The sequence below is a fragment of the Orcinus orca genome, chromosome 17 (assembly GCF_937001465.1).
Source record: "Orcinus orca chromosome 17, mOrcOrc1.1, whole genome shotgun sequence".
Lineage (NCBI taxonomy): Eukaryota > Metazoa > Chordata > Mammalia > Artiodactyla > Delphinidae > Orcinus > Orcinus orca.
Genome location: NC_064575.1, coordinates 82737974 through 82798921, shown reverse-complemented (window position 1 = coordinate 82798921; position 60948 = coordinate 82737974). Strand labels below are relative to the sequence as shown.

Here is a 60948-nt window from a genome sequence, read left to right as displayed (position 1 = left end):
ATTTCTTAAGCACCTACGGTGTGCCAGCTACTCTGCTATTTGTTGGGAATACAACCGAGATGGCAGAGAGCTTCCCAGGACTAACAGCCTGGGGTGAAACAGATTTGTTCACGCAGGAGGCGCGAGCTCTCAAGAGCATCAGTGCTGGACCAGGAAGTGTAAGACGAGGGGCCTGTGTGAGCACCGGAGGCTCTAGGTGGCAGTAGGAGTGAGGCGGGGAGGGAACAACCATGCAAAGCCAGGGCGAGTCTCGACCTGACGGAAGCACCGTGGGTGCTCGGGGCCCAGGACGGCTGCAGAGGGAGCCTTTGAAGCCAGTTGTGGGGGTCTGGGCTGGAAAGGTGATTGGAGCCCACGATCGGGATCCCCGCCGTGCAGCCTGATTAGAAAAGGGATGGCTTGTGCTCTCCGTAACGGGTGGAAAGGTTCTAATGAAACTCAGCAAACAGGTTCAAATCATGTTGAGTGTCTACCAGACAGCAATGGAAAAATCCTGGTGTCTGAGTCCTACCCTCAGAGATGGGCCCAAACGCTTTACGGTCTCCCAGTGATTCAGCGTGCAGCCAGGAGTAAGGCCCATGGTGAGAGAACGTGGCTAGCTCAGGGCGTATAAAGCAGACTTTTCTCCACCTGACACCTGCTTACCTTGAAGATGCCACGCAGGCATCACCTCCTCCGGGAAGCCTTCCATGACCCTTTCACAGCACTCAGGACGTATCTCTTTCACAGTACTTTGTAGGTCTAACTATCGAAATAAATAGCTATAACTGGACCATGTGCCCCTTCCAGGACTGGACATACTTATCTTTGGCTTCCCAGAGCTCAGCATACTCCAAGCTCAGACTTCAGTAAACAGAGCAAGGGGCGGAGGTGGTGAGTCAATGAGCAAAGGAGCGTGGCTAGACCCAGATGAAAAGCACGGCAGGGGGGGCTGTATATTTTTCAGGAGCTTCACCTGAAATGGCACTGGGTCCAGACTGCCTCCTTGTCAGCGTGAAGGGCTTCTCTTTTTCTTGCCAGAGAGACCCTTCCACACCCATCATCTGTACCTGAACAGGCCCAGGCCTCTGTGAGAGCAGGAAGGTCCTCTTGTGGCTTCATCAGAAGCTTCCTCAATCTTACCTGGAACCATTGCTGTCATCAACTCGGGGAAGAAAATAATGCTCCCGCAGACACATTTAATGAATGGCTTTTCCTTTCCTCTCTGGGGGCTGAGCTCAGAATTCATGCTGTGTTTGCCAGAATTGCTGGAGTGGACAGTGGGGAGAGCCGTGGGTGTCAGGGCGAGAAGGCCAGTAAAGGAAGTCCAGTTCCTAAGGCACGGGTGCCTCTCACTGATGCAAAGTCACCAGCTGACTCAATAAAGAGTTACCGAGTTTCCATCATCCATCGGCCACGGCGTAGGTACCGAGAATACTGAGAAAGCTAAAGCTTGGGGTGCAGGCAAAGGAGGGTACCAAAGCACCATATGGCAAGTGTACCATGAGAGTAGTCTGTGCAAGGTCAAGTAGACCGCAAGGAGAAGGGAGGCTAGGCCTACACGTGGCACACGATAGAAGTTCTGAAAGAACCATCAGGAGCAAGAGTGACTGCACGGGCTTCTGAAACAGTTACCTGGTGGAGAACAGACAAGTCCGAAGTGGTGAAGAGAGGGAGAAAGGGGATTGGAAGAGGCAGTAGGCCTTCCAAGGAGAACGTGCGGCCCGATCAAGGCCCTGGTCCTTGGAAAGAGCTGTGTGTTCAGGTTGGTGTGGCCGGAGCCATGGGCGGCACTGCGCCAGAGGGAAGGCCGGGAATGTTGTCGGGGCAGAAAGGTGTCCGGGGCTGATGCAGGAGCTTGGCAGTGAGGGTAACGTGTTGGAGAATGTCAAGATAAGCCACTAATAGACCATCTAAAAGCCTTACTCTCCAGCCTCGAGGTTTTCCAGTGGCCAGTCACATCCCCTACTCTCCCCAACCCAATCCTTCCTTTCCTGCCTCTTAAGACTTTGGGCCATGCATTATGGGACTGAACCAAGAGTGGACGTTCCATGTTTGGTCCTTGTCTCCCAGCAGAGCCAGTGATGGAAACAGTGCTTCTATTAGAAGACAGGGTCGTTCTCTCGTTTTGGAGTTTTGTAGCTTGTGTTGTCACCAAAGACTGATCTTTCCTCTTGGAAGAAGCAGCTTAGAGACGCTACAGGTGAATGATGCCTTGTACCCGGAAGCTAGTCATTAATTACAAAGCCTCAATACCCAACAATTAAAGAGCCCTACAGAGTGTCAAATTCCTTCTTCTCTGTTTTTCTTTTTTTTTTTTCGGTACGCAGGCCTCACTGCTGTGGCCTCTCCCGTTGTGGAGCACAGGCTCCAGATGCGCAGGCTCAGCGGCCATGGCTCACGGGCCCAGCCGCTCTGCGGCATGTGGGATCCTCCCGGACCGGGGCACGCACCCGTGTCCCCTGCATCGGCAGGGGGACTCTCAACCACTGTGCCACCAGGGAAGCCCTTCTCTGTTTTTCTTACTCTCAGATGCTTTGCTCCACCCAGCATGCCTTATACTAGCATCAGCCTTTAGTCCAAGAAGAGTGAAGGGAACTTTCAGCGTTTCAAGCGAGGCTTTGAACTTAGTCTCCCCATACATTGTTACACCCAATAAAGGGCTATTTGCACACTCATTTTGCAGATGAAGAAACTGAGGCACATGGCAAAGAAGGAGCTCAGAGATGGGTTTGAAACAGCAATGGTTGTGTGTCCTGCTGCGTCTTCTAAGACAGACACATGCCCACCACTCTTCTTTTTTTCAGTGTTCTTAAGTTGACTTTTTAAGCATATTAAGGATAAGGATGGTATAAACCTATTTTTATTGAAATACAGTTGATTTACAATATATTAGTTTCAGATATACAGCATAGTATTTGATATTTTTACAGATTATACTAAATTTAAAGTTATGAAATATTGGCTCTACTCCTCAGGGTTAACCCACGTTCCTATCTCCTCTGGTGAAAGAGGCTCTCTGCAGGCAGAGACACTCCTTTTCTTTTGAATACATTTACTGAACTTCACTTTATTTATTTGCCGCACCCTGTGGCATGCAGAATCTTAGTTCCCCGACCAAGGATCGAACCCGGGCCCCCTGCATTGGGAGTGCCGAGTCTTAACCACTGGACCGCCAAGGAAGTCCCAAGAGACGCTCTCTAATTCATCTTTGTGCTCCCATGTGTTCTAAACATGTGCCTGGGATATGGGAGATGAATATTAAATTCTTGGTGGGTAAGTGATGAAGCGTAGAATTCAGTTAGGCTTGGACCAGTGGTTCTCTGGCTGTCCTCAGAGATGTGATCTCTCTTCTCACCTCTCCACAATGAAAGTTACCCCCAGGCAGACGGCTCTCGTAGTTCTAAACTGAAGCTAGCCAAAAGTCCCCGCAAGGGCTCCGGACCTCTGTAGGCTGGGTCCTTCAAGCTTTCGTTAAGACAACCTGGGATCCTTCTTAAGAAATTTGGAGTGTTGGGGGGAAGATGGTGGCGGGTCTGTTGAGCACGGCCATGTGGAAATCACCTAGCAAGTCAGATGCCGTGAGGTTATAAAGACTGTATTGTTTCTCGGGAGATGTTTTACGACGCCTACTCTGTAAAGGCAGCGTAGCGCCGGGGCTTTGTGGTGAGATGGTCTTACAGTTGAATCTCAGCTTTGTGTGACCTTGGGTGTGCTATTTCATCCTCTCTCATTTAATTTTTGTATAAAATGATGGCTACAGTAACTTTACCAAAGGTTCATTGTGGGGATTAAATAGGAAAGGGCATATAAAAACACCTAGTGTTCTACCTGCCAACTAGTAAATATTAATAAGTGGAAGCTATCATGATTGTCGAGTAATGAGTTCAGAACGTAATAGGATGCAGAGGAGAGTCCAGAGAAAGGAGAGGGATTCGTTAAAAGCTGAGAAGCCAGTGAAGACTTCAGGAGGCAGTAGCTTCATGGAGCAGAGGTCCTTTACTGCCACCCTTTTGCCTCCCCAGATGTTGAATAATCCAGAGAAGATAGCTGAGCAGATAAGTAAGGATCTTGCCCAGCTGGCCTCCCACCTGATGGCTCTGTGGACCCAATTCCTGGACACGGTGACATTACACTCCCAAGTGACTGCTTATCTCACCCAGGAGCATCACACCTTGCGGGTAAGGGGTTAAATGGTATCAGTTCTCTAGTCATGCACCAGTGATCCTCAAGGAAGCTTTACAACAGTTGGCTCATTGGGCAGAATAAAAGTCGGGATGGACTTCTGTAGACCCAATACTAGCCCTTCTCCACCCTGAACTAGCAGTGAAACTTTGTGAACTTCCTTCGGCTTTCCCATCTTTGCTCTACTATTCAAAAAGTACCTTCCTTGGCTACTAAGCGATAGCAAGCCCATCTCAGGGGTATGACGAAGTGCTTTGCTAGTGTTTCACAGAAGTGTCTTCACATCTACTCCATTGTTCCCAGCGCATTTTTTGCCACCAGCTTGAGTGCACAGTGGTGGGTACTAACGCATAGTAAAAGACGTTGGTCTTCTCATTTCCAGCAAGAGGACCAAATAGCTAAGTCTGCAAAGTGCTTAGCGGACACACTTGCATGACTAGCCTTGCACAGTCTTATTTCATCTGCATTTATCTATGGCCTCTGTGTTCAAGGGTCGCATATTCTAGTAGAAGAAATAAGGCCTAAATGTACAAACGACAGAACGCAAGCCGAGAGCAGATTCATAAACATGCATTCAATTGTGTCCATAAATCAGGTTTGTGCTCAGAACCAGAAAGAGAGAGGGCAGCTGGGGGTGCGTAGAAATACTAGTGTTTCAGAACCTCTGGGCTGTGGGCTAAGCTCTCCCTGATATTAATATATGTTACTTCCCTCGTTGAGCCTTAATTTCTTTTTAAAAAGTCAAGGCTAGGGACTTCCCTGGTGGTCCAGTGGTTAAGACTCTGCGCTTCCACTGTAGGCAGCACGGGTTCGATCCCTGGTCGGGAACTAAGATCCCACGTGCTGCATGGTGTGGCCAAAAATAAATAAATAATTAATTAAAAAAAAAAAAAGTGAAGGCCAAACCCACCCAGTGAGTTACATTGTTTATACTATTTTATTCCTCAGGTCCGAAGGTTTTCTGAGGCCTTCTTTTATATGGAGCACCAAAAACTTGCAGTCTTGACCTTTCAGGAAAATCTGTAAGTAACCAGTTGCATGCCCACATCGTGAACCCTGAGCGCCAAGGACGTTCTTGTTCAAAGTTATTTCTTCCCTTCATCTCCAATCATGAAGGAGAGAAGTCTGCCCACCTCTGCACATTCAGGTGCATTTTCTCTGAAGGCAAAAGAGTCAGACAAATTGCAGAGGCAGGAGCTGGCAGGTGTCAGAGAAGATCAGTAGACAAAGTATTTTCTTGTTGTTGAGTATCCTTATGGTTTTGTAGACAGAATCAAGAATTCCTAGGTCCCTGAAGACATCTGTGCTGAGTCCTCTTTGCAAAATGAATTAGAAGCAGGTGGTGTGGGCACAAGCAATGTCAGAAAAAAAAAATTCACCTGAGACTTTGCAGCAGCTATGAAATGCATTTAGCATAAGAATTAAGGCTGAACTACCTAATTAGGAGGACAGATGAATATCTAAGTTTGACTTCCTCCAGAAAAATTTTAAAAATATTCAGAAAGGGGCTTCCCTGGTGGCGCAGTGGTTGGGAGTCCGCCTGCCGATGCAGGGGACACGGGTTCGTGCCCCGGTCCGGGAAGATCCCACATGCCGCGGAGCGGCTGGGACCGTGAGCCATGGCCGCTGAGCCTGCGCGTCCGGAGCCTGTGCTCCATAATGGGAGGGGCCCCAGCAGTGAGAAGCCCGCATACTGGAAAAAAAAAAAATCATAAAAGTCAAAGGGTTGACATAAGATGAGGTCATTGTCTCTCATTGTAGATTTCACTTGTGGGCACAATCAGTGCTTCCTCCAAGATGTCTGGCCGTGGCTACATAAGTCCAAGCATTTCTTTGGGTTTCTGAATAGTACGTTTGCCTCCAAACTAAATGTGGATGGAATAGTAAATCCAGCAGGAGAAACACTTGAAATCCATCCATCACTTAGGACAGACGCGAAGATCTTTTCACCTTCATCTTTATAACCTTATTTTCTCCCCACGCTTAATTCTAGTTGGAAAGTTACAGCAATGTTGAAGTTTGCCTCACGGATTCTGAAATTGAGAGGGGCACCAAAGAAAACATATCTCATGTTAAAATGGCTTTTCTAGAAATATCTAGAGGCACTCACTCATGCATTCATTCATTCAGTCCAGCCCCCTGCTAGAACCAACTGTATTTTTTAAAATGAAAATTGGGAGAGTTAATTTGGCAAATATAAGCATCACTTTGAGGACCACTGAGCAAAGCACTGCAATTCAAGACTACTGCAGGACATCTGATTCCAAATCACCACAACGATATGTAAACCTCAGACTGCCAGGCCCTGGCTGCGTTCCCAAGGAGTGTGAACACACAAGGAGGTGACAGACACATAGGCAGCTAGCGTCCTGGAAGAGTTTTGTTGGAATGACAACCACTTGTACAAAGTACAGATGATATGGTATGCGGGAGACCTGGGTTCAAAATCCTGCTCCTCTACTCACAGCAGATCCTTGAGAGAATTAATTTTCTGCTTGTTTGTTTGTTTGTTTTCTCCCTGAAGCTCACCTAGTCTTGTTTCCTTAAAATGGGTAGGATAATAGTTGTGAGGGTCACATGAGAACATCCATGCACAGGACCCGACCTGGGGCAGCTGCAGACTCTGCTCAGAAAGAGTTAGGTGATGCCTGATGACTTACACAAATGTTTGCTCTTCACATAGACACTGGGGAACAGAATAAAGATGTTCTCCCCATGGGTCACTCATTCTAGTGGAGAGACAGGCAAGAAGTACATGATATCATTTCAGATAGTGATCAGTAAAGAAAAACACATCAAGGTAAGGACCTAGAAAATTATGAGAAGAGGTATGGCCAGGGTCCTCATAAATGTTTCACAACTAGCTCTCAGGAAAGCAAAAACAAACAAAAAAACCTCCAGTCTGTAGTGTTTGCCAATTGCCATGTGTCATGCTCCCACCATAGTCAATTTCAAGCCAGGGATGTGTTAGCACTGAATGTGGATTCAGGAAGAGATGTAAACAGCTGGCTCTCGCAAGCCAATATGAACTGGCTCCAGCACTTCATCTTACTTCATTGGAACTTTATGCCCCGTGATGAGCAGTTCTCCATTTTCCCCTCTCCCAACCCGTGGCAACCACCCCTCCCCTCTTTGATTCTAGGAATCTGACTAGTGTAGACGCCTCATGTATAGCGGAGTCATGCAATGTTTGTCCCTCTGTGACTGGCATTATTAGCGTAATATTCTCAAAATCCATCCCTGTTGTCACAGATTGCAGAATCTCCTTTTTCGAGGCTGAATAATATTCCATTGTCCCACATTTTCTCTATCCATTCATCTGTCCATGGGCAGTGAGCTTGTTTTCATATCTTGGCTGTTACGAATAGTGCTGTTATGTGCATAGGAGTGCTGATATCTCTTAAATATACTGATCTCAATTATTTGGGATAAATACTCAGAAGTGGGATTGCCAGCTCATATGGTATCTCTATTTTGAAGTTTTTGAGGAACTTCCATACTGTTTTCTATGGCAGCTGCACCATTTTGCCTTCCCCTCAACAGGGCACAAGGGTTTCAGCCTCTCCACATACTCACCAACACTTGTTTGTTCCAGTAATAGCCATCCTAACAGGTGTGAGGTGGTAGCTCATAGCGTACATGCCCTGGAATTTTTAGTTATTGGTTAACACGTGAGAAGCATTGTGTGAGGTGTGTGGTCACATTCACAATGTCTGTATGCTACATGCCAGCAAGAGAGAACTCCCTGCCTGAAATAACTTAGTTCTGACTCTCCAGCACCTATCCTGTTGTATTATAATTACCTGATTAACCACCTAACTTATTCATGACTCTATAAGTTCCTAAGGTCCAGAATCAAGTTTCAATCCTCTAGGTTTACTCCCTACCCTGTGCACACCATCCTATGCACGTTGGTGTTCAATCAATATACTTTGTTAATAAGCTGAAAACTGGACCAAAAATTGATGATAGCTGAGAAGTGCAGAACTGATTGCAACAAAATTCCATTTAAATATTCAGACAGAGGTCCAAAGAATGATGAATTTGCAACGGCCTTCAGGGCTTTGAGGGAGAGAATAAATTGCTTCTCTTTTTCTTTCATAGGTTAAAATCCCATTGAGAAATAAGAGGCAAATGAAATATACACATTTAATATTTATGTTAAATATACGTATATAAAATAGCATATGTGCGTACATGTCCTTCTTCATCATATTTCTTACTGAGGATGCTGGATTACAGAAGTTGCTCTGGCCTGTGCAACGTTCCACAGCTACAGCACTGTTCTCTGCGGGCAGATAATCTAAAGGGCTGGAGAGTGAGTTTGGGACTTCCAGAGTCAGGCTGCTCTAAAAACGTCTGCAGTTGGACAAAGAGACAGAAAGACAGACAGACAGAAAGTAGCTATGCGTGCTCAATTCTTCTCCCAAACTCACCAACCCGATAAGAGCATCATCTTCGCTTGGGCAAGAGTGAGTGAGCTGGCATGGAGAAAAATGATGGATTGTTAATAATTTTCCCTTCATGGGGGAAAAATAAACTCTTGCCATTTTGCAGGGACTTGAGAGAAGGGAGTAAACATTTTCCACCAGCCCAGCCTTTGAACTAGGAATACTATTTATTTCAAATTCTGGAATCATATCGCTACTCGTGGAGTGATATCTGGGTCATGGAGGAGGAACAAGGGGCCTTTTAAAATCCTATAGGCAGGAAACCAGAAATATGGCTCCTGAACTAGGGGAATTGATACCCTAATCAAGGATCCTGTTGTCCACACAGCAAGCAGTAAAAAGGCAATTTTAGATGGTTCTGAATTCAGATGCCACCAAATATGATTAAGACCCTAAGTGCTATAGGTAGTTAGAGAAATAGGAGTAAAGTATATATAGATTTAGGTGTTTCCTCCAAAACACGAATTTACGATTCCTAGCCATTTAGAAACTCAGCGTCCATTCCACTAGAATGGTATTTATTACATTCTACTAATTGGTATGCGCTAAATGCCCTGGGGTTTTGCCTAAACACACAATCCGTGTCAGCACCCAGAGCAGTTCTGATTCAAAGCAGACTAGGGCTTTGGGGGCTGGGTAGGTAGCTGGGAAGAAAGGGAGGGGAGACAGACAGACGACAATTGTTAGAGTCTACTGAACATCTTCTGAATGCTGTCTTGGGATAAGAGGGATGGAACAGTAAGTTTAAAACCTTTAAATCTTCCTTGAATGCTCATCGGGTCTGTGTTCCCCAGGATCCAGACCCACAGCCAGCTGTCTCTGGATGTCCGGAATTCGGAGTACCTCGCCACCATGCCCCCGCTCCCCGCAGAGTGTCTGGACATTGACGGCGACTGGAACACTCTGCCCGTTATCTTCGAGGACAGATATGTGGACTGCCCTGCCACAGGTGTGTCTTCTCTTTTGCTTTGGAAACCTCAAGGGTAGGGCTTGCCACTGGGTTCCCATCAGTTGCTCTGTTTACATCCCAGCAGCCATGGGAACAAATCAATGAAGTATTTGTCAGTTCCTAGAGGAGAAGCAAGAGCTAAGGTTAAGCTTGTTATTGGAAATGACTTTGTTGCCGTGAATGGACAAAGCAATGGAAGCCAAGGACACTTATAGTAAAGACTCCCTTTTGGACTCCTGGGGTGGAATTGTATTTAGTGCTTCAGTGTTTTCACCTGTAAGATGGGAACCAAATTCTCCCCCTCACCAGAGTCCCCTGAGAGTCAGATGGAGATCTTTTCTTATCTCAAATGTACAATTCAAATATAAATTCATTTCTGGTTGAACCTAAATGGCATTCGGTTGACATTCCTATGCGGTGCTTGCTTTATGGAACGAGCCAGGTAAAGTATTTGAGAAAGTGGGCACATAAATATATGGATTAATGGATGAACAGCTCACTTCAGGGGGAACAGGTAACATGTTTGTGTGTGTGTGTGTGTGTGTGTGTGTGTGTGTGTGTGTGTGTGTGTGCGTGCAGATTGCAATCTGTTTTGCTGGGGCTGCACAGAGTTTGTTAATGAACTGATCCATCAGCTGGAAGGAGCCTAGTGCAGACTGTAGAGAGAATGTCCGTTCCCTGTCCCCTGCACAGCCCCGCTCATGGAAACACAACAAGCTCGTACAAATGACAGAGCTGAAAGAGACCCATGATCCCTTAAAGGATCAAACTATGCCAGCCCCTATGCTGGAGGTTTTATGAGCTTTATCTCTTTAACCCTATAAACAACCTCAGAAGTCTATTTAACAGAGAAAAACTGAGGCACAAAGAGGGTAAATGTTAATCCAAGATGACCCAGCTTGTAAAAGCCAGCATTCAAAGCCGAGTCACTGCAGTGCCAAAGCCCGTGTCGGCTTGTCATCTCTGGGCAAAATATTTTTTAAACCCTTCTATTGGGGTGCCCATCATTAAAGGAGGGGCCCCTTAAATTTCAGAGTTTCCGCAATCTGAGATTTGTAGGATGTTTAAAAAAGTCTAGGTGACTTCCAAGGGCTGCAACGTTGCAAACCAAGGATGTTATTCGGTTTTCGGTTGTACCCTGACATCTAGTGTCTACGCTCTGTATGACGGCTTGACTGCTGTGAGCTCCAGAGATGGCAGCCAACCAGCTGCTCACAACGATCTCAGTATTCCCTAATGGCCTATATAGGAAAAGAATCTAAACAAAAAAATAAAACAGTGGATATATGTATATGTATAACTGAGTCACCGTGCTGTACACCTGAAACTAACACAATGTTGTAAATGAACTGTACTCCAATAAAGGTAAAAAATAAATAAACAAATAAATAAATAAAATTTGGCACCCATCTAAAAAAAAATACATATATATATTGAAAGAAAAAAAAAAAGCTCAGAACATTGGATTGAGACTGTGTGTGTACATATGTACATATGTTGATCTTCATTGTAGTTATATGATTTAACTACAGAAAATTTGAACAGTTAGAGAAGATATTTAAAATAAGCACCCACTATCAGACCCCCTAATACTATCATTATTAGACTTCAGATCACCTTCCAGTCTTCCTTTTACATGCATATTCATGGGTACTCTAGTGGGTATACGTCTCAGTCCCCCAGCTCACATGTGCTCTATATACTATCACATAGCTTTAGTTTTTATAAACCAACCTCATTTCAGCTGAGCCCCATCCCTCCTGCAGCTTTAGCTGGAAAGTCAATCTCAGCCTTTCTGGGGCTCCCTGACAACCCTCTTTACTGCCCATCACATCACTGCCCTTGTGTTTCACAGCGGCAAGACATTGTTAGGGGAGGTCTTTCTAGGGCCATCTGCCCACGCAGGTCCCTGGAAGCCATGCACTGTCCACATCTACAGAGCATTTTAGGACCGGCATTGCTTTACAACTTCTGTTATGTGCTTTGGACATGGGACTGGCTGAGGCTAGGACCCCAGCATTTATGGTCACATCTCCCTGGAAGAGCCCCGAGGCAGTTGCTCTCAGAGGCCTGGATACTTCCCCAAGGCTTCCCTCACACGCCTCTCACCTGATCCATCCCCATCCCCAAAACTACTTTTACAGAGTCACCTGTATCCATGCTCAAGCCCCAAAGATATCCTTATTTTTGAAAATTTTATTGAAGTAGTTGATTTACAATGTTGTGTTAGTTTCAGGTGTACAGCAAAGTGATTCAGTTATATATACACATATCTATGTAAATATATATAGCCTTTTTTTACATTTTCTTCCATTATAGGTTATTACAAGATATTGAGTATAGTTCCCAGCGCTACACAGTAGGTCCTTGTTGGTTATCTATTTTATATATAGTAGTGTGCATATTTTAATCCCAAACTCCTAATTTCTCTCTCTCCTCCTCCCCTCTGGTGACCCTAAGTTTGTTTTCTATGTCTGTGAGTCTATTTCCCAAAGCTATTCTTGAGGTTCTTGCTGTTTTACACTTTACTTTGGTGATGCTTTAATCCTGGAGCAAAAGTATTAGCGAATAAAGAATTATTTTCTTATTCCTCAAGGGCTTGGTGGCCTTAATTTTTATAATTTGCAATGAAGTTTTTGGGTTTGTATTCCATTCTTTTAGTGTAGTGGAAAAAGGGAAAGAAAAGAATTTCGTTTTCATACTAAAATTGTAATGTTTCTTCGTGGTCTGCTGTAGGACTGTGGCTGGAATACTTAACCTGTACCAGGAACTTGCAAATTCTGTCTATATGATCTGTAATCCCTTCTCTCACCCACCCCCTCACTCTCCTGTCCCAAGGCAATTCGGCTGTTTTCCTAAGATCTTAAGTTGGCCAGATTGCCTGGATTTGAACTTTTTTTTGCCAACATCTAGTAACTATATGAAATTGGGCAACAGGGATTGTGGTTTCTACTCCATAGGCTACTGGAAGCAGTGGATAGTTTCGTCCACTGGCACAGAGGAAGTTACGAATGCACGTCAACTAATACCGTTAGTCTCTGAGTCTAAATCCATCCTCTGTGAATCAAATCCTTAGCTACTCTCATTTTTCCCGTAGTTGTAGTAGTGAAATTAAAATAGCTGTTTTGACAGTCTACTTCCTCACTGGGCTTCCTATGTCCTGTCTTAACTGTCTATGATAAATCTTTCCTTTTTGTTTCAAGAACCCACTAATCCACCTGTTACTTGTCATATAAGGACCAGACTCCTTACTCCTACGAGGCACTCAAGTTCATCCATATTGTGGGCTCTTTCTTCCTGTCTAACCTCATGCCCTTCCCCCACTTCCTCTGTTCACTCTTGCTGCGTCCACGTGGGATCCAACCAACACCTGCAGACTATGCCGCCCAGACTCCTGGGCCTTTGCGCACACTACCCTCCCTACTTAGGTTGACCCATTGTCTCCTTTTATGAAGAAGCTCAATTCGTATTTTCCAGCATACAACCCACATGTTTTGGTAGGAGACCCAGTTGTCCTGTACCATGTTTGTTTCCCAATATTTTGAAAATCCCATAAAGACAAAGAGTGGTTCACGATTATAACTGATCCCCACTTTCCCTCTCTCTAAACCTTGGCCCAGTATAGGGCTTTGCACATAGGATATGTCAATCTACCATTTGTAGGACTAAATAATATTGAAATTGTGTTTTTCACACCGGCACAAACAGTCGATGAGAGTAATAGTCATTGTTCTGCTGCACTTCTGAGCTATTCTCAATTCATTCTATGAACACAATTCATTGGCTGTGAAGTAGCCAGGATGCTAGCCTTGGGGATATAGATACTTATAAAACACAAACTCTTCTCTCCAGGGGGAACAAGCCATGCCCACATGGATCATGGTTTGGTGGTAGATGTGTTACACTACATGTGTGTAGAGGGGACACTAGGAATTTGCAACAGAGAATGTCTAACTTGCTGTAGGGTGTGAGACAGTTCCCCAGAGGAAGGGAAATTTGCTCAGTGTCTCAAGATGCAAAGAACATGTCCAGGGAAGGAAGAGATTCATTCTCCACAATCTTTGTTCTGATCCTTGACCCAATCTTAAATTTCACTCAAAGGATGAGATGATGATGTCTAAAAGCTCCATGTAGTTTTTAAGTAAGTGTCTCAATGGTTTACTCCATGATAATGTTAATAATGATTATATTCATTTAACTTCGTTAAAATTGCATGGAAGATTTAAACTGTTTAAAGAAAATAAAAGGCCAGTCCCCTTTTTTGTGTGTTTGGTGTATATGAAAATTGAATAATCTATCATATAGCTTTCTCAAAAGAGCTATGTTACAGGCACTTATCCCAATTATGCATATTGGGAGGGGGAGAGAGAGAGAGAGAAAGAAAATAAAAGAAGGAGGAGGGGAATGAAATAGAAGAGAAAAGAGACCAGGGGAGAGAATGAGAGACATAATAGTTTACCCTCAAGAAAAGTAAGAAAAAGAAGGTCACACTTTGGCGCGCCTCCACCCTGCTATAAAGACCAAAGTGAACCTGGGAACCTCTTGTGGTCTGAGTGCCGTGTACGATAATTGCCCTGGTTACGGAGCTCAAGCTTGGCAGTGTTTCCCGTCAGAAAGCAGAAACCTGTCTTCCCCATGTGTCCATTTCATATCAGAAGTCTGCTCTGAGTTATGGCTGTGAGGCCCACTGGTTACTATGAACCTGCCCACCCGAGAAGAAAATGTATTCAACTAGGAAAAAGGCTTATTGTTTTTTTCTAACTGTCCGAGGTCTCACAGCTGGCAAGTGTCAGTGTCAGGATTGGAGACCAGGGGCTCCTGGCTCCAAAACATTCTCTATACTCTGTAAATACTGTACACAAGATGGGTACATGTTTTACTATTTGTAAGTGGTAATTATTCAAAATGGTTTTTTACTAAGTAAAAGGTAAATCAAGAATTATAATCGGTGGCAGCTTTTGCATTAGTGTGACGCATTTCTGACACTGATAATCCGGTATTAGGTCAAACCTCACAGGTTAGGGCACTGTCTCTGATACGATTGTCCTTCCTTCACAACTCAGCCACAAGCTCGGGGGTTCTTAGGCCTCCCAGACTTCTGACCAACTGGCTACCAATCCAGGGATTCCCATGACCCCCTCAGGTTTGGTAATTTGCTGGAACAATTCATAGAACTCAGGAAAGGGATATACTTATGATTTCAGTATTATTAGAAAGGATACAAATAAAGACCAGCCAATCATAGGGCGAGGTCTGGAAGGGTCCCAAACGTGAAACTTTTATGCCCCCAGGACTGCTATTCCTGGTATATGAATGTACATTGCCCACCGGGGAAGCTTAGTCAGTCCTCCATGTCTAGAGTTGATACTGCGTTTCATAATGTAGGCATGATTGATAGAATCGTGGGCCACGTGAAGGAACTCGATCCCCAGCCCATCTCTCCTCCCCAGAGGTTGTACCGATGTCACCTCGTTCAAATCCTCAGTCAACTAGTCACGTGGTCGGGCTTTCTGGCATGGCCAGCCCCCGTCCTGAGTCACCTCCTCAGCACAGACTATCAGAGGACTCACCATGAGTCACCTCCTTATCACTAGCTCAGGATCCACCATGAATAGCCGACATTCCTATCGCTTGGGAAATTCCAAGAATTTAGAGGATATCTCCCAGGAAGCAGGAACAAAGTCCAGACAAACTCTTTATTATACAATCAGGCATTTGGGTAATTCGTGAGTGTAGATTTTTTTTTAATAAATGTATTTATTTTATTTATTTCTTTTTGGCTGAGTTGAGTCTCCGTTGCTGCGCGCGGGCTTTCTCTAGTTGCGGCAAGCAGGGGCTACTCTTGGTTGCGGTGTGCGGGCTTCTCATTGCGGTGGCCTCTCTTGTTGCAGAGCAGGGGCTCTAGGCACACGGGCTTCAGTAGTTGCGGCGTGCAGACTCAGTAGTTGTGGCGCACGGGCTTAGTTGCTCCGCGGCATGTGGGATCTTCCCAGACCAGGGATCGAACCCGTGTCCCCTGCGTTGGCAGGCGGATTTTCAACCATTGCGCCACCAGGGAAGCCCCATGAATGTAGATTCTTAAAGTATAACACATTTTTCTTTCTTTTTTTCTTTTTGTAGGGCATAATTTGAGTGTTTACCCTAGTTTTGATGTTGCAGCAACAAGTCCCGCAATACTGAATCTAAACGACAGAGAGGAGAACCATATTGTAAATAGAAAATCATCTTTGAGGGAAGACCTTGTCTTGCCCACCATGAAACCACCCCAGATGGACTCTAATGAAGAGGTTATTAGGTGTCCAGGGCCAAATGAGAATGTCACCACACCGAGTCATACGGACGTGTGCTCAGAATCTCAGGTGTATCTGACAATTGGTGAATTCCAGAACAAACCAGGTTTGCCTGAAGATGAACGTCGGACTGGCCAAAGGTCTGATGTTGGAACGCAGCCGCCGACAGATGAGGACCTGCCCAGGAGGAGTCCTGGTCCAGAGGATGACCAGGCCCCAGCACTGACCTACATGGATGTGAATTCTAGCAATAAGAACCCCTGCAGAGCTGACCCCATAGCGGTCACCAGTACCCAGCACGAGAGCGGGTGCTCTCGAGATAACTATGAATTAGACAGAACTGAGCTAAGCAAAGGGGTAGCAGGTGGAGGTCATCACGATGCCAGCTCTTCAGAGAAAACCACACTCCATGAGTTAAGTACTCTTGGAAAGGGAGCAGACCAGGGGAGCAAGATGGTGCTAAGTCTGAAGCTCATCCCTTCGGAGCCCTGTGATCCACTCAGCTCTTCTTTGAGGGATCCCTTGGACGTCAAGGCTTCCCCAGAGGACCCTCACTCAGAGGAGCGGGAGGGAGTGTCCGTACTCTCTGGGGTCATCAAGAGATCCTCGTCCATCATCTCTGATTCGGGCATCGAGAGTGAACCAAGCTCCGTTGCCTGGTCCGAGGCTCGGAGTAGAGCCCAGGAGTTACCTAGTGACCGGGATGTCTTGCACCAGCTGGTTCGAAGACATGCCCTACACAGGAACTCCTTAGAGGGTGGACACACAGAGAGCAATACAAGTTTGCCGAGCGGGATCCAGGCCTCTCTCACCTCCATTAGCTCTTTGCCTTTTGAGGAAGAGGAAAGGGAACTGGCGCTCACCAAACTGACCAAGTCTGTCTCTGCGCCCCAAATCAGTAGCCCCGAGGAGTCTGCTGAAGGTGCGGACTCCCTGCAGCAAGGGCGAGGTCTTCCTGAGACTTCAGCTGTGCACACCAGGAGCACGGATCCCTCCGGACACCGCCTTCAACTGAGTAATGCTGGGGTTCACCATTCCCTCGTGGAGGTAGTTTCAGATGCTGACAGCCAGCAGGGCCCTGGTTACATAGATATCCCCAAAGGTAAAGAGGATCCGCTTGATCCTCAAGGACCCTGTTGTCTTGACGGCAGGACCGATAACCCTCCAGGGCTTGAAACCAAAGGTCTGAGTTTAAAAATACCACGCATCCCAGCACTTGAAACCCCTAGGTACAGAGCTTTTCCTAGAGAACTCATGGAGACCCCAGAGCGCATGCCTAAAGACTCTAATGTGGGGAAAAGAGCTCTTTCCAACAGCAGCATCTTGGACGTTGAGCATTTCACCCACCGTGAGGTGCCTGAAGTGAGTTGTACGTCAGCTGCCGAAATCATCAACCTGGATTCAGCAGGTGAGCGAAGCAGCTCACCTGGCGTCATTGATGATACAGCACTTAGTAGAGGACCTAACGCCGTCCCAGAGGATGGACGTGAAGCAGGCGCTGCGTGCTCCACTGGGACTCACTCCGTTCACTCCCAAGCTACAGGAAACCAGGAGCCGAGGGCAGGCCCCTCCGTCATGCTGTCCCACGTGACCTCTGCAGAGACCTTCTCTCTGGACAGCCTGAAAGCTGTCGAGGTCGTCAACTTATCCATGTCGTGCACTGCCACCTGTCTCCCTTTCTCGTCTGTGCCCAAGGAGACCCCTGCCAGGGCTGGATTCTCTTCCAAACAGACCCCATTTCCCATCACTCATCAACCTTTGGGTTCCTTTGGAGGTGTTCCGAACCATGCCAGCAAGTTGGAAGAGGAAGTCAGTGAAAGGATGTTCAGGTAGGTTTGCTGGTGGCTTACCTACGCCAGCACCATCTTTTAGATTCTTCCACATATTTCTCAGTTTCAGGCATACTATTTCAAAATTGTGATATCAGTTATTTTCTGGCTTAAATAAAGTGTTACATTCTTATCATACACGTCAGGAATGTAGAGTAGTGTAAAGAAGTAAAAACTATCATCAATAAGCCCGTCTCAAATATAGCCCCTGTGTAAGTTCATCTATACATCTTCCTATGTGCACCTCTACGTATATACTATTAATTTGCAAAAGTAAGACAATTCTTGACAAACTCTAAGTTTTCTCCAACTTAATATATTGGAAACGTCTTTATATATTTATAAATCTATTTTTGCATTACCATTTTAGTGTAATATTCCATTGTATAAATGTACCATGATTTTGTTAACAAGATCCTTTAGAGATAAACCATAAATGTTTTTTCTTCAGTTTTTCTTATGATGAACAACTATCTTATGAGTGTCATTGTACCTCTGTCTTGGCACATTTCTTTGAGAACCTTTTGGGAATAGGACTAATTCAGATTTTCTTCCTAAGCCCCTTTTGTGTGGTTCTTAAGTTTATCGCTCCTTTTGAAATGCCAGAATCCATCCCTTTGTCCTTGTCTTGGGTTTGTATTCCTATTACTCCCTCACCTATAAACTACGTATTTGATTAAGTATAGTATGGAATCACTTAATCAAAACATCCCATCTCATTCACTTGTTCAAAAAATGCTAAACAGTTACACATTAAAGTTATCCCCCAAAGAAATTGCACAGGCAGGTAAATTTTGGATCCCATGTTTTATAAAGACCATTAAGTGCCTATTATACGCCCATGTCGTCAGTTTAACCAGTGCATAGCAGGCACTGTCCAGTGCCTGGCCAGTGCTGTCCTGGTTGTAACTGTGCTCTCAGTCTAACAAGGAGACAGGGAAATGACAGAAGCAAATGAGGGCAGTTGAGTAAATGGGATGGTTCATGTGTGCACAGCTGAACCAGAAAGAGAAGGACCTAATTTGGCTGTGGGGCAGTGAGTGTGAACAGAGATTCGGGCCATGAGAAGCTTTTTAGAGATGATACCTAAGCTAAGGAGAAAATATGAGACACCATGTTGATGATAATGATGGTGATATGGCTGGTAATCGATCACATCTCCTTTTTCACATTTAATCTGTTACAAGTACTGTTCTAAGCATTTTGAATAGATTATATCACTTAATACAACAAGGCAAAGACAACTTTATGAATTCGATACAGGTGTTATTCCCCTTTTACAAATGAGGAAAGTGAATGCAGAGAGGTTATAAAGCAGTTGGTGCACAGCTAGTAAGTGTCTAAGCTGAGATTCTGACTTTGGCAGTCTGATTCCTGAGTCCGTGGTCTTAACCACCTTGTCAGGTAACCAGGCAAAGAACAGGATAACCAGGTGGGAAAGGAATTTCAGACAGATAGACCCAAATGCACAAAGGCATGGAAGTAAAGACAAGAGGCATAATTCATGCAGGGACTTTATGAGAAATGTGTTCTTTTTGGAGGCTAGCGGATGACACTGGAGAAGTACGTGGAAGCAGGTTAATAAACTCTCACTCCCGGAAGATCGCTTCAAGATTTTGTGGATCCTTGGAGCTGGAGGGAACCTCAGAGGTTCTATTCAATGCAGGAACCACATCTGCAGAACCCAGATCAATACAGCCCTTGGTTTTCCTGGGTCACTTTTCTGCCTCGTTGTTCAGAACAAGCCTTCTTTCACTAGCATCTCCCATGAGGTCCCACATTCAGCCTTGGTCACTTGGCCGATACTTCCCTGTAGTTGTCCATCACTCCTGCATCCCAGCTCAATGCATCTCCTGTTCAACATGGAACACACAGCTCGGCTCATGATTAATTAATGTATTCTCCAGTTTTTATCAGGCCAAAGAAAAATTTAAAAAAGAGCTGAAGATTGATGGATTTCTGTACAGTGACTCATCTGTACTAGCTTCTGACATACCGTATTTCCCACCAGAGGAAGAGGAAGAAAATTTGGAAGATGGGATTCACCTGGTAGTCTGTGTCCATGGCCTGGATGGTGAGTTCTAAAAGGGTTTCCTCCTCAAAGTTTTGTGCTATAGACGAATTATCATATTCATGAATTAATCTAGTTTAGGGACTTGTTCAACAAATGTTCAATTAGCGACTGTGGAACATGAGTAAGTATGCTGGATCTAGGAAAATGGCATGGCTTCGCTCTCAAAGAAAAGATCTCTCTGGCAAAAAAATATGTTGAGTTAATGAAATACACAAATGAATGAATTAATGCGATGAAGGAATGAATGGAATGAATAAATCACTTCCACTTTTATGGATTCTAATGTATAACTAAGGGTCAGAGGAGTGAAAGGGCTCCTCTAGGGCTTCAGTGGTAATGAGTAGCAAAACCGGTGGTCACATTCTTCTTATGATGATCAAATAGGGAATGGTGATGGGCTTCACTTCTGTGACACGCTCTTGTTAATATCCTTAATTTTCCTCACTCTTGGGGCTAATGCATTCAATTGTCCACATCAACACCTGGCTATATGCATTGCATGCCGGGACGCTAAGTCAACAGGTCTATTTAGTGAAGTGGCAGAGAATCCAGTGATAGATCATCATTCCAGATGATGATGATGATGATGATGATGGTGGTGACGACTTTGATGATGGCCAGCATGTATACATCACTCACCAGGGGCCAGGGACCACTCTAGATACTTACCATTTATTAACGTGGTTGATCCTGACAATAGCCCTGCAGAGTAGCTGCTATTATCACCCCCATTTATAAGTGGGGACACTGACTAAGAGGGCAGCTGAGTAACTTGTATAAGGTCCCACAGCTAACGCGGTTGAGTCAGGATTAAAACCCATCTGTCAGGCTCCAGAGCCCATGCTTTCATTTTGCCTTTTACCAACAAGCTCATCTCTCCCCTAACCCGAACCTCCATCTACATCCCTGAGTCGTCTTCTTAAAATCTTACTAGGTCCGGTCGTTCCATCACTGGGATGGAAGCTCTTTGTAGCTCTCAGAAAATAAGATAAAATGAACTCCTATTTTAAAAAGCTTCAAAAATTCCCAGCATAAAATATTCTTTATGTCTAATCCTTGTCATTCTCATCTCCTGCCCTTTCTGCTCTCCCCTCTTCCAGCTGCACCAATTCACTCCCATCTCCACGGACAGGGACCATTTCACACCACTGTGTCTTTCTCAACACTGGGTTTTCTTTCCGGTGAGCTTTCCTCTCTCTGCACTGACTTCAGTGCTTCACAAATTTCAGCTGTTCACACATTTCCCTTCCCCTTATTTACTCTACCCATGTACCTTGTACTATAATTTCAAAATTTGTACTGAAATGGGCATACTTTTTGAGTGTATTTATGAAAAAAAATAAACTTCAAATCACACCACTAATTAAATACTAGACTCACGCGCTACACACAAAGAATCATACTAAAAATAATTAATATAAACAAAATATGTTTGCTGAATTCTGACGTGTGCCATTGTCGGAAGACTTTTTTGAGCTTGACACTCACTTTCTCTTTGCAGAAGTATTAAGCTGTTGAAAACATGCTTGTTTTTAACTGGGACTTCCAATCAGAAGGACCTCCAGAAAGACAAAGAATAACGTTCTCACTCATCCTGTGTACTTTTAACACAGGATCTATGGCCTTGCATGACCAGTGTGCATCTCTTACTTATCTGATATTAAATTAAAATGAGATAAGCCTCTCAATCTCTTTGTGAAAATAAGAAATCTGGTCAGACTCCATCCTGCAAGTGGGAGAAGAGGGATGCTATAAAGATAGGCCAGCTTCTGCAGTATTTGTGCTGTGTCAGAAAACGGAGCCGCCAATCACAGCATTGTCACTTGGGCATAAAATCGTCAAAGAGACAACCAATAACAGAGCACATGTTTCTTTTGAAGGTGATTTCTCTAGTTCCGCGTCCATATGTTTAAACTTTGCCGAGTTTTACAGGATCCATTGGTTACATTCCACTTACGAGGCTATATTGATGTTAACAGAGAACTGAAGAAATTGGTAATGGTTATGGGTATCTGCCCAACTCTTCATATTGTGACCAAAGCCCAAGATTTATATTCTTGTAAGTGTCCTCAGTGGAACACATTATCAAATCATATATTTTTTTTTTTTTTTGCGGTACACGGGCCTCTCACTATTGTGGCCTCTCCTGTTGCGGAGCACAGGCTCCGGACGCGCAGGCTCAGCGGCCATGGCTCACGGGCTCAGCCGCTCCACGGCATGTGGGATCCTCCTGGACCGGGGCACGAACCCGTGTCCCCTGCTTCGGCAGGTGGACTCTCAACCACTGCGCCACCAGGGAAGCCCTCAAATCATATTTTTTGAGAAAGTTTTAAGTTGCAGAAAGTTCTCTGTTGCTCAACAGCTGAAGGAGGGGGGCTCATTGTCATCCCTTCCTTAGACTCCTTGTGCTAAACAGAAACACCTGATACATATTTATTAAGGCCACAACCTAGAATGCCATTAGGTAGCTTTAAACAAGAACAGGACCAAAGAGCAAACTTTTACTGTCAGAAATGAAAGGAATGAACAAAATTTAACTTAGTACAAAATAGAAACATTTTCTAAAAGAAAGGGAGTATTTTATAACTGTAGCCCTGCGCGTATGAGCATGTGCTCTGACGGGCCATCGTCGTGGGTCACCCTTCTATTGGGTCATCCTTGAAAATTAGGAGGAGTCTGTCAAACATCTTTAGTTCTCCCATATTCTGTATGGCATTTTCATCCTCTTTTGAATCCCTTGGTGGTTTCATAAAGAAGGGTATAAAGTTGGTAGTCAACGATATCACTTCTAGTTTCCCAGCTGCTTTGAAAGGATGGTTACATGGTAAAGTAGGTCACTTATATAGCCACATAAGCAGCTTCGGACTTTCAACTCTGTAGGGATCCCTTTGAGGAATAGATTAAAACATTCATTAAGCTACCACTGAACCCCATGGCCTGCATGAAATTTACCCCTAACCATACTTGAACAAGAAGCTTATGCTGTTATATCAACTATTTTCCACGTGATTTTCGCTTCAGGGATGCATTCTGTGTGTTCTTTGTGGCTTTGCTATTGGCAGCAGAGCCTCAAGTCCTTGAGCTCTTCTTCCTCTGCCCTGATGGAGCTTGCCCTTGCTGCCTCTGGTTCCCAAGGGTGATCCTTACTCTCTTGCACATAACTGTGCCCCTGTTTGAGGGACTTCCTTGCTGACAACCTGTAAATGGCAGAACTAGTCCTGCATTAAGGAAGCGATTTGAGAGGGGACTTGTAGATATCACATTGTGCCACGTCCGTGTGTCATCATTAAGTGACACCACTTGCAGAATGTCCTGAGTAAACAGAACTGCCTGTCAAAGAAGGGAGAGGCGGCGTGCCTTCCACCGTTCCTGTGTACAGAACGTTCACAAGCCACATATTTATAGATCAGGGAATAATCCCCCTGAGGGAGGAATACCAGAAAGGCCCTGACCCTGTGTGGACAGGAGGAGGGGGCAGCACGGGGACCAGTGGATTGGACATGTTTAGTTGTTTTTATTATCAACTTATTGAGAAAGCGGGAAATGGGAGGGGGACCGGAAGGGAGTGAGAAATAAATCCCTCGCGTGTCAGCTGTTATGTGATTAATTGTGGGTCCGTGGTGGGGTTATCTGTCGTTTTTAGGGAACAGTGCGGACCTCCGTCTGGTAAAGACTTTCATAGAACTGGGGCTCCCTGGAGGAAAACTGGACTTCCTAATGTCTGAAAAGAATCAGGTATGACAACGAAAGCATCAGAACCGGAAGAATCCCTGATTCGTGTCTTACCTGAGCCTCCTAAGGTCACCGTGGTGGTTTATGGCCACACAGATGGGAGGGGACTTTACCAAGGAGCACTGCCCGGCACTTGGAAGGTCTGGAGAGCTCATTTTCTTTTGGGAGGAGGAAATAGTAAGAAGGGGGGACATGTGAGTCAGGTGACTGGGCCTTTTGACCTCACAGGTCATAGGTTGAGTGACAGCTCAGAGCATAAATGATTGGGCATCCGTGGGTCTGTACTGGGGAAGGAGTTTGTCACTGGCATCTTTGTAACCAATGGAGCTGGATTATGACCTTTTCATAGTCAGAGGTAGACTATGGGGCCTTTGCCATTTTAGGTCCGGAGCCTTAATGGGATGTCAAGGTAGATGAGAGCTGAGAGATGCCATGGCCAAGAGGTGGGGCTGGGTGGAATGTCGTCATTGAGTCCCATTCCATGGGACTGGAGAGGGATGAGCTAAGTGTTCTTTGGAGGCATAGCACTACTTATAACTAAAGGGTCCCATGACCACTGACAATGGGAATCGTACAGAGAATAATCAACAGGCAAACGCTGGGAGGTACAGTCTCATTCCTCCTCTCTTAGTGGTCCGTCCTGTTGCCTTTTCTTTGACACCTGCTCTATACAAGGCATGCCCTTGGGTGCGTGGGGTATAAACGTGAGCAGGAGGAAAGAGGATCGCTTTGAGCATCTACGATGCGCTGAGCAGTTGGCGTCTTTCTTCACTTACTTTTCCCAACCGTTCTGTGAAGTGTTGGCACCATTGTCGCCTCACAAAGAGGGAACCCACGGTCTGACCTGGAGAGCCCCAATCGGGGGCTCCTGTTCTGGTTGTCGAATACTGATTTGTACCCTAATGTCAGGCGTGGGCATGCCCCCAGGACGCACGGTGGTGTTTAGTGGAGGAAGATGGGCTTGTGCACGGGGCCCGGCCTGGCCCCACGCCCTCCCCAGTAGCCGTTCCCTCTCTCTCCTTCCAGATGGACACGTTTGCAGATTTTGATACCATGACCGATCGGTTACTGGATGAAATCATTCAGCACATCCAGCTGTACAACCTCTCCATATCGCGAATTAGGTAAAAGGAAACCACAGGTAGTTAATGCTGGGGGGAGGGGTGCCACTTTTACGTGTTTGCTGTGTACAAGTTCAGCATGATGCTGTCTGTATACAGGTCTGGGATAAGTTAACCTGGGACCTTTAAGGGGGTAGATTACTTTCAGAACAGAAGTGGGTACCAGGACTGCTTGACACGCCCATATCTGTCATAGCAGGTGTGCAGGAGAATAAACACCGTGTGGCTCAGTAGAAAGAGAATTGGACTTAAACAAATATCCTAGGTTTTAAATTCTCGTTCTTCTAACACTCACAAGTTTGTGTCCCGATTCTACCATATAACCTTTTACAAGCTTTCTACATCTCTGAGCCTCGGTTTCCCCATCTGTTAAGTGGGACCAGCCCTGAGGGGATGCGTCGCCTGCCCCGTAAAAGGGTTCCAATCAGTGCTAAGTGTGTCCTTCCACTGTAACAGGCAACTTGGCGTAAATATTGAGATGGTTAAGGTGATAGTCAGTAGCTTGTGTTTCTCAGGCACTTGCAGATGTGGACATAGTGGTGAGTCCTCAACGTCCGTGACCCCATTTAGGCCTCTAAGATACCACTTCTTTATTCAACAGATGAGGTTTCAGAGGCCTACAGAGTTAGGTAAAAATAAAAGGACGCACACGAGAAGAGCTAGGGAGCTAATATAATATATAATATAATAAGGTTTTGATAAATAATCATTTAATTTGAAAGTGATGATGTGTCGACTCCATAGATCTTTGAGCAGCAGTGCAGCTGGAGCAGAGCATGTGCTGTGGGCTGAGAGCAGGCAACTCACTAACTGTACTGAGTGAACGAGGGATGAGTAAACTTGGAGAGGCAGGCAGAAGTCAGGACATGAATGGCCTCGTAAGCCAGGCTAAGGAGCTGGGGTTTCACCCTGTGAATGACCAGGAGGGTTCAATGCTCCAATGTGAATTTCAGAAAGAACCCCCAGGTGCACTGAGGGAGGCGTAGAGACCAGAACTGGGGGGAGGAGGCTGCTCTAATAACACCAAGATGCCCACACTTCTCTTCTGACCACACTGGGCTCAGAGCTTCCATTCGCAAAGGCCCCACCTCGGGCTTCACGTGGCCAGCGTTTAGAAACCCGATGGGGATGAGTTAGCGGCCCCCCTTCTCCCTGCCGGTTCCCCTAAATCCCATGGGAGGTGGAGGGTGGCTCACCCCTTGGCGCTCCTGGTGCAGCACTTCCCTGGCAGCCAGCCTCCTGCTGTCACTCACGTGGACCCCTTCTGTCTCTCAACAGCTTCATCGGCCATTCTCTGGGCAACATCATCATCCGATCGGTCCTAACGCGGCCCCGGTTCCGGTATTACCTCAACAAACTCCACACCTTCCTGTCGCTGTCCGGGCCGCACCTGGGGACCCTGTACAACAACAGCACCCTGGTCAGTACAGGTAAGACTCTCTCCAGCCTCATCATTCCTCAGAGTTCATTCAGGACCCAGGGGAGGGGGAACCAGAGACACATGCTCTTCTTGATGGAACCTGTGGCTTTGGAACCTCTTCAAAGCGTGAGATGGTGGAAGGAGACCTGGGCTCAGAAAGATGTTATTTTGTTTGTGAGCTGAATGAGATTAGACAAGAGGTTCTGCAAGGTCTCTTCTGCTTCAGTTTTCTGTGAATAAAGATAAATAGTGGTGGGGAAGAGAGAGCATGGGTGTCTGTGCATGCAAGCTGCTGTAACAGGTTGCCGTAGACTGGGTAAGGGGGGGGGGTTTACAAATAACAGACATTTATTTCTCATGCTTCTGGAGGCCGGAAAGCCCAAGATCAAAGCACTGGCAGATTTGGTGTCGGGTGAGGTCCCGCTTCCTGGTTCACAGACGGCCGTCTTCACACTGTGTGCTCACATGGTAGAAAGGTCAAGGGAGCCCCTGGGGTCTCTTTTCTAAGGTCACTAATCCCATTCACGAGGGTCCAACCCTCATGACCTAATCACCTTCCAAAGACCACACCTTCAAATACCACCACGTGGAGGGGGTTAGTTTCAGCATATGAATTTTGGGGAAACAAACATTCAGTCTATAGCAATGGGCTTTGAATCATGTCACTTCCATGACAAGCTTATGGTTAAGCTCTAACCCAGGCACTCGAGGAAGACTCTGACCAAGACGTTTCATCTCTGTGCTACTTAGTTTCCTTATTGGTAAAATGAAGCTAATGTGTATATGTTTGTGTATAAGTATAGATACATGCATGATGTGTGTATATATATACATATGCCTATCTGTAAACATATATATTTTATATATGTGTATGTGTTTATATATGTCTATAAACATATACATTATATATATACATATATGGGGGTGTGCATGTGGGTGTGAATGTGGGTGGGGGGCCGTGGGGGGTGGGGCTTAGGCTCAAGGAACAGAAGGGGTCCAGGCGTGCCCCCCACCCTGGTGTCAGAGGATAGGGGACCTCACCTGGGAGCCTAGCAGGCTTCCTGGGCTCGAGTGGGTACGGCAAACGCCCTCCTTTCCTCTCCTGCTTCTCCGGTCGTGGGTAGGGAGGGCCCCTCCCACCTGCCTCTCCTGATCTCCGCAGCCTCAGCGGCGCTGACCTTGTCTGGCCTCCACTTCTCCTCCCCGCCTAGGTCCCCCTACGTCCTACTGGTTCACACTGGGGTTCCTCCCGTCTCCTTGGGGGTCAGAGGCCCCCACCAGCAGCCGACAGGCGCCCTAGTTGTGGGGAGACGCTAGCTCCGCGTCTTCCCACACCGCCATCTTCCTTGCATTTTTATCAAATTCATTTCTTTGTGCTTGTGACATAATGCTCATGCTCATCCGTGTTCGTGTCAGCATAACCATAGTAAATGGAGAGACTTCGAAAGAGGTTGGATTTAGCTTCTTGCTATCCTAAGTGGATCTGTAAGGAGCATTCTCAGATACTTTCCTTCGGTACTTAGGACAGTTCCCTTAGGCTCGATTCACAGAAGGGGACTGAAAAAATCAAAGGGTTTGGATAGTTTCATGGCTCCTGAAGCCTCTGTCGCATAAGATTTTCTACCCCCGCCAGCCCATAAGAACACAGATGTCCCTCTGACTTCCCAAGGATTTGTTAGATTGCCTAGCACGCTCTCATTCCTAAGTTAGCTAACAAATCAGTTTAAGGTCATCTTTCCCCCATTCTTCTTTGCTTTCTTTTTGTTTGATGCGTCTGATGTGGGCTTGGCTTTGTTTTTGTCTTTCTAGGCTTGTGGCTCATGCAGAAATTGAAGAAATCCGGGTCCCTTTTGCAGCTCACCTTCAGGGATAATGCTGATCTGCGCAAATGTTTCCTTTACCAGCTAAGCCAGAAAACAGGTGAGTGGATCCCCCGCAGCACCCCGAGGCCGCGATGAGTGAGAGACGGAGAGCCAGCTCCTGAGCCCCAAATTAGAGTCAGGGCTACGCTGACTCACTCACGGAAGGATGTCACCATGAGCTGCACTGTTACACAGTCTCCTCAACTCATGGAGAGGCCAACAGCTACCCAAGAACGCAGCTGCCCCTGGACCGCCTCCCCCCATGGCCTGGGGATGGTATCATGATGAGAGGCAGGTGTGTGCAGTGTCATCTCTACAGGAGAGCCACTGCCCACCGAGCCTTTAATGTCCTAACTGCACAGGCCCCAAGGTCTATGTGCCAACTCCCAGCTCTTTCAGCCAGGTGCAGATCCACCTACAAAAAGGGCAGGTGGACGCTGTCCATTTCTGTTGGCAGCACAAGGGGAGACGGGGGTCCCTCTCGCAGGCCTGAGATCACACCTTCACCCGCACCCCGTAATAAGGAAGCACACGTAGATGTCGAAGACCCTACCTGCCGGGAGTGAACAGAGCACAGCAGTGGCCTCGTGTCCATGGAGAGAGCAGACAGGCTGCCCGACTGTCCCGCTCAGTCCTGCTGAGCAAGCTGGCCTGGCCCAGGGTCTGCCTATGGTCCACAATCTTCCATTCATTTATAAACACTGACCCTGATGATATCTTTGTCTCCTCAAATGTGAGTCCGGCATAGCCCTGGGCTGATGATAACCTTGGTCAAGCTCCTTACCCACGTGTGTCTCTGTGTGCTATGTTGAGGGTTATCCCCCATGGGGAAGTGAGGAAGGAGGCTCGGGCAGCAGGGCAGTTGGACCACAACGTGGTCGCCCCAGACATCTCAGCGGGCCCCACCCTCTGGGAGCTTGGGAGCTGGGGTGGCCCTACAGAGGTATCCTGACGGAGGGCAAAGGGCTGGTCTTTATACCCCCTGCCCCGTATCTGCCGGTCACTGAGTCCAGCCAGTCCCCAGTGTATTATGGTCTTGGGCTGTGATCTTGGATGAGAAGACTCACGTCAGTGCAGGCGTCCCCCGCAGGGTCCCTGGGCTGAGAGCAGGCCGGTGGAGGACCTGGGCAGAGCACTGCAGCACCTGGAGATCCCTGATGGGCTCTGGGGACTGAAAGAATAGGCTGTGATGTTTAATTTAAAAGATCCCTCTGCCTCAGTGTGAGACTGATTCCAGGGAGGTGAAGCTCCCTGCAGGGAGATGAAGTCAGAGGTTGATTTCCTCAAGCAGGTGACATGACCGAGGCTGGAACGAAGGGAGCCGTGGGGTTGACAAGGAGCAAAGTACTAGATTTACTTCCTCATGGACTCCCCAGTATTCCCAGCCCAGAAGGGCACATCTGTTACTTCCGTGTTGTTTATCTCTCACTGTTCAGAGTAGTGAGCTACGTGTCTCCTTAGCTTCCGTGACTGACGAGGACAAAGCTGCCGCCTTCCCTCTTTCAACCTCCCAGCCCAGAAGGTCCTTGTGCAGTGACTCAACCAGTGTGTCTGGCGTCTTCTCCCTTCTCCTCTCTCTGGGGCGAGTTTGTAAAATGTATGCAAAGCAGAGGCTAAGATGCAACTACCTGGGTTAAAGCACCGTCTGGCTTGTTGCAGGTCTGCAGTATTTTAAAAATGTTGTGCTGGTTGCTTCTCCCCAAGACCGCTATGTGCCATTTCATTCAGCCAGGATCGAGATGTGTAAAACGGCCCTCAAAGACAGACACACAGGTGAGCCACATTCCTTTTCCTTTCCTTTTCTCTTTTCTTTTCTTTCCTATTCTCCTTCTCCTCCTGCGTTTCAGTGACTTTCTGATTTAAAAGCAGAAGGAAATCATGAAGGTGCTGTACCCATTAGGGCGCATCAGCCGTTCTGCTCGGGACTAGCCGCCCGACACACACCCAGCCTTTTTCTCTAGATCCTGCTGCTGAGCTCTGCCCCCATCTCCTGTCCGTCTTCCCTCCTTGCAGGACCCGTTTTCGCGGAGATGATCAACAACCTTCTCCGCCCTCTGGTGGACGCCAAGGACTGCACTTTGATTCGACACAACGTGTTCCATGCCTTGCCCAGCACTGCCAACACCCTGATTGGCCGAGCGGCTCACATCGCTGTACTGGACTCCGAGCTCTTCCTGGAGAAGTTCTTCTTGGTGGCAGGACTCAACTACTTCAAGTAGCGGCTTTGAGGGAACGGCCTTGGGGAGCTCACCAGACACGTTGAAGATCCGTAAGAGCTCTGGCTGAGACATCCTTTTACAGACCTCTGTCATTCCAGGCTGGAGCTCAGAGAGGAAGGCGCTGAGGGACGGAGGGTGGGGTAGGACCAGACATTCGAGGTGCTTCCACTTTGGAGATTTGGGAAAGCTGAACCCATAGTGTAAAAGACAACAGACTTTGCCCGAACCTGTCTAGCCATCTGGCGTCTCGTTCAAGATGCTTTCTAGGAAAATTCTGAGAAAATAAAGAAACAATACTTGGAGTTGGTGAGCCCACCTTCTTAACTACCACTGGCTCACAGAGAGATCACTCCAACTTAACTAGATTTGTTCGGTGTGTAACTAGTTCATAGCTTTATCATTTTTGATGCACACAAGCATTTCAGAACTCAGGTTAACCTCTGTGCAGAAGTGGAACATATCTGTGTAAATACAGTCCTTAATAGATTCAAATGTGCCACTTGTTGAAGACCATGTGATGCCCATATTCTCATTCTCTCCTCATGTTTTCTCAACAAGGGACAAAGGAATGCTTTGTAAACTCCAATTTTATTTCATAACAGCAGTGGGTGGGGTGATTTGAGGTATGGGGAGAGGCAGGTGATGCTATCGGTAAATGCAAGTTTGTTGCAGAGAAAAAATAACTGGTGAACTGGCCGCTGCAGCTACTTCTCCAGATTTTTTCTATGTGTAGCCTTGGTCCGCACAATGCTTTTGCGATTGCTGAAATCTCTGTCTGTGGTAGGGAAGACTGACTGAGACTAAACCTAGCAGAAGGGGGCACTGAGATGAATGCACATGTGTGAAGCTCCTGCTGATACACTTCCAAAGAAATGCTATGTTAGCATTTGATGCACTTGCAAAAAATCAAAACCATTCATATGGCCAGCTGCTTCTCCTCTCCGTGGAAGGGGAAAGACATCTAACTGGAGGAGTGCTGGATTTAAAACCTCAGGGGAGCTCTAAGAAGGGTGCTGGTTATCTTTCACTAGAAATGTCTTCTTGCCTTAGGAAAATAAAGGGCTAGGAAAGGTCACCACTGATACAAACCAAGAGACAACAGGGACACACGTGAGATCAGAGATGAGAACAACAGCCAGGTCGAGGACTCACCTTAAATGGTTACTGGTAAGTGACTTAAGGGGAAGTTTGGAAAATTACCAGGGTGTTTAATATGGTCCCAAAGACTGTGTACACTCTATGAGTTAAAGGAAGACTAGAGCATCAGTTGTACTGAAGGAATGCATGACCCAGGATCATAGGGGTGACTGACACGGGAGACCCATCTTCTGGAGGCAAAAACTCCTGCTGCTGCAAAATTTGCTTCTAAAAATGTAGAAACTCATCTAGGACCAGATGCGTGGTCCCAGCCCCTGGACCAGAACCTTGGTGATGACCACCAATGCCATGGTGATAAGCAAGTGATTCTAGACTCATCTGAGAATTTTAGTTCCTTGCATATTAGCAATGTGACTTTGGAAAACAAAGTAGACCATGGAGATCAAGTCCAGGTGGACAGCTTTGCAGGAGAGCAGACTTATGCATTCCTTAAGAAAGGCAAAGGTGGGGAGGGAGTTGAAAGACAGACTCCCACACAACAGATGTAGGGTTTCTGTGGGTCTTCTTCAAACTTTCATTGTATCTTGGTCTTAACACGTATGGGATCAGTAAGTCCTCTGGTCACTCTCCCACTCGGTACTTTTCCAGGTTCCCGATGAGCATAGACTCTGGTTACTTATGAACAAGACCAGTCTGCTATATAACCCAGAGGGAATGTGCTTCCTGCAATGCAGCCTGTGATATTGTGTTTCTTGGTCCAGATAAGTGCCCAAGCGCAGTGCAGGACCATACGTTTGTAGCAGCTTCTCCTTTTTGGCCAAATGAGGAGCCCTGCCCCTCCGGTGAGCATTTCATTTTTGTGTTCCCAATGCCCATCAGCAAAGTTTGTCATTCCCTGGTCATTTGAAAGACCGTGCAGCCAGCGGTTACGGAGCCAGGGTGAATCAATGATCATCGTCTTTTCCAATAACCAGATGCCATTTTTAACTTCAGTATGTGCTGTCTGGACATAGAACTAATGGCAATAAACGTCCAGCTGCGTGGTGCACCTCTTTTTTATAGGGGTGCTCTGCTGTCTTTGTAAACCCTCTCTGGCCTCTGAGCATCTATTGTAACTGTGTAGAAAGTACATCTCTATATTGTAAATAAGGGTGTCCAGTGTTGCGTGTCACGCCTCATTTGAAAAGACTTTTTTATGTCTCTTTCTATTGAAGTATAGATATATAATGTATATATATATATACACATAAAAATATATACATGAAATGTAAAACAGGGACATTCTATTATCGACTATAAAATTATAACAGAATGCCTGCCAACATAGTAATAGGTCTTCATCCTCAGCAGACTTTCTGTTGTTTTGTTTCTATGACTTGTTAAGTTTCTCAGAACTAGTTAGAAGTAAACATGAGTAATATCGAGATGAGCTGGAATTTGTAGTTCATGCGCCAGATACACCCAGAGAAGCAGATGTAAATCTAAAGGGACCTTGGGGCAAAATAAATACCTCCATGGCAGGTGGAAATGAGCTGGGGTGTTGTGCACCTGGGGAGAAGGTGGACAGAATTCGATTCCTGTTAGTTTCTAGAGTCCACGGGTATTGACTGAGCAACTTGCATCCATGCCAGGTGAGAGCACAGGGTAAGATGCAGAGTCCCTGCTCTCAAAGAGCCCGAGGAAGATGTGGTCTTGTTATTACAACATGCTATAATGAGGGCTTTGTTGAGGCACAGGCAGGATGAAGGTGATTCTAGAAGTCCAGTCTTCACTCCCTAGAGAAATCTGGGAATGAGGCTTTGAAAAGGAGACCTGGAAAATGAGATGCTTACCTTGCACAGCCTGTTGCCACCAAATGCACGTTCATCAATTCATTCATTCATTCAACAGATACATATCGAGGGCTTACTGTGTGCTGGAAATGCATTGGTAAGATCCAGTAGTTCATAGTTTAGCAAGGAACACAGCCAGTCAAACGGGAAGTTAGAGCAGGTGGGCACCATGGAGGTGGCAGGGATCTGATGGGGGCCCAGAGGAGGGACATCCAACCTACGCTGCAGATGTGGCGTGGTGTGTGGTCCGGAAGGGCCTTGTGGAAGACTTGATATCTAAACCCAGACACAAGGCTGAAGAAGAGTTGGCTGGGTAAAAGGTGGGTTGTGGGGACTCTCAGGGAGGGAACAGAATGTGTGAAAGGTTGAAGATGAGAGGGAGCTGGGAGCCTTTTGTGTACTGGACAGGCAGATGGAGAATCAATTTGGGCATTTACAAGAGTGACAGAAAGGAGGTGTGAGAAGTCAGCCACCATGCGGGGATTTTCTTCTATCAGGAGGAAACTTCCATTGTTAACACTAGTCGGAAAATTTCTACTCGGTAATGAGGGTCCCGTGGGAGACCAAGATTCAGCCCTGTCATCACGTCTCTCTCCAGGGTTATTGAATTGAAAGCATGCTCTTAGGAATTTATAAGCCCCCAAATGTAATTGACAATTTTGGTCTTTTTTTTTTTTTTTGCCATGCTGTTTGCTTTGATTTCACAGGGTTTACTTCTAAGCATTGGCAATAACCAGGGCTGCCATGTACAGCTGCACAGGTTGTATCAGAAGAAGAGTGGTCATGGCAGTGAACACATAGAGGAATGGTGCTTTCTTACCCCATTCTTACAAGGTGTCCATCCCAGTATCCTTAGGAAGGATGATGTCATTCTTTAATTTATAGAACCAAGCACCATGTGCTAACATCTGGATCAGTTTTTTTCCTCCAATTTTTTTCATTCACTTTTTCTTTCCATGTTTTAATGAAAATCTATTTTGTGCTGGGTATTGTACTAGACTGTAGAGATATTGAGATATTAAGATACAAAATATATTTCTAAACGCTGAAAGGATCTGGGACAACCATAAAACTTAGTGTTTTATTTTTAGCTGTTTTTAAATTAAAACCATGAAATCTCAGAGTTGGAAGAGGAACAATAGGTTGTTTCATTCGGACTCTATCTGACATTTAGCATCCTGAGCTATGTTCTTCCAACCTACACAACCAACAACAACCATGTGGGTCTTCATCTACGTATGACAAAGTAAGAGAGTGCTGTGGTGACGTTACAGGCAATAGGACACACAGACATGCATCCTTTCTTCTTTTAGATAAAGAGCTGCCCCCATGAAGATTTTTCTAAACCTTCAAGGTGCCTTCCTGAGTCTTTCTGTGTCCCTTCCTCTTTTGCCTTTGTTTTTTAAAGCTTTATTTTCCATGGTACCTCTTTCCTATTACACATAATGCTAGAGATGTCTCAATAGACAGCTCTATGGAAAATCTAGAAAAGAAAAGCTGAAGTGTGCTTCTTTCCATGTTGAATGGTAACAATGCACCTTACTATTCAGTGTGTCAAATTCTAAAAACCGGTTTTAATTTTAGGGAAAAGGACCCCAGTGCCTTCTGTAGCACAAAGGAATGTCCTTACTATACAGAACTGGGCTTCTAGAACAGATGTAAACTGTGGATGGTCCTGCTCTGTTTATATCTAAACCAGGTTATTTCCCTACAGTTGATCTTTTCACAACTAAATTATACAGTGGAGAATGTGTGTGTCTTCATTTCATAGATGTGGTTAGGATTATATGGCTGTATGACATAATCCTCAAACCCCAAACTTCATGACTCAACACAGATTCAGAGATTTTTAGAGGTAACACAAACCTGGGCTCTCATTTATCTTATTTTTAACAGGTGAAGGAGCAAAGGAATGGAAATAACATACAATGCTCAACTTTGGTTTGCTAAGTCTTGTGCGTGTGTGATTTCATTTAATCTCTAAAACTCACAATATACGGATGATGTTGGTTGAAGTCAAGTAACCTGACGAAGGTCACACAGCTTAGCAATAGTGGAGTCAAGATTTGAGCCCTGGGCCTCCATTTTATCCTTCCTGCTACAATTCCTCCAACCCAGAGAAGTTAATAAATTGCGAAAGTCACAGGTCTGTTAAAATCGACGCCAGGGTTCAAGGCTTCATCTCCTAAACTGTAATCTTATGAGCTTTCTCTCGTAACATATTCCTGTACAAGGCACCTACAAAACCTATAAATGAGACGGCAAAGGAAGCCATCATTCAGTGACAAAGGTGGTTTTGTAAAGCACTGTCCATCAGCGTAATGGGGTGATTGGGATGGGCTGGCCTGTTGGCTCTTGGTTAATCATCTGTGTTTCTCAGTCCCTATGTCTCAAGTTCTTTCTCCTACTAGCCCGAAACCACTTTTCCCTAGACCACAATGCCTTTGCTTCCAAAGCTGCCCCGGACCATGCCTTCCATCTACACCTCCTGTCTCTTTCTGCTCTTCCCACATTGGAATGGCTGGTCATACTCATCTGGGAATCAATTCCTTGTACTCTGGGTTGTGAACCTGCTCAGTGGTTCATGGATTGTAGATTCCCGCTTCAGGATGAATCTGAGCTCCGTGTCTTGCCCTCAGAGCTCAGTTGTCTCGTGGTTCCATGAACCCACTCCTATCTCATTCTTGTGTTCTGTGGGGGGGTCCCTCACACATGTACTCCTTAGAGCAGGAACCATGTCTAATTTATCAGTGTATCCCCTGGCCTGGCACAGAGTTAGGGTTCAGTAAGTAAGTACCAAAGAGGGCCGGTTCTTTGGAAGCTTGTGTTTTCTTCTCTAGCGCCTCATCCAATACACAGTAACTGATTCCCGTAAAGAAAGGGTTTGACGTTCGCTCACGTTTACCCTCTAAGCTTCTGAATTTGCAGGAGAAAAGTAGTTTCATGAGTGAAGACGTCATCATGGCAGTGTTCTGTAATGGGAAGAACTACTGTGTCTCTGGGGCATGCCTTCAAGCCAGGGGCTGGGGTCAAGTTTCCTCATCTATAAAACAGGCTTTAAAATGTCTCCTTTGAAAGGTAGTTGGCGCGGGGGGGTCTGGATTAGAAAGAGGTAAGCAGAGTGTCTGGACCAGTACTGGTGTCAAGTAAGCATTTTAAAATTGGGGGAATAGCTCAGAAATATTTTATAGCAAAAGTTAGCTCTAAGGAATTTTCGTTATAATAACTCAATACATTTTTACATTCATACACAACGGCTTGAGGGAGATCCACTGTGTTTGAAACTTCAGGCTTAACCTTCCAGAAATCAGAACATTTTGTTGTGATTCCAGGAGCCTCCAAACTGGAGTTTTCCAGCTCAGTTCTGTGCATGATTGGATGATCTATGTAGTAAAACTATTTTCCTGCTCAGGGTATAATGTAAGTCATTGTTAAGTTGAGAGGAAGGGCTGAAACCTGACACCCAACTGAGAACAATATTACATCCAATTTAAGGTGTTCGGAAGTGTTAGTTCTGTAAATGTCATTCAGAATCTTTTTATTGCATCAAACTGAAAAGACTTTTAGCACTTGGGCTGAAATGTCTTTTAGTCCAAGGTTAAACTTATTGCATATGACGAAATACCCTGCTTCATCCTTCTTGCTCCAAGGAATTTTAATAATAAGCCAGGTACATCTGATAACCTATGCATATATCTTTTGCTTGTTTTTAAACAATTTTTTTTCTTAAAAGAGAGCACCCCACTCTGTCCCACATACTCTCTTGCTTGTGTGTAACAATATCAAAGTCTGTGATTTTTACCTTCATTCATGATCTTCCTATAACTCACACCTGAATGCATTTCTTTTTAAACAGTGTCTATTTATTCTGTCCCGAGTTCTGTGCTAAGCACTGGCAGCTACAGAAGTTCGTCAGACGAGACCCTGCCATACAAAAATGTATAATCTGGGGGGCCGGGCGGGGAGTGGACATCCACATAAATAGAAGAATGTCCATATAGATAAAATAAGGCAAGAGAGCAGATGGGAAACATTGAGAATATTATCGTCCTGGCGCCTCTTAGAACAAGTCAAACTCCTGATATTGGGGTTCCAGCATCCCATCAGGGTCTGGAAGGAGGAAACCAGCCCAGATGAGATGCTGCAGTGATCTCAGCTGTGCCACCCAAGCAGGACCTCAAAGCTTCCTTGGTGACACTGACGCCATCCCCAGGTCAGTGTCAAGTTAGGAAATTTGCAAAAGGAGAAGCTCCGTGGTACATATTACAGCTCAATGTGTCAAGAAATGCCGCCTCCTGACTGGCATATTATCTGTCTGCAATACAGACTCTTTGGATGCTCTGTGGTTTTAATCTTTCTACTTATTTTCAAATTAATAGATAAAAATAATTATCAAGCAAATAAATGGTCCACTAATTGTGTCCGTAAACATTATCTCATTCAGGCTCGACCAAGAGAACTAACCTGTGGCTTTTGTTCATCAATCGTACAATGTAGGGCTCTGGAATTTATTTTGTTCTATTCTGTTTTAGTTCAGTTTTCAAATGTGACCTCCTACCTTGTAGAAGGTAAAGAGAGGCAGTGTCTTCAACATGGTCCCTTTCTCTGAAAAAGAACCTGAATGTATAGCTTGATGCCACTGTGAATTCCTAATGCATATTTATTCTGGTGACAATGTCTGTGTACAATAATTACAATCTCCCACACACCCTTGGAAATTGTCTGTAAAATTATGATGATGGGAATAACAAAGTCATCAGAACCGATATAATTCTACTATTTTTCTACATTTGCTTTTTTGGTCGGCGTTTTGTGTAGCTCGTGATGTGTATCAACGATAAACAACAACAATAATAAAAAAAATCCTTTGACTTTCTCTTGCCAGGACTTTGTGTTTATGACATGTACAGTAGCCACTCTTTAGAAATGCCCCTAAGGCTGAAGAGGTTATTTCTACATTTGGTCAGAGGACATCTGGCATATGATGGTTGTTTCTGGAATGCACACCAGAGGAAGGGTCCATGGTACCTTGAGGTGGTGGAACAGTGCAGTGAGGAAACTCCAAACTGGACCTTAGGAGGCTCAGGTCAGGAACGGGCTGTGTTTCAATGAACAGGAGACACCCAAGTCCTCGTTCCTATGTTCAGCATACCTTGATTACTTGGACATTGTAACAATCAGAGTCGCTCATTCAAAATGCCTCTGGGAGGGTGAGTTCTTGGTGTCTGGATGGTGGCTGGGCTGACTGTGTCTGGAGAATCAGAAGCAGCACGCCATGGGAGAAAGAGCCCGTTGTTTCCTGCTATACCGAAAGGTCCTTCACGATGAGTCCATGCCCACTGCCCACTTCCGGTGGAAACTGCCCGTAAGTATAGCTCCTGCTGGGAAAAGGAGCCCCCGGCAGTTCTGCAGTCTGTGTGGTGTGATGTCTACACCACCTGATCCTATTTCCACCGACCACAGCTCGTTGGACCAGGGGTGAACCTCTGAGCCAAGAACAGAGCTTCTGTAGAGCGGCCAGTGACCTGTAATAGGCAGAACAGGGGTGGAGAAAGCCAGCCAAACCAGTAAGGATATCACTGTATCTCTAGAATCTAAACTGGAGTAACTCAGAAAGAGAAAAACAAATATCATGTAATATCACTTATATGTGGAAGCTAGAAAAATGGTACAGATGAACTTATTTGCAGAGCAGACATAGAGACACAGATGTAGAGAACGGACATATGGATACCAGGGGGGAAGGGAGGGTGGGATGAACTGGGAGATTGGGATTGACATATACACGCTACTATGTATAAAATAGGTAACTAATGAGAACCTACTGTAGAGCACAGGGAACTCTACTCAGTGCTCTGTGGTGACCTAAATGGGAAGGAAATCTAAAAAAGAGGGGATATATGTGTACGTATAACTGATTCACTTTGCTGCACAGCAGAAACTAACACAACACTGAAAAGCAGCTATAGTCCAGTAAAAATTAATAAAAAAAAAAACTGGAGAATGCAGCGAGGGCAGGGCCATTGTACCTGGGAGGAGCAGAAAGACAGCAGAGCAGCCTGAGCAAATGGCCGAGTCATTGCCGGGGAGGGAGTGCACTGGTGAGAGGGGGCTCTGATCACAGAGGTGACAACAGGTAACCAGCCTGGAGCTGCCTTGGGTTCCTATGTCCAGTCTCTGTGGAATCACGAGAAACCACAGCCCTGGGTCTCCCATCAAAGATTCTGCCTCTGAGTGATGTTCCAAACAAGGAGAGTTCAACATTATACAAATTGGAGTAAAAAGTGTTAGCTTAAACTGCCAGTTTAAACACATTCTTCCCAGTTTTATATTCTATGGTTTTTTTTGAAAGATCCTTAACATTCATTGTCCCAGTCAAGTCTGTGAAATAGGAAAAGCAGGAAATATTATTTCCCCCAACTTAGATGGAAAGAAACTGAGACTCTAAGATGCTTAAGAAATTAACCATATATTTCCAAGATAACTCATGACAAAGTCAAGACTTAAGTCCAGCTCTAACTTTATGCAAACATTTTAAGAGTCTCTGAAAACGGAAATTGTTGTATGAAGTGCCTGGTGAAGACACCTGGCAGTTATCACGGATTACAAATGGCGCTCAAGCCCATTATCCTATTGGACCCTTGCCAAGCTCTATAAGACAGGACGATCTGATGGGTGAGGAATCCAAGGTGCAGAGAGTTTAAGTGTTTGACCAAAATTATGTCTCCAATAAATGAAAAAAAAAAAAGCATTCCATCCCCAATTTCTCCTTCTGGGTTTCGTTGTACTTTCTGCTAAAATGTTAGTGGAGCTGCAGAGGAAGATACTCTTACGATGGCTGATGTCTGGGAACAGCACCCCAGGGAGAGACAGTAACCTTGACGGGGAAGCAGAAGGTCACCCAGGCACAGAATGAACGGAGGGCAGCAGTGCAGGATGATTTGAAACGATTTCACCGTTCACCTCGGGCTTCTCAGAGATCCTAAGTCACTGAGCAAATGAGGAATGTGCATGGGTGCTGATGGACAGCGGTGTTCATTGGACCCCCCCCCCCCCCCCCCGCAGTGTCAGACACCGGACCAGGCACTTTCTTAATCCCGCGAGCCAGCATTATTATCCCTATCTTATGGCTCAGAAGACAGTGTGCTTGAGTTCACACTGAAGCTTGCACTGGTCTCTGAGGCTCTTCTTCTCCTCCTTATAAGAACCTCTAAGACCTTGCTTCATCTGGCCTCTTGTCACTTCTGCCTAATCTGCTTCTCTCCCGTTTCCCTCCTTGCTGTCTCCTGCCCAGACACATGGGCTTCTTTGCTGTTCCTTAAACATACGGCCCATCACTGCCCCGAGGCCTTTGCATTGGCTGTTCCTCTTCCCGATGCCCTTCCTCCGGTGCTGCGAGCCTCCTCCTGCTATGTTCCTTCCTTTTGGTCATCCCTGCAAAGTCGCCCTCTTAACGAGGCTCTCCCTGGACACCTGGTGTAAAACCTCCCTGCTCTCCCCCCTCCCCACTCCTCAGAAGCTTCAAAGCCCTCCTCCTGCCTATTTTTCTCCTCAGCACTTACATCAGCAACTAACCCACTACCTGTTTTGCTTATTTATCTAATCTGGTGTCTTTTCTCACTAGAATATCAGCCTCATGAAAACAGGAATTTTTTGTTTTTCGCCTTGCTTTCCACTTTTGCATTCTAGTTTCCTAGCACGTGGTAGGTCTTCAATAAACATTTGATGAGTGAGTGGATGAATGAATGAATGGTATTCATGAAGCACCTACTCACAGTAGGCGCTAAATGAATATTGACTAACAAATTCCTAGGCTGGAGCCCTTCCTGCTAGAGCAGGCTGTCTCCCTGGGGGACATCACTGGCTCTGTCCAGCCACATGGAAACTCTCAAGTGTCCTATTACCATCTCGCTCATGGGGGAAACAGGCAATGCAGCCCTTGGCTGCAAGAATACAGCTGTGGAGGGAGCCCTCCCTGGGTTGCACATCTGGGCACATCAGAGCAGGTGGCAGAGACAGATTCATGCAGCCTGCAGAGGGCACCCAGTGCCTGGCAAACAGCAGAGTCTGCTGAAGCCTGGACGTTCCTGCTTCCACAAGTTGCTTGGAATCTGAGCAAGAAGAAGAAAGATGGAATTTGAAACAAGAGAGGAGCGTGGACGTCAAGAAGCTGGGATTACGGCAGCATGACTTTTTAGGACTTTTAGCTAATATTAACCTGATGGGTGAATTTATCCCAGTTCCATCCACAAGCCCTGACAGTGGTGGCCCCTCTGCTGCCATGGTGCTAGGGAAATCCGTGGGAGAATAGACTACTCTCCTTATAGCGGACTCTGGCTTTATCATTCAGTGATCAGCTTGCAAGTTGCCTTCTCAGAAAGGGGCGCTCAGATTCCCCTCTGAAAGATGGCATTTACTAGTTTCATTCAAAAGGAGCTACCTGGCTGGCCGTAGGGCAAAGGGAGCCCTTTGGAGATTGGGAGACCACTCATTCTTTTATTTCTCAAGTATTTATTGACAAGTTATAAGGTTCCAGGCTCTCTTTTAAGCACTCAGGATAATCATTTGCCAACACTGGCAAGATCCTTGCTTTAATGAAGCTTACATCCTAGTGAAGTAGTTATACAACGACAACAAGCATAATAAATGAGGAAAGATGCTGTTTCTATATCACTACCTCCTTCAGAAAGTGTTCCCTGTTTGCAAGAGTCGGAATTCTTTTTTCCTCTTTTTTCCTCACAGTGCTTTCTGTCTCTGAGTGCGCGTCATGCTATATAATAGTATTATTATTGTTGATTCTTATGGCTAACAATTATTAATAATATTACTGGTGCCTGCTTGTATTACTGAGGGTTTGATTTTTTTTCCCTGTCTGATTGTATTTTTCTCGGAGGAATGATCATTGGATATGCAAATACGAATAAAACATGGATTGACCTTTCTAGATCTCCAGTTCCTCATTTGTAAACAGTAGCCATAGCCCTGTATATGCTATACGCATCATAAGGTTGCAGGAAACTCAGCCCCCACTTCTTAGCCCTGTGACCTTGGTCCTCCCTGCCCTTCGGTTTTCTGTCTGGGGCCTCTGCTGATCTGTCCCATGAGATCCCAGATAAGGTGCTAAGTCAGCCCACTCCTATTGTTCCCCAGATGAAAGGGCAGTGGTGGGGCAACAGGAGGCAGGATTCTCCGCAAACACTCAGACAAGTTCAGGGAGCAAACATCCCACGTGAAGCAGGTCCCTCGTGGCTCCTTCCAAGACTTCAGCTCCTACAAGCAACTTGCAAATAAAGAGGGGAAAAAATTCTTCATAGGAAAAGTCAATTTAATGCAAATGTATCCTCCTAAATCTAACCCCTTTACTTCTCCTACTTTTTCCCATTAAAAATACTAGACAGGGCTTCCCTGGTGGCGCAGTGGTTGAGAGTCCGCCTGCCGATGCAGGGGATACGGGTTCGTGCCCGGGTCTGGGAAGATCCCACATGCCGCGGAGCGCCTGGGCCCGTGAGCCATGGCCGCTGAGCCTGCGCGTCTGGAGCCTGTGCTCCGCAACGGGAGAGGCCACAACAGTGAGAGGCCCGCGTACCGCAAAAAAAAAAAAACAAAAACTAGACAAAGCATCATTTAAGCCTCAGAAATAGCTGTGAGTCAACCTAGCAGAACAGCGGCCAGGCACGATCTCTTGGCCCAGCGTTCTGTTTCCACTAAGGCAGAAGGAGAACCAGCTTGATGCTTGTATAATATGTTGGAAAAGAAAGACATACTGTAACTGTTTCCTCCACCCTGTGCCTCGGCCTCTCACCCCAAGGGGATTGGAGTCTCCATCCACAAGGTCAGAACTGTGGTGCCTTTCAAGGACACTTTCCAGACCCCCTCCCACTGCCATCCCCTACCCGCGCACATTTCTAAAATCTTTGCACATGTAATGCACTGCTGACATTCTTGCCTCATGGAGGACCCTGTAGATATGAGTGCTTCCTCCTGACTTTCCCATGATTCATGTAGAGGGATAAACTTGGAACCAAAGATAATATAAGGCAATGCAAGGTGGAAAGTGCTCTAGGGAGACGGAGGCATAAGAGATCAACGATGCTAAGGGCAGCTGGGATGGGAGGGTGCATAACGAGGGTAAGGTTTGCCTGAACTGTGAACAAAGATCCAGAGGTTTCCAGAAGGGGGATGTGGAGGAAGCGTGTGCAGTCAGAGAAAAGCAGAGACACAGGCGTATGGGGATTCGTGTTTGGAGACTGATGAGGGCTGTCATGTGACAAGGAAGAGGGGAGGGTTGGAGTGGGTGCTGGCTGGAGGTGAAACTGTAAGTGCATCCATGACATAGCATTCTGAACTGAAATGGGGGAACTCATGGACACAATGCTCAGCATCAGATCCATGTCGGGCAGGGCTTGTGCAGTTAAAAGTGCTTCATATGCAATGAAACTCTAAATAGCACAGCTGAGAGAAGCAAAACATTTAAGACAAGCTCCACAGTACAGACCAGTACTCACCAGATACAGTGTATCCATCAAGCTGACAGTTGCTGGGTCAATGTTGATGGCTCCTGGAACTGTTGGGCTGTCAGGGGACTTGGTGTAACTCTAATAACAACTATAGTTTAGTTTCTAGTATTTTTCTTATATGGTATTTTAAGTGATATTTATTATATTAACATATCATTATGTGCCAGGAATTCTTCCAAACACCTTGCATGTGATAGTGTGGTGTGTCTTGCCTGCTGGCAACGGTGTCAGGCTGACAGAGCACCATATAAGCCTGTCTCTTGCCAGGCAAAGCCAGCTGGATGCCACAATCCCAAGAGGGGTCCCTGTGTATGTAATTGCTGGTCCAGTGCCTTTCAACCAATCAGCTCAGCTATTGCTAGCCAACCAGCAATGCTAAGAGATTTCATTTACCTAAAGTCAGACAAAGACAATGTATGGGGTCTTTAGTTTTAAAGGTTGAAACCCTTTTCTTCTCCACTGACCCTCATCCCCCAGAGATTTGATTGTGTGCCTAATGGGGCATCCTTTGGACGGTAAAACTTTCTATCAACACAGGCATTATGCCATCGGACACTCAAAACTCCATGAAATATGTATGAACATCATTCCCCTTTTTTTGACAAGGAAACTAAAACTCAGAGAGTAACTTGCCAAAAACACACAGCTGTAGAGAAGGAAACTAGGGACTCAGGAATTCACTTTGGGGAGTTTGGGTCCAGAGTTTCTGCTGTTAATAACATACAACAGGATACCGTCCTGCCAGCATCATTTCCCCTCTCTTCTCTTTTTCTTGTCCCTCTTTATTTATCCTTATGTTAAATGAATCCACTTATTCCAAGAGTTTATGAAAGGCTCTGACATTTGTCAGGTAGCATGTAGACACTTGTCAGATGGTGTGTAGGGAGGAGAATGCACTTGCCCGCAGACTGCTGCCCAGGGATTCCAAAAATGAAAAGAACTGGCTAAGCTTCCCCCAGGACCTAGTGGCTCTTGGCCACACTTAAGCCAGTCCCTTCTTTCCTTATAGTAGAGAGGCACTGGCATTTTTAGAATGGAAGTGTCCCCTTAAAATCACCTGTTTTACAAATACAGAGAATTGAGACTCAGGGCAGCTCAGTTGCTCCAGGACATAGTTCATCCTCTTGCTGGTTGCTAGGAGACCAGACCCCCGGCCCCGTGCAGGTCCTGCTGCAACCTGGGTTCCTTTGTATATGTGGGGGGTTTACTGACACCATTTTAGCCTGGAGTTCTACCTGTTACAGCTGCTTCTCCATCAGTGGGTCGTCCCTTAGTGCGGTCTGGGGCTGCTTTTGTAAAGTTTTCTACCCCAAGTTTCCTTTTCTCTATCCTGTCCCTTAAAAAATGTACTTCTGGCTGAAAGACAGAGAGTGGCTTTTGCTCACATATTCATCAGGAGGGCCCTCTAAGCCCTTTTAATGGGAGACCAGATGTTGGACGAGTTCTAATGAAGTCCTGGGCTTGTGGGTTGAGCATTCATATTTGCTTTTTGGTTTTGTATCATTATTAGTCCTGCCAATAATATATTTTCCAATAAATTAAAGGGAATTTTCCAATAAATTAAAGGGAATTTTCCAGTGGAAATGGAAGAGGCTTTGGGCCACTTTTTTTTAATGCCCTTTCCACAGTCACCCTTACAGCAGGGCTTATGGGGGCCTGTCTTCTTGTCTTGAGGATGATAATTAGAAATGAGTCAGTGTAATTAATGGACATTGGACTCAGAACATCATAGGGGGAAAATTCAGCCCTTATATCTGTAAAAATCTCATTACACAAATTCATCTTTAAAAATTCAAATGTGATATATTGCCTCCTGTTTGAAACCCTTCAGTGAGCCCCACTGCTCTTAGGAAAAAAATTAAATTTCTTATAAGACCTGATCCAGCCACCGATAAGCTCTGTCTCTTGCTTATCATTACATGTCTAGAACGTAGCACAGAGCACAGATCATGGGGCTTTTTAACTATTTCACTATTATCCATTCACCCACCGTTCACTATGAATAGATCTTGTGATCAGCATCAGGGATGCATATGGGGATAAAGAAACCTGCTTCAGTCTAGTGTGAAACAGTGGACACTTTCGCCAGCACAGCAATGAATTGAACTGGTAGAAATAATACAGAAAGCAATCATTCAATGTGTCAAAGCAAAAACTGCACTGGACCAAGTCAAACAAGGTAAAGAAGACTTTATTCAAGGCTATTACAATAGGGGAGAGAAACTAGAACTCAGCATCAGAGGAAAGTCATGGGCCATCTGTGTTTGCTAATTGGCTTTATCCAAAGGTTCAGAGAGGTTTGGGGACTTGTCTGAGATAACACAGCTACGTTCAATATCATCACCCGCCACTGTTTTCCCCCTGCCACCTTTTTCTGTTGTTCAGATTATAAGAGTAGGGCTTGGTTGAGCAGTGAAAAAGCAGTCCTGGAAATCGATAAAAAAAAATCTTGACTTTCTAGAAGCAATGGGCATCACCACTGCAGACGACGATCGCTCAAACCAATTTTGGATAGGAGGATAATAAATTTCTACACCTGGAAGATTTAAAACCAAACTCCTCCTTAATCTGTTGCACAAATTTCATCAACACCTCCTTTGTTACCATCATAACAAAGGGTCCCTCTCCATAGTGCACATACTTAATTTAGATTTTATGAGCTGGTGGGCTATCCTGCTTAGAGTCAGAGCAACGATGAGGTTTTCTGCGCTTCCTCCCAGTGCCTTTGGTAAATGAATTTAAAAAGACATAACAGATCTCGCACCTAATTGAATAACCGCATTTGCAGAGTTTGAGCTGATAGAGCTTATTGAAAGTTCCAACTCCCGAGGACAAAAAGAGTGAGGATCCACGTGTAAGGTCTGCGTGGTCCCTCCTGGATGCCCCAGCAAGGGAGAGGAAGGAGTCCGAGCTCTGTACGAAGACAGACCAGGGGAGAACACAGGCTCTGTCCGGGAGGACTAAGGTTGAAAAAATGTGGACACTGACTTATTCAGCTGGAAAGAGGTTTACACGAGATGCCACTCAGTAAAGAGTTGTTTAGCTGAACTGTAAATGTTTATTTCTCTAGCACAATGCTTACTAGAATGACATTGCTTGTCAGTATTAATTTTGCTACTTCTGTACATTCCTCTGTCCAGAATACCTACCTCGATCTATCAAATCAGAATTTTGGGGTTTTCCTTCCTCAGAGTTTCTCCCTGCCCAGGGTTCACCATTGCAGTAAATGGAACCTCCACGGAATGAGATGCTCAAGTCCAAATCCGGGAATCACCCTCCACCTCTCTGTCTTCCTCACTGCCCCAGAGTCATCACTTTATTAAGTCCTGCTGACACTTCCATCATAACACACCCCAAATTTGATGACTTCTTGCCATTTTCATGGTTTCACGGTACTTCAAGCTATCATCATCATTGACTTGGACCACTGCTAATTCTCCTATTCTCACGACCTCCTTCTCTTGAGCTCCTATCATCTATTCTCCCAAAGCAAAGTCATATCATGCCACTCCCTCCTTAAGACTCAAATGGCTTTACCTTTTAGCTGGAATAAAGCCCCTCGTCTTGGCATTGTGGGTCCTCCATGCTCTGGTCCACGTCCAGCACTGTCAGCCCTTCTGTCACCTTTCCTGCCCTTTCTCTCTGCTGCACCCATGCAGCACACACCCCAGACCAACCCCACCTTGGGGCCTTTCTCTAGAAGGCAGAGCCTTTGCGTGGCGGGCTCCTCTTTGCCAACCAAATTCCAGCTAAACTTTCACCTTCTCAGAGAAGCATCCGTTGACCACCCACCCCAAAGTCACCCTCTGCCACTGCGTGATTCTCTGCCAGCACAGGTAACCGTATATTGGGGTGTATTTGACAAACAAAATTTTAAGGTATTTAAAGTGTACAACATGATGATGTGGTATAGAAACGCACTGTGAGAGGATCTCCCCCCTTCCCCAATCTAGTTAATTATCACATCCATCACCTCACATATTTATCTTTTTTTTTTGAGGGTGAGAACATTTCAGTTCTACTCTCTTAGCAAATTGCAATTATACCATACAGTGTTATCAACTGTAGTAACCATGTTTTACATTAGATCCTAAAATCTTATCATTCCTATAACTGTAAGTGTGTACCCTTTTACCAAACTCTTCTTATTTTCCCCACATGCCAATATCCGGCAACCACTTTCCTATTCTCTGTTTCTATGAATTCAACATTTTTTTAGATTTCACATGTAAGTGATAGCTGAAGGGTTTTTTTTCTCTGTCTAGTTTATTTCACTTAGCACAATGCTCTCCAGTTTCACCTATATTGATACAAATGGCAGGATTCCCTTTATTTATAAGGTTGAAAATGTTCCATTTTACCTGTATATTATCCATTCATCCATTAAGGGACACTTAGGTTGTTTCCACGTCTTGGTTATTGTGAATAATGCTACAATGAGCATGGGAGTGCACATATCTCTTGGAAATTTTTTGGTTTGTTTTTTTGATATATACCCAGAAGTTTGAATGGCTGCATTGCATGGTAGTTCTATTTTTAATTTTTTGAGGAAGCTCTAGACTGTTTTCCAATCCGTTTACATTCCCTTTTCTCTACATCTTCACCAACACTTGTTATCTCGTGTCATTTTGATAGTAGCCATTCTAGGAAGTGTGAGGAAATATCTCATTGTGGTTTTGACTGGCATTCCCCTGATGCTTAGTGATGTTGAACACCTTTTCATGTATCTGTGGACCTATATTTTCTATGGGAAAAGTGGCTCTTCAGGTCTTTGCCCATTTTTTAATACGGATATTTTAAAATTCAACTAGAATATAAATTTCATGAAAGCCAGGATCTTGTCTGTTTTGTTCATCTCTATCCAAGGCATTTAGGACAGTACACAGCATAACGCAGACCCAGAATAAACCCTCTAAGATGCCTGAGGTGAGGCTAAACTCCCTTCTTATTTTCTCATTGAATGTGGTGGCCCTAAACAAGGCTAATCCCTGAGATTGTATGACGTGCAGTTTGCGATTCTCTGCATCTAGACTTTGCTCCACTAGAGAGAAGAGTTCACTGCTTCTTTTCCTTTGTCCTTCAACGGGCCTAGCACAATGCCCTGAAGAGTATAAGGGCAGCCTTTTGGTCACTATAAGGGTTAACACATAAGGGGTTCTCAACACCCACAAAATAAATTGCCTAATATAATTGGACATCATCCCTGCCAAAGTTAGAAGTTAATACAAAGCAAATTCAAAACAAAAATCTAACATTACTCTATTAAACAATTTTCTTCTTACAAGACGCTGTCGCAGCAGTAAAATGTTCAAACCAAAGAAACACACGGATGTGCCCACATTTTGCATTAATAGCAAATCAATCCCTCCAAGCCCCTGTGAAATAAATGTTAGACAAATATTTACAGGCTTTCAGTTTGAAGAGCACCAAATTACTGGTCTCTCCAGGGCATCTACTTTACTCCATCCACTGGGTCCCTCTTATCCATCACTAGGTGGGACCGATGGGGCTCTTATCTCCTCTGACCCCTTGCAAAAATGTCTGCTGTCATTGCTGAATGTCCCTGGAGCGGGAGTGGGGAGTCACCTCGCATTGAGAATCCCTGGATTCCAATAAGGTTAATTCCAACTGGGTTAAAAGATAGAGCTGGGCACTCCCTAGAAAGCAGTGTTTTATTCCCATGGGCACATCTGGAAGAGAAGAGCACATCTGGGGGTGGTCCTTTGCCAAGCAAAGGCCTGGAGGAGAGACTGGAAGGTTTATATTGGGAAATGTTCCGGAGTCTGGGGTGGATGGATGAAGGTAGTGCTTTAGCTGAGGAAATTCCCTGGGGCAAAATATGAATAGGTAGAACTGCAAAGATGATATCTCTAGATTGCATTCAATTCTCAACATGGGCCAGATAACGATCTTTACTTTCCCATTTTCCAGAAAGGTAAACTGAGGTGTGTAGAAGTTAAGTGGCTGTACCAAGGCCACGTGGGTGGTCATGGGGTCCCCTATGCCTGTTCTGTCCAGGAATAAAACGACTGCATTTGACTGGAGCGTCTGGGCTCCTGGATCCTGCGGGTGTCCGGTCAGGTCATAGGAAAGTGAAGGGACTTCACAAGAGCTATGTAATCCACGACATGATAAAATGGCAAATGTCTCTCATGTCCTTTGCTCACATGTAAATTGAGAGAAAGAAATGGTGTGGGATGACTCAGATGTGAGATGGCTCTGTCCCAAATCTCCGGTGTCCCTTAGCAACTGCAGAACAGAGTGGAAAAGGTTGGGAGGGTGAAAGAGGACCCCCTTCTCACAAAGCTTATTTTCCAAGTGTCCTTGTAAGATGCACATGCTGGTATCTATCTAATGAGGCACAGATTGAAAATGGCTAAACACTTGTAGTGAAACCAGGGGAATGGGACCCAGAGGCACTGTGAAGAAATTCCTCTAACTGCAATTTTTAGTTATTATCAACATGGTCCTCATACTTCACAGATAACTACCAGAGAGCTGTTTTCATGTTTTTCTCTACAATTTCCAGGTCTTTTAGAAAACCAGGAGATGTGGAGCAATTACCTACCTCAGGACCAAGGACAAGTCTGTTTGTATTTAGAATTTGTGTCACTCCTGAATATTCATGCACAATCCTTTTTAGAGAGTGAATAATAAATGCTAGGCATTGGGCGAAAATTATTTCCATGTTAGCTTTTATTAATATTAATATAACAATTGCCATTAACACTGGTGGCTTACCACAGACCAGATATTGTCATACTGTTTAACGTGCATTGACACTTATATTTAAAATTTCTGGGGTAAATAGTGTGTCAGGAACTGTGTTCAATGCTATGTGCCTTAAATATACTACTTAACTTAATCCTTATAATGATTCTTTAATCTGAATTATTGGCAAACTCTATATACAGATGAAATACAGGTTTGGAGATATTAAATGTCCTACCCAAAGCCACAACAATGAGAAAAAGTAGAAATTCAAGATCTGGTCTGTTTGACTCCAAACACTGCCTTGCTAACCCTAGAAAGCTGCTTAAGGGTGACTTTGCTGTATAGTTTATACTTGTACCAATACCTAATGTCATCAAAGCTGCTATGATAGCTTTATAATAAGTCGTATTGTCTGCTGATAAATTATCCACCTTTTTCCCTGTTTTGCCTTAGCTGTTATTGTCACTTTTGAAACTCCATACACGTTTAAAATCACCTTATCAATTCCCATTTGAAAACTGTTTGGTATTTTGTTAGAATCACCATAAACCTGTGGTTCAATTTGAGGAAAACTGAAATATTTACAATAGTGTTTCTTCCAATTTCTTATCAGGATATATCTCTCCTTTCATTTAGGTTTCACTTAATTGTTCTCCTTTGTGTCTTGCAGTGCTGTGAATTATAGGTCTTATATGTCACTTATTAGATTTACTGTTAGATATTTGACATTTTAATGATAATTTAAATGGCGTTTTAAAAATGCATATTTTAAATTTTTTGCTGGAATATAGAAATGCAATTGAGTTTTGTATATTGACCTGCATCCAACAATGATCTAAATTCACTTCTTGGTTCTAAAGGGCGACTGGTCAACTTTGTTACATATGCTGCTTTTGCAATTATATTACCCGTATATAACATCGCTTTTTTTCTTCCTGTCTGATCCATATATCTTATTTCATTTCATTTCTTTGTACTGGCTACAGGATTATTTGTGGATAATATCTATTAAGGAAGTTTGCTTCTATCCTTTGCTAAGAGTTTTTCTTTTTTATTGTGAAGTGATGTTGACATTGTAAAATGATTTTCTTCCATCATATGATAGCTCTCCTTCATTCTGTTAATAATGTAAATTGTATTGATTAATTTGCAATTATTAAGCCACCTTTGCATTTTTGAAATAAACCCAACGATTGAAAAGTATTTGATGCCCATTTTATTATGTCTATTACATATCCATTAGTATTTTACTGATGATTTTTTCATTTTCTGTCTATGAGAGAGATTGGCTAGTACTTTTCAGTTTTTGTTATTCCCTTTTCTAGTTTCCACACTAGAAGTTATGTCTAGGCTTCACCAAGCAAGTCAGAGAATTTTCTCTATTTTCCCATTTTCGGAGGGGGGAAAGAGAAGCATGCTGTTAGTATAATTTTTCTTTCAAATGCCTGGAAGAGTTTATTGGTCTAGCCATCTGTTCCTGAAGATATTTTCAGGTACATCTTTGAAGTATTTAATATGATTATTCAGATTTTATTACACTTTGTTTCAGTTTGGGGAAAAATTTGTTTTCATAAGAATTTGTCCTTTTTATCTGCATTTTCAAATGCAGATGTTAGTAATTTATTTACTATACATTTTAATGTTTGTGAGATTTAGAATACTGTCCCCTTTGATCATTCAGGATACTTCCTTGTATTGCCTCTGACTCTCACATCATTTTTGCTAGGGCTTTTCAATTCTGTTTCTCTCTTCAAAGAACCAACTCTGTGTTGTGTTGATTTTTATCTATGGAAAGCTTTTTTTTCCGTTTATTAAATTGTATTTTTATATTGATCCTTCCTTTTGCTTATTTTCTTTGGGTTTAATCTGCTGTTCTTTTCCTAAATTCTTCAAACAGATATTTAGAACATCGATTATTAATATTTCTTTTTTATTTTCTATAGACATGCTTAACTACTAATTCAATTATTTAATTGATAAAGGACTAGCCAGTAATCTATTTCTTTTTGATTGAGATTTTACGTTTATTTTTATGTATTTTAAGGAATTTGTCTGTTTCACCTCCTGGATTGTTTAATGTATAGGTATAACTTTGTTCATAGTATTTCTTCTTATCCTGTCAATGTCTGAGGTATTGATCTATGGAGAAATCCCCTCTTTCAGTCCTGACTTGAGCAGCCTGTGTCTTCTCTCTGTTATCCTTATTCAGTCTGGCTAGTGGTTTATCATTTTTATTGATCTTTTCAAAGAACCTTTTTTTCCCCATTCATTTTCTATTTTTTTCTCTTTGCAATTACATTTTTTTCTCTTTATTTTTTCCTTTCTTTTACTTGAGTTGGTTCCCTTTTTTTTTTTTTTTTCCCCTAGTTTCTTAAGGTAGAAGCTCAGATCACTGGTTTGAGAACTTTCCTCCTTTCTAATATAAAAATTTAATGCTATCTATGTCTCCTTAAGCCCTGTTGTAGCTGTATCCACACGTTTTACTATGCCATATTTTCATTTCCATTCAATTTAAAATGTTTTCTAATTTTTCTTCTGATTTTCTATTTGATCCTTGAATTATATTTACGTGTATTCCTCATTTTTCAAATATTTGATGGTTTTTCTCCCAGATAGCTTTCTGTTATCAGTTTTTTTAATTCAAATCCATGTGACCAAAGAATATACAGTTTATCCCACCCCCCAAGCTCCCATTCCCCTCAGAATATGGTCTCTGTTGGTGAATGGTCCCTGGGCACTAGGAAAAAAAAATTCTTTTGTTGCTGGATGTTCTATGAAACTCAAATAGATAAGCTGTTCAACAATGTGTTAAGTTCTTTTATATCCTTACTGATTTTCTGTTTTGTTCTGATTACTGAGAGAGGACTATTGAAATCTCTCATGATAATTATGGATTTGCCTATATTTCATTTTAGAGCTACTGGTTTTGCTTCATGTGTTTTGAAGCTCTGTTTGTAGATGGATACAAAATTAGGTTTGGTATATCTTCCTGGAAAGTAACTCCTTTATCATTTTGTGTTGTCTCTAGTCTCAGTAAAATGTCTTGTTTTCAAGTCTTCTGTCTATGATATTAACGCTGCAGACCCAGTTTGCTTCTAATGAGTGCTTGCAGTGTTTGTCTTCCATGCTTTACTTGTAACCTATGTATATGTTGATATTTAATGTGTTTTTTGTAGACAGTATATAGTTTGGCCTTTCTTTTTGCTTTCCAAACTGATAATATCTGCCTTTTAATTGTTGTGTTTGGCATACTTACATTTACTATAATTATTTATATTTTTTGGTTTAAATATACCACCTTGTTAGTTGTTTTTCATTTGCTCCGTCTGTCCTTTGTTCTTTTTTGCCTGCTTTTGGGTTAACTGGATATTTTTATATTTTTATTTTATCCCCACTGTTGGCATATTCTGTATCTCTTTCTAAGTTTTTAATGGTTACCCTTGGGTTTCGATACACACCTTTAATTCATCACAGCCCATGTTTGTTTGTTTGTTTGTTTGTTTTGCGGTACGCGAGCCTCTCACTGTTGTGGCCTCTCCCGTTGCGGAGCACAGGCTCCGGACGCGCAGGCCCAGCGGCCATGGCTCACAGGCCCAGCTGCTCCACGGCATGTGGGATCTTCCCGGACCGGGGCACGAACCCTTATCCCCTGCATTGGCCGGCTGATTCTTAACCACTGCGCCACCAGGGAAGCCCTCCGCCATTTTTTTATTAAAGTATAGTTGATTTACAATACTGTGTTAGTTTCACGGATATGGCAGAGTGATTTGTTTTTGTTTTTGACAGATTATATTCTATTATAGGCTATTACAAGATACCGGGTATAATTCCTTGTGCTACGCAGTCATTCCTTGTTTCTTATCTATTTTGTATATAGTAGTTTGTATCTGTTAAGCCCATACTCCTAATTTGCCCCGCCCCTTCCCTCTCCCCTTTGGGAATCATAAGTTTGTTTTCTGTATCTGTGAGTCTGTTTCTGTTTTGTATATTGATCCATATGTATTATTTTTTAAATTGCACACATAAGTGATGTCATATAGTATTGTCTTTCTCTGACTTATTTTACTAAGGATAATATTCTTTAGGTCCATCCATGTTGCTGTAAATGGCAATAGTTCATTCTTTTTTATGGCTGAGTAATATTCACATATACATATGAATATATATGTATATATATTCATATATATATACATGTATATGTATATTCATATGTATATATACATGTATATGTATATTCATTCATATATACATATTCATATATACACATCTTCTTAAGCCAATTTTCCACTGATGGGCATTTGGGTCGCTTTCACGTCTCGGCTGTTGTCAATAATGCTGCTATGAGCATTGGGGTATATGTATCTTTTCAAATTAGAGTTTTTGTTTTTTCTGGATATATTACCCAGGAGTGGGATTGCTGGATCATATGGCAGCTCTATTTTTGTTTTTAAATGAATCTCCTTAGTTTTCCGTAGTGGCTGCACCAATTTACATGCCCACCAGCAGTGTAGGAGGGTTCCCTTTTCTTCACACCCTCTCCAGCACTTATTATTTGTAGACTTTTTGATGATGGCCATTCAGACCGTGTGAGTTACTACCTCATTGTGGTTTTGACTTGCATTTCTCTAATAATTAGTGATGTTGAGCATCTTTTCATGTACCTGTTGGCCACCTGTATGTGTTCTTTGGAAAAATGTCTATTTAGGTATTCTGTCCATTTTTTGATTGGGTTGTTTATTTTTTTTGATATTAACTTGTATGAGCTGTTTGTGTATTTTGGACATTAACCTCCTGTGGCCACATCGTTTGCAAATATCTCCTCCCAGTCCATAGGCCAAGCTTTCATTCTGTTGATGGCCTCCTTTGTTGTGGAAAAGCTTTTAAGTTTGATTAGGTTCCATTTGTTTACTCTGCTTGGGGCCATCAAGTATTGTAGCATTACCATAATGAATGGTTAAATAGACAGAGAAAGCAGAATTCTCAATATAAACATCCAAATGAATCACTGAGATGATACTCAAAGTTTACCAATTAAAATTTTTATAAGGAGCATAATTCTTTATCTGGATCTATTCCTTCTCCCTCCAAGAACGTAAATAAGAATGTTGAAAGATGGAATTGTCCCAATATATTGCCTTGAATTTTTATTCCTAACTCAGTTTCCCTAGAATTTTTATTCCTAACTCAGTTTTTTTTTAAAATGGCTGTTTCGGAGGGACTGTGTGATCAAGTGGCAAGTGGCTGTCTTTATATCGATCTGAGTTTTGATCTGTTGTCCACCACTTATGAGTTTGAGATTTTTGTCAATTTTATTAGACTTTTGGAGTCCCAGTTTCCTTGTCTTTAAAACATAGGTCATAATTCCAATTTCAGGTTTTTTATGAGAATTGAATGAAATCATGAATGTAGTGTTCAGCAGAATGCTTGGCATGTAGTAAGAGTTCATACATGGCCGTCTCTTATACACCACCTTCCCTACAGTGCAAAGTCCTCTAAAATGCAGAATGTCATCTCTAAAAATATGGCTGGTAATGATGCAGTTAAGATTTTTACAGATTTGGAATGGGTGGCACGGAAGTTACCCCCTTTCCTAGCCAGAGTTGGGGGAAGGTTATAGTAGTAGAAGTGCCCAGCAATGAACTGAGCTGCAGGCACTCTCTCTAGACTTTGATACGTCAGAGATCAGATGACATCCAGAGGAAGAAGCAGGAAACATCCCCGCACAAATACCCTGTTCCTTATAGAGTGATAGGATAGGGAGTGTTTTGATGGGAGATACTTGGAGGATGAGATTGTTCCCTAAAGAAAGAACTGGGGAAGTAGGGGCAGGTAGCAGTGCCCATGTCATAAAGCTACAATTCAGGGGCAAGATCCCAGGGACTGATCAGGAGAAGAAAATGAGGAATGAGGTCTAGAGGGATGTGTTTATTAGACAGACTACCCAGACGATGCTCTTGCACAGGAAACAAGAGGAGACTCTGAGTCTGTAAAGATATAAAGATAAGACGTTCACTTATAGGACTGGAGGAACAGCCAAGGGTACACGAGGCTGAATCCCAGGAAAAAAGAAAAAAGCAAAACAAAACTGATAAGACCCCTCCTAGAATAAGCTGGATGGATCTGAGCATGTGGGGCTGTGATATATTAGGTATTTGGTCTGACACAAGATGCTTCTGCTGACTCAGTAAAATAAAATGCAGGTGGGTGAATACTTCACTTGACCCCGTTTTTATAGAATGTGTATTTCTCATTTGACTTAAATTTATATTTGGATTCAAAGACCTAATTGAAACTCCTGATCCCTCTATTTTTTTTTTTTTTTTTTTTTGCGGTACGCGGGCCTCTCACTGTTGTGGCCTCTCCCGTTGCGGAGCACAGGCTCCGGACACGCAGGCTCAGCGGCCATGGCTCACGGGCCCAGCCGCTCCGCGGCATGTGGGATCTTCCCGGACCGGGGCACGAACCCGCGTCCCCTGCATCGGCAGGCGGACTCTCAACCACTGCGCCACCAGGGAAGCCCTGGTCCCTCTATTTTTAAGCAAATCAATCAACGTGTGAAGCACTCCAGCCTAATCCTGACTATTAAGTTGGGGGAATCCAATGTGGTAACTGGTATGAAAAGAGAGAGTGATCACTATTTTCTCTCTGTAAACCTGCACTCTGTCAAATACAGTAACAACACGTGACGATCAAGCAATTGAAATGTGGCTCATTCTCATTGAGATGGTCTGTAAGTGGATTTCAAAGTCGTACAAAAAAAGCTGAAGAACAGCTCGTTGATAGTTTTAATATTGTTAAAGTTTGGTACATGTTGAGTTAAATCAAATATATTGTTGAATTTCATTTTACTTGTTTGTTTTTACTTTTTTAATGTGGCTACTACAACATTTATATAACTTATCTGTGGAATCTAATTTTTAAAAAATGATACAAATGAACTTATGTACACGACAGAAACAGTCTTACAGATATGGAAAACAAACTTATGGCTACCAAAGAGGAAACGCGGAGGGGAGGGATAAATCAGGAACTTGGGATGGACACACACACACTACTATATATAAGAGAGATAACCAACAAGGACATGCTGTATAGCACAGGGAACTCCACTCATTAATGATAACCTATAAGAGAAAAGAATCTAAAAAAAATGGATATATGTATGTGTATAATTGAATTAGTTTGCTGTACACCTGAAACTAATACAACATTGTAAATCAACTATATGGCAATAAAATTAAAATTAAAAAACAAACAAACAAAAAATTACCTATGTGACTCTGATTATACTTCCTTTGGACAGTGCTGCTCTAAACTATCATTCTCCTTCCTTAGGCCATGTCAGTGATTGTCATTTGTGCATATTGTCCTCAGCCCTGATGGCGGGATAGATGACTAAATGCATCACATATGCACTCTGATGATTGATTCAAGAGTGAGCCTTGCCTTACTGTAAACACCCGCCCCGGAGGAAACCACGACAATGGCAAAGTAATCTAATCTTACAACTCTACCTTGACAATGTGGAATCTAAAGTGCAGGGGCCATAGGACAGAACTTGAGAATAAAACCAACCAGAGGGAGCAAAGCCAAGAGCTAGAGGCAGATAAATACTCAAGCTAGATCATTTCTGCAGCCGTATCTACGCCTTGGGCTTTCCAGTTACATGAGTCAAGTCACGTTCTTGTTGAAAACAGTTTAAATTTGTCTCTTTTTGTTCTTGCTTTCAATATGAAGAATCCCAGCTCTTCCCAAGGACTTTCAACTATAAAGGAGTGTCCAAATACACACGGCCTGTTCTGCCCATTTCTGCTGGGGATGATAAAGCCCAAGAACGTTCAATGTCTTGCCCAAGGCCACAATGTAAGAAAGTACAGGTTCGGAGCTGGCAAACCAGTCTCCAGACTGCCAGAGTCATACAAGTCCCACTGCCACACCCTTTGTAAGATCGAGGATACGTGACATATAACAGAGCACAACGTCTGTTTGGATTGGAGTCCTTTTGTCCCTCCTGCCCACCTCAGCCCTCTACAGTGGGGGACTAGCCAACGCTCAGTCCTGAGCCAGTCCTGCTGAGGACTCAGAATGTATCAAAACCTTTCAACCATCAGTCAGGGTGTCTTGAAACTAGCTTTATTGCCCTAAACCTAAAACCAATTGTATGTTGAACAAGCCCTGAACACCTGCTTAACTACCGTGCCCAGCCTTCTCTTAAAATTTAGATTGTGACCTAAGGGTTGCATTTTTCCATGCCCTGTTTATTGACGTCACCAACAATTGGCGCTAAAATTGCCAATTTTGCATTGATTCTAGGATAGGGGAGTAGGAGACGAGGAGAGGGCTGTTACATTAAATAAGACCCTCCACGTGGAATCACGAGATGGGGAATGCAGGATTTCCCCATGAACAAGGAACTCATAGAAGAAGCTATAACCCAGCCATTCAGGAGAACGTTTTCTTCTGTTAGACCCCACCCAATGGTTTAGCCGGTAGCTTAACTTCAACACCAAGCTCACGATTCTCTCCTTGGACTGCGGGGGGCGTTTCTAAATCATTCCCCAGAACAATGCTGTTGCCGTTGTTTCTTTATAGTTTTGTATCCCTGAACTGTCTCAATCTTCCTGAATGAAGATACCTTGGAGGTACCCAGAGATATCCAGACATCACTTCTGTGTGAGCCCACTTAATACATCAGGCATGACATTGTTGGCGAGAAGCACACTGTCTTATTACACAGGAGAGAAAAGTTAGCGGTATTTTAACCGAAAGCGGGGCCCGGCTGCTCGCTGCTCAAAAGCCGATAAAGAGGCCAGGCTGGTGGAAAGGAAAGTCTGCTTTATTTTGGATGACGGCAGCTGCGGGGGAGGGCGGATGCCTTTCTGAAGGCCAACTCCCCGCCCCGCCCCCCGCCACCCGACAATCAGGGGGCAAGAGCTTTTATATGCGGAGGGAGGGGCTCCATGCAGAAAGAGCACAGGCAGCTGTGACAGTCATCTTGAAACTGGTCATCAGTGGTCTGATTAGCATCATCTTGATTGTTGCTTTTTTCTTTCTTTTTTTAATCTTAAAAGGTATTTATTTATTTTTTATTTTATTTTATTTTCACACACACACACACACACACACACTGTATTTTACTTTTACAAGAGATAAATAAACTGACACCAAGCATTGTAAATGGATTAAGTACTGTTAGTCTCCAGTTCCAGGTTTGGTTTGTTCCCATTTCCTTGAGGCCAGTTCTCGGAATTGTGGCAGCTTATGTCATGGCTACACTCTGGTCATCATGTAGTTAACTTCTTCCACCTGGTGTGGGTTTCAGTATCTGTAAGACAGCTCACAGGATATGGCTCAGAATATTATCTGTAGCCCTTGAGGAGGAACTAAAAGTCCCTGACTATGTGTAATGACTAAACTATTATTATTTGGTCTCCTTTGACTGTTTACCTTTGTTTCTGCATTTTCTCACTTCTCTGATTAAACTTATTCTTTGGCTAAAGTTTTTCCACAGATATGAGGCAGGCAGAGGACACAGTGGGGAAGGACCATAGGGTCCTGCTCTGTTTCAGTATGACTAGATACTACTGGTACATTTTTGAAAAAAGAATAATAATATATGAGATATTGCAGAAGTCCCAAGAGTTTGTACTTTTGAAACCATAATTAAAAATCATGCATAATGACCACCTTGGAGCCACTGAACCTGATGCAGGAGCTCTGAATGCTGGGGAAACATCTGTTTCAAAACATCAGCCTTGGGGCTTCCCTGGTGGCGAAGTGGTTGAGAGTCCGCCTGCCGATGCAGGGGACACGGGTTTGTGCCCCGGTCTGGGAAGATCCCACATGCCGCGGAGCGGCTGGGCCCGTGAGCCGTGGCCGCTGAGCCTGCGCGTCTTGAGCCTGTGCTCCGCAACGGGAGAGGCCACAACAATGAGAGGCCCGTGTACCACAAAAAAAACCCCACAAAAAACATCAGCCTTTCCTTTTCTTCTTAGCAGGTGTCTGCAAAGAGTTTGGAATGAGGTGAACTCAAATAAACATGAAGAGAGGGCAGAGAGGGCCGGCCTCTGCATGATCTCTTTTAGACTTTCACCAGTAGCTCACTGCAGCAGTTACTTTTTTGCACTTGGCCTGTGTACATGCAGCATAAAATGCTGTTGTCATTTTCTGAGGTTAGCATAAGTAAGTCCCTTGGTAGATTGATGATGTTTCATTTATTATTTACACATTATGACATGTTTTGAATGTTACATAATAAAATTTTAAAAGGGGAAAAAAGGAAAAAATAAGTCACGAATTCTCAACTCCTTTTCTTTTTAATTTGAGAGCTAGTTGAGGAAAAACCCATAAGCTTCTTCTAGTAAATACTGTGGATTGGATCAGTCGATATCCACTCCAAACTCTGTGTGCATTCCTGTCCTTTGGGGTTAGAAACCTCAGTTTTCGCCAGTTTTTCTTAGCTCTGCTTGTTATTAGAGTTCCAGATGTGATTTAGAGCAACCAATTTAAAATATTCACCTGAATTCAGAGCAGAGCTAAGGAAAAAGGCATCTGCTTAGTTGATGCTGATCATGGCCTGGCTCTGGGCCCCATGGTTGTACGTGGCTTCCCTGATTGGCAGACAATGTTCTAATTCCAAAGCCTTCAGGTCCTGCAAGGCACTGCTGCACCAATGA

General features: G+C 44.2%; 1 protein-coding gene across 1 annotated transcript; it reads left to right on the top strand.

Moving 5' to 3' along the window:
* Nucleotides 1-15613: 15613 nt before the first annotated feature.
* On the top strand, nt 15614-37917 carry LOC101269685 (protein FAM135B). Its single transcript, XM_004265301.3, has 8 exons — nt 15614-17683; nt 19591-19757; nt 23401-23492; nt 24516-24613; nt 25889-26040; nt 27840-27950; nt 29552-29665; nt 29906-37917. The coding sequence occupies exons 1-8, from the start codon at nt 15819-15821 to the stop codon at nt 30109-30111; spliced, it is 2805 nt and encodes a 934-aa protein (XP_004265349.2). The 5' UTR covers nt 15614-15818; the 3' UTR covers nt 30112-37917.
* The last annotated feature ends 23031 nt before the right edge of the window (nt 37918-60948 follow it).

Excerpts from the sequence above, each read along its gene's own strand:
- LOC101269685 (XM_004265301.3), top strand. The coding sequence starts at position 15,819 with ATGAAACCACCCCAGATGGACTCTAATGAAGAGGTTATTAGGTGTCCA. Across the intron at positions 19,758-23,400 it reads CTGTGTCCATGGCCTGGATG|GGAACAGTGCGGACCTCCGT; the intron begins GTGAGTTCTAAA and ends TGTCGTTTTTAG. Across the intron at positions 24,614-25,888 it reads CTCTCCATATCGCGAATTAG|CTTCATCGGCCATTCTCTGG; the intron begins GTAAAAGGAAAC and ends GTCTCTCAACAG.